At 32.3% G+C, this 72089-nt stretch overlaps 3 protein-coding genes, 1 long non-coding RNA gene and 1 pseudogene across 8 annotated transcripts; 3 read left to right on the top strand and 2 right to left on the bottom strand.

Moving 5' to 3' along the window:
- Positions 1-6690: 6690 nt before the first annotated feature.
- Positions 6691-12224, bottom strand: LOC18595502 (uncharacterized; annotated as a pseudogene). Its single transcript, XR_016027066.1, has 4 exons — positions 11962-12224; positions 11043-11178; positions 7100-7191; positions 6691-6873 (listed from the first exon to the last, which is right to left on the bottom strand). The product of XR_016027066.1 is annotated as an uncharacterized LOC18595502 (transcript).
- Positions 12225-14672: 2448 nt separating this feature from the next.
- On the top strand, positions 14673-19138 carry PSY1R (Leucine-rich receptor-like protein kinase family protein). Of its 3 annotated transcripts, none has more exons than XM_088807476.1 (2): positions 14673-16689; positions 17143-19138. In XM_088807476.1, the coding sequence occupies exons 1-2, from the start codon at positions 15507-15509 to the stop codon at positions 18813-18815; spliced, it is 2856 nt and encodes a 951-aa protein (XP_088663602.1). In that variant the 5' UTR covers positions 14673-15506; the 3' UTR covers positions 18816-19138. The 3 variants fall into 3 exon arrangements, with proteins under 3 accessions (XP_088663602.1, XP_088663601.1, XP_007023546.1); XM_088807475.1 differs by having other exon boundaries at positions 14673-15457; positions 15550-19138; XM_007023484.3 differs by having other exon boundaries at positions 14673-19138.
- A 328-nt stretch (positions 19139-19466) lies between these two features.
- LOC18595507 (uncharacterized) lies at positions 19467-21690 on the bottom strand. The gene is made up of 2 exons (XR_001928372.2): positions 21436-21690; positions 19467-19702 (listed from the first exon to the last, which is right to left on the bottom strand). It is a non-coding gene; the product is annotated as an uncharacterized LOC18595507 (long non-coding RNA).
- Positions 21691-25724: 4034 nt separating this feature from the next.
- Positions 25725-31397, top strand: LOC18595508 (Calcineurin-like metallo-phosphoesterase superfamily protein). The gene is made up of 13 exons (XM_018123894.2): positions 25725-26059; positions 27001-27060; positions 27136-27314; positions 27774-27909; positions 28632-28728; positions 29248-29307; positions 29396-29496; positions 29641-29675; positions 29788-29845; positions 30023-30097; positions 30166-30323; positions 30415-30681; positions 30900-31397. Exons 1-13 carry the CDS (start codon positions 25913-25915, stop codon positions 31144-31146), a joined length of 1620 nt encoding a protein of 539 aa, XP_017979383.2. The 5' UTR covers positions 25725-25912; the 3' UTR covers positions 31147-31397.
- A 1544-nt stretch (positions 31398-32941) lies between these two features.
- On the top strand, positions 32942-40590 carry LOC18595509 (uncharacterized). Of its 2 annotated transcripts, none has more exons than XM_018123857.2 (12): positions 32942-33547; positions 34488-34617; positions 34733-34835; positions 35675-35798; positions 36438-36503; positions 36899-36937; positions 37435-37515; positions 37594-37641; positions 38877-38927; positions 39043-39111; positions 39740-39982; positions 40151-40590. In XM_018123857.2, exons 1-12 carry the CDS (start codon positions 33392-33394, stop codon positions 40403-40405), a joined length of 1365 nt encoding a protein of 454 aa, XP_017979346.2. In that variant the 5' UTR covers positions 32942-33391; the 3' UTR covers positions 40406-40590. The 2 variants fall into 2 exon arrangements, with proteins under 2 accessions (XP_017979346.2, XP_007023554.3); XM_007023492.3 differs by having other exon boundaries at positions 32942-33535.
- The last annotated feature ends 31499 nt before the right edge of the window (positions 40591-72089 follow it).

Here is a 72089-nt window from a genome sequence, read left to right on the forward strand (position 1 = left end):
ATTATGGGGGAAGATGAACTACTGCAAAGGTTCTACAATCAAGTTTTTACTGGCTTTTTCTTTTCAAAGATGCTTAGAATTTTGTTGAAAGATGTGACAGATGTCAAAGAATGGGCAATATATCTAGGAGACATGAGATGCCTTTCAACAACATCTTGGAAGTCAAAATTTTTTATGCGTGGGGAATTGATTTTATGGTTCCATTCATTTTTTCCTTCAATAATGAATATATCTTGGTTACTGTTGATTATGTCTCTAAATGGGTTGAAGCGGTTGCATTGCTAAGGAACGACTTTAAAGCAGTGATAAACTTCTTGCAAAGGAACATCTTCACACGTTTTTGTACACTTAGAGCTATAATTAGTGATGAAAGGACTCACTTCTGCAACAAAAAGTTTTAGGCAATTCTGGCCAAATATGGAGTTAAGAACCAAATAACCACTGCTTATCATCCTCAAACGAGTGGCCAAGCTAGAGTTTCAAATCAAGAAATTGAAAGAGTTTTGGAGAAGATCGTTTGTCCTTCTAGAAAAGATTGGTCCAAAAAGTTGATGATACTTTATGGGCTTATAAAACTCCAATTAAGGTGTCTCCTTATAAATTTGCATTTGGAAAGGCTTGTCATCTTTCGATCGAGCTTGAACACAAGGCATATTGGACAATTAAAAAGCTTAATTTTGATCTTCAAGCAACTGGAGAAAAGCATTTTTTGTAACTCAATGAAATGGATGAATTTTGTCAATAAGTATATGAAAGTGCAAGAATCTACAAAAAGAAGACGAAACAATGGCATGATCAGAAAATCATAAGGAGAAGTTTTGAGCCTGGCCAATATGTTCTCCTATACAATTCTCATTTAAGACTATTTCTTGAAAAGTTGAAATCTCGTTGGTTTGTACCTTTCACTATGATGAAAGTATATCATCATGGAGCAGTGGAGGTAGATGATGATAAATCAACCTTCAAAGTGAATGGGCAATGATTAAAGCAATATTGGGTGGAGATTTTGATTATCAAAGGTTCTCAATCACGCTTATCGACACAATTTAAATAAAAAAAAGTCCAGCTGACGACTATAAATCAAGCACTTCTTGGGAAGCAACCCAAGCATTCTAACTTAATTTAATCCTTTAAGTTAATTTCATTTATTTATTTTTATTTTATAGGTATATACAGCCCCCTTCCAAAAAAATTTCAAAAAAATTGTAAAAAAAATTAGGGATTGGGGTAAATCATGACTTCGCAAGGCCCTACAATGTGGGTCGTGGTTAACTTTTAATGAATAAGGTTTTTATTTGGATTCATACTAAATTCTTTGATAACTATCATTGTTAGGATGTGATTTCTACAATTTTGAGCATTATATCTTTTGTTTTGAATTATTGTGAATATCTAGGGAAGATTTATATTGATGTGAATTTTAGATTATGTCAATGAATTCTAGAATTTGCTTGATTCTTTTTCAAGATGAAATCCTAAGCAATACTTAGTTAGGAAGATAATTTAGGCCATCTTTGGACCGTTCGAGCTTAAAAAGCAAACCTTGTTAAATTTTTATTCCTAATATACCCCGTTGAGCCTAATTTTCCTTTTCTTTGTTTAACTACAAAATAATTGAGCCTAACCTTAAAATAAAATTTTTAATTTTGCAACCCTCGCTCCTAAGCATGTATATTGCTTGAGGAAATATAGATAGAGCTAAATGTTGAAAAAGGTGAAAAGGTGATGTTGATGTGAAAAAAGAAAAAGTTCAAAATATTAAAAATCACCACGCTACTACAATACAAAGAAAATAAGTTTACGTGTGTAAAATTGTGAAATTGTGAAAAGAAAAAATATGTGTTGAAAAAAAAAAGTTAAAATGTAGAAGAAAATGTGTACTAGAAGAAGGAGAATAAAGCTCTATATACAGATCTTAGAATAAATATGTGCTTCTGGTGATTTGAGTCACATTATTATCCTTTATCTTAACTAGAACCTAGCCATACATTACAAGATTTATAAAGTTGTATTAATCCCTAACTCTGTGTTAGCCTACATCAATGGAAAGAGAGATGAAAAGTAAACCTATGAAATTCGAGCACTAATTTGAAATTTGTGTTGGTATAAACTCATCCAGATGTCATGATATTCTTGTTAAAAGATTTCACACATACACACAGAAATCCAGCCGAGAATGTGCTTGCATTGGAATTGAAACATGAATTTGAATGATGCCTAAATTTTTCCTTAGGTTAATTATTGATAAAAGTACTTTTGAGGAAATTATGTAGAATTATTGAGTTGGTGCATTTTATCTCTAGTAATAGTAGTAGTAATAGTAATAGTTTTAGTAGTAAATATATTTATTTTGTTTTCACTATTTGAAATTTTTTTTCATAAGTTAGTTTTTTTACAATGACTTTGTTTAGAGCCTAATAATCCATGCATAACCGTAAACTCCCATCTTGCTTCTATTAGAAAAGTACCGGGGCTTCAAAAAGCACTTTTGAAGTTCGAATGAATCTCGCTTAAATCAACTCGTCTAATTGTTTTCTTAACTCAGCTGGCTCTAGGGGAGCCATCCTATATGGCCCATTTGCAAGTGCCTCGACTCTCGGGAGTAATTCTATCCCATGATCAATAGTTTGTCGAGGTGGTAGGACCTTAGGTAGTTGTTTTGACATCATATCTTGAAATTCTTCCAAAACCAAATTCACTCCAATGGGTATTAGATTTATGCCATCTCCACATTCGTCAATGGGCATGGTCACATAAGAAGGTTCTCCCTTTTTAATCCTTTTATTGAACTGGATAGCTAATATAATCTTTTTTTCCATTTTTGGGTAGAATTGTAATTAGTACTACACATTGTTGTTCCCCAAAAAACATTAAGCAACTCATAGCAAAGAATGGGATGCCTTGTGCCTTCGCATAAAATCAAAGCCCAAATCAAAATCAAAGTCATCTATAGTAGCAACAGTCATGTTCAACTTCCCCTCCAAGAGCCAATCTCAATTTTCACATCTTTGGAGTTACCCATTATAGCTGAGGTAGGTGAGTTGACTACTTTCATTTGCCCGAAGTCTTTCTCAATCTTGAAACTGTATTTTTTTGTCTTTCTTGGGCTGATGAAGGTATTAGAGACCCTCGTGTCAAACATGACTTTAGTCCTTTTCTCATTCAACAACACATTCACATACATGAGACCTCATTGAGGCTCTTTCTTTATCTCTTCTAGTTGTGCTTGTAAAGCACTAAGGAACTAAATTGAACCCATTTGCCAGCTCCTCCTCGACATCCTCAACTGGGGTGAGGTCGAGGTGTTTCCATGTTAATAATACATATCGTAGTAAGAGTTGTTCCATATGGACAATCAGCTACTGGATGGGGCTTGTTCATAGAAAACAAGATATTAGGGCTTTAGGTTTGAAGCCCCATAAATTAGTTGTTCTTGGTTGGCATGTATCCTTAGCGAGCAATCTCCTTTCTCCTTCCCCTCTCGAGGGTTTGCTAACTCTTGAAAATTTCACCTTATTGTTAGAGCTCAAGCTACTCTTCTTTAATGAAAGGTCTTTCCTTTTATTTAAGTTATCACTATAATTAGTAAGACATTCAACAACCACCATCGCTCAAGTCACACCCTACACCTTTTGTCACAGCAACTTCGTTCTCGCTCACAATTTCAAACACTCAAGAAAATAGAACAACTTATCTTTCTCGATCATGTCCCTAATATCTAACATTAAGGTAGAAAAGTTCCTCACAAATTCTCGTACTAACTTAGTTTGTGACAATGCTTGCAACTTCCTCCAAGCCATATACTCTACATTCTCAAGGAAAAACTAATTCTTCAGTTCTTGCTTAAGGTCCACTCAAGTATTGATGTGGCACTCGTTATCGATAAATTTATAACACCACCATAACTTCGCATCCCTAGCAAGATACATTGTGGCCATCACCACCTTGTCTTCCTTTGACTTTGTGCACACAGCACAGAAATAGTATTTAATATCAAAAAGAAGTTCTTCAACTCTTTTGTATCTTTAGCCTCTTCGTATTACTTGGGCTCTGGCACTTTGGCTATTTTTCCTCGATTTCTTAAGTTTACACTAGTATTACTTACAGTAATAATCAAGAGATGTACCTGAGCTTTTAATTCTCCAAATTCGACTTGGAGAGTGCTCAATGCATCCCTAGTCTCATCACTTAGGGTATTTATCATTTCAAACAGTTCCCACTAGATTGCCTCATTTTCATCTATCCGCTTACACAGGACCATCTAAGCTTTTATTGCTACCACCGCAACCTTTAACTCATCAATTCTCTGATGGTCCTCTAGTGCAGTTCGCATGGTCACTGTATTTGTTCTTTCACTTAACACGACTTGCCTGTACTCTGATACCAATTATCATAAATTATGCTCATTCGCTTAAGTATGCGATAATCCGTGCTACACTTGAATGGACGTTCCCAAGCAAGCCAGCCAATAACTTGATTATATATGAGCAAACATCAATAATAGTCACAAGTTAGTCTAGAGAACCGCAACATTGAAATCATAAGGCATAACAAATGTCATGTATGCAACCATTGGAGCCACATAAAGAAAATATTTGATTAATATCAAGATAAGTATAAAAGGACTAAGACATGCTATCGTTGGACCATAATACCAGCCTTAGATGGTTAGTTACAAACATACCTTTACTAGTGAGGTAGCCAAACAATCCGTTGATTGCTTTCCTTTTATAAAGAGTTTATGAGATTTTACAAGTATATCACCAAGAACCATTACAAGGCTTGAAGTGGGAACACTCTTTCCCTAAAGGGACTTCCCTTTACAGACTTAATAAGTATTTCTAAAGACACTACCAAGTGACATTATAATATTTAAAAAAGGGACATCCCCCCTAAAGGTACAAAAGACTTAATCTCTTAGACAATTCTACCCTGTCATAACCCTATACAAGGTTAGCTCATAACACATTACATGAATCATTTTTTAAGAAATGATAAAATGAATAAGAGACACCTTTCATACATTTAAACCTTCCTAGTGCTCTTATGCACAAGCATGTGACCACATGGGTCATTTCAGCTCAAAGGGGAATAAGGTTGCCAAACGGGATAAGGTTGATAAGGAATTTACCCTTTTATTTGATGCCCCTCATATGTAATTACTTGTGCTTCGTCTTCTTTTTTTTTGGCATGTTTCTTTTTCTTAGGACCTTCAATCTTATCACTCTTAATTGCACTTTCAATTATTTATCTTAATAAAACCATATTTGTGAAGTTCTTGGTGGCATTTCCAATCAACATTTCATAGTGTGGGGTCTTCAGAGTGTTAACAAACATTATTGTAATTTCTTTCTTAATCAAAGGTGGTTGGACTTGTGGGGCAATATCTCTCCATTTCTGAGCATAGATTTTTTTCCATGCTTTGCAAGGTCAAACGGTCTAAAGCCATGTTTGCCACATGTTTGTACTGCGCTATGAATGCTCATGTTAAGTCCTTTCATGAATGTGCATGGCTTTTATCTAGCTTGTTGTACCGTCTGATGACTGATCTTATAAGGTTATTATGGAAACAGTGGATTAACAACTTATCATCATGAGTGTACACAGCCATCTTACGACAATATATGATGACATGTGCCATTGGACACTTAGTCCCATCATACTTTTCGAAGTCAGGAAGGTTTAACTTGGGAGGAGTCACTAGTCCAAGTACAAGACTAAGTTTTAATACATCGATGGAACCTAAGGCATCTGTCTTTTCCATTGCATGCAATCATTTCTCTAAGAGGTCAAATTTCTTTTATGCTTCCAAATTATGCACAACCTTGGCCATACCTCTCCTCAACTTTTCTTGTTCTTTTGTATCATCCAAATCTGGAACTATAATTAGATTAACAGGGTTTACTTAAAGGTAGCCTTTTGTGTCAATGATTGTCCACTATGGCAAGGATGTCCTCCCGTAGGTGGTATAGGGTATTGGTTTTGTTTTTAAGACACTAGCGACTGCTACATGGAATCACTATTGGTTGAGGTTTATTTTTCATGATAGATTTTAAATCATGCCTTCAATTGTGTTTAAAGATATTTAGGTTAAAAGTAGTCTACTTGACAAGAATAAAACGAATTACTCTAAAGCTTTTATCAAGCTTGATCATGAACATAAACGAGTTAAAGTTTACTAATGTTCAAACTCGGTTTGTTTATTAAATGACCCTTAATATCTTTTCCAAATTCATTCGATTCAACAAACACATGGTTCATTTACAACCCAACCTCCAATTGCATCTCCTCCTCTATTTCTCCCCAAGTCGACAAGCAAATAGAGGAAAAAAGAAACCAACAATAAACTCTTTGCAGCTATGGTGCAGTACTGCCAAAGCAGACAATTATGCTCTTGAAATTGCCTTCCAAATAGTTTTCTTCTATCTACACTCAATGTTATAAGTGGGGAAATCTTTTTTTTTCTTTTATAAAAAAAAAAGCCAAAAATTTTTTAATGTAATGCATACACAAAAATTGGCAAAGCTCACTTACTTTACCTCAATGCTCAAAGGAAGAGATGACAACCACAAAAGTTCTTCAACTCAGTTTATGTTCACAGTCTGAGGTTAAAACATAATGATCTTAGGTGTTATCCTCTAAACAGCTTGAAATATTGAGTATGTACAAATAGAAAAACAAAAATACATAAAGCAGATAAAAAGGTGGAAGAGATAACTTCGAAATGCTAAAAATCATGGGTCAAAACAATAAAAATAGTTTATTGCATGTAACAAAAGTTTTGCCTTTATGGTAAGAAGTCAAGACTATAACATTTGTAGAAACTAGCCGATGACAAGGAAAACGAACAACAGACAATGAATCATAAGAACCCTACAATGAGAACAGTTTAGGAATCATAACATTTCATCTTGATAACTAATCATAGGATGTTAACGAAACATAACATTTCATAAAATGTTCACTAATCACCAAAATTTCTAACATTTCATAACATTATTCATATAATGTTATAATTGTCATAATGATAAGGAGTTACAAGTAGCTACATATTTCTCAATCTAACATAAAAAAAAAAACAAAACAGAAAAAATCATACCTATCTTTTGGCTTCAGTAAATCCGTGGTGAAATTTTCAATTGTTTTATAAGAGGGACCACCTCATGGTAGTGATAAAAACACCATATCTCCCTAAAATGCAAACATAATTTTAATTAAAGGTCTCCTCTTTAGAGAAAGGAGCATTTCTAAAAAGAAACACATGAATAATTTTATTACAACAAAATTTAGAATTCTGGAAGAAAAATCTTCAAGAGTTCCAACTAGTCAAAAACTCATTAAATTTGACCAACAAGATTATGTGTGATATGGTAAGCTTTCTAACAATTGCTTATATTTGTCATATGAATTCAGTTTCTACATTTCCATCAAGTTAATATTCACAAGTAGATGACAGCTTTGATTTCATTTACTCTAACGGCTAAGGAAACAAGGCTAGACCAGAGACACATAGCAATACTATAAGAATGCAATAATGGAAAATCAATAAAAGTTTCAAGGCATCCAACTTTTGTATTTTCTTATGTTGATGAGAATGATAATAATTCCTATAATATTCAAGTCACTACCAATTCAAACAAGCCACAAGAAAAGTAACCTTTGCAATATGCTTAATCAATTTTCATGGTGAGAAAGGAGGAAATTAAGATAATGAGACAAAAGAATGTCCACCACCCAGTTTCTAACATAGTAATTCAATAAGTCAATTCATTTCATAAAATGATTGTTTCCTGAGATTAACTAATTTATATTCCAACATTAAGTAAACAATTCCTAAACCATAATTGGCTTTTATTTTAATATTCCATAATGGATAATAGCTTTGGTATAAATTTTTTTTGCTAATAGCAACAAATGCATCTCCTAATAGTTTACAGTCATGATGAAATTCGTTGCATAAAATTTAATTAACACATCAATCCATTGTACCTTTACTTTTGGAATAAGTCCACCAGTGGTCCATGTACTTTTATCAATTTTTTCAGATTCATCACTTGATTTTTATTACTTAAATGTACTCCTAAACTCATGAAATTGGTTTAATCAAGCAACACTGTTAACTTTGTAACATGCTATTAAAACCTGCTGGCATGGCATTTTGCAATAAATTAGGTAATACGGCAACCCGTACAAAATTAGCTCTAAGGTGCTTAGTAGACAAACTAATTAAATTGAACCTATTTGGCAATAATTTTGTGAGCCAAGACAAACTAATTAAAAGCTTACCAGTTAATACTTTTTCAAAAAAGTTAACAAAGTCAAACTTATTTTTTCTATTTTCCCTCTGTTCATTGGGCAATCAAATGGAGCTTTTCTTAGATATTATAATTCTACTTTCACTTTTTCCCATAGTTGCTAAGCAAAAGATCTGCAACTAAAAGCATTTCAAGGAGGCACAACATATTAGCATTTAACTTTCTTTTTTAATGGGTAGCTACCTAAGGAAGCATCAGCGAACTTCATTTTTTATTTTTTTACTAATGCTGATGGAGAATGGAAAAAAGATGTTTCAATGAAAGATTATAGTTTATAATTTTGTTATATTTTATGAGTTCAATTGTCTTTTTACTAAGGGAGAGAAACCAAAAGAACCAATAGAAGGAGAAAATCTCAATATTCATCATCCAAAACTTAAACTATACACACACACACATATTATACATATAAATACACACACACACACATAAAAGCTAACCCTAAACCCTAGTAAACCACAAAATACCAAATATTACCCTGAAATCTTAAAAGTTGGAAAAAGCAAAACTAAATAATATAAAATAGCCTAAATAAACTAAATCTATGTAAAGATAAAAATTGAACTCTTAAAATATAACAAATTTACAAACTATAATCTTTAATTCAAACTTCTCATTTCCAAGTATTAAGGTTTTAAGGTTATATTCAGTAATTTCTATTTTGTTAGGGTGTAGCTTATAAATATCTATGTTATTTTGGTTTATAAGACTTTGGATGATAAACATATTAGATTAAATATTGAAATTTTCTCCTATTGATTCTTTATGGTTTTCTGTCCCCTAACTCTTCTACTTTCTCCCTATTTCCTCTGTTTTTTCTTAATTGTTGCTGGATATCTCTGATTTTACCTCTAAATTTCTACTTTGGATCTCTTTCCTCTGCTTGTTCTACATCAAATGTTGGCCTAATCAACATAAAAATCTCAATCTTGTGTGTCAAGCTGAGTTGGGCATGCAGTAGTGCTCTTGATATAAGAGAATAGCCTAGTTCTCTCAATACAAGAGTATCTGTATCTAATGCATTGACAACTTAGGATGCAAGAACCTAGGTGGTGAAAACATGTGCATCGAACTTATAGATCTCTACATCCACAGATAATCTTGAAAGTGAATTCCACCTTCCTCGTAAACCTGAACTCAACATTTTATTCTAACAAAGTATTGACGAAAGGTAAGAGAAATAGGAGAAAATTGATAACTCTACCAGCAAAAAGTAGTTTCAGGACTATGCATTTGGAACTTGATCAGGATTCCCTAAAACATATGCATGGCATGGGTATTAAAAGTATACCCTTATAGCGTATGGCAACAGCTATTAAAATAACCCTCATGATATATCACAAATAATTTGCTCAATGAAGTCCCGTAGAAAAGGTTTCTGCATATAACAGTGAATTGATAGATATTGTTATGAACTATGGTCAACTTATGTCTAAAAGAGCAAAGATGCAGGTGATTCACAACCAAACTTCATCACTACTTGCAAGATAAATTTAAACTGGAAATTCATAAAATTCTAATTCTTAAAAGTTAGAACAATGTGCAAAAATGAGATTTGGCTGTGTAATACTGATATGAAAAAGTTTTCTATATATGCACAATAATGAGCATGTAAAAACCATCTAACATTAAGAGAAAAAGGTTTAATTAAGTGCAAAATAATAGCTTTTTTTAGCTTAAAAGCTATTATGAAAAATAATAACTTTTAAAATTAAGCTAAGGTAGTTTGGTAAGCTGTTTGACAAAATAAATTATATAAGTTCTAATTTTAGTTAAAATTATCATAAAAGATATTCATGTCATCTTCAATCACTTAATAAACAAAAACAGAACAAGTCTGGTTCGAGTTTATATATGATTTTAGATGTTAAAATCAAAAAATTTCATACATAAACGGAATAGCTTTTAAACTTTGTATAGTAATAATAGTATTAAATTTTTGTTGATCTAGCAAGCAATTAAACCATAATGCTTCAATTTCTCAAGAAAAAAGAGAAAAGGGAAAATGATGTATTTCACATTAAAATCATATTTGGTGAAGAAGAGAGAAAATCTTTAAATAATACCTGAATGCAACTTTGAATTTGAGGTCTTTTTTTTTCTTAATCTTTGTAAGAACAAATAAATCTCAGATTTTACTATTTTGTTATTAGATCTTCTATTTTTTTCTTATTTTGTAGCCTTTTTAGAAAAAGATAAAGGAGAAAGAAATCGTGATTTGCATTGGAGAAGGGTGATTTGCAAAGAGAGGAAGAGGAGAGGGAGATCATTTGAGAAAGAAAGATATTTTCTAAAAAACTAATGTATTTTAAAAATAAAAAGAGAAGAGAAAGCTCTTCTTTGGAGCTTTTCTTTAAGTTTTTTTTTTTAATTTTGTTCTTTAAAAAAAGCTGTTGCTCAATATCTTATTTGTCTTAGCTTCTACTTTTAAGATGATGATAAGCTAAAAAAAAAGTCAAACCAAATAGGCACTAAAAGGAATTCAATGATTAACTCAATAAAGTTATCAAAATCTGTTCCATGCAACAATCCATCTAAACAAAACCAAAACACACTCAATAGAAAAAAACCAGACAATGCAAAGGATTGGAATGATTAGGTCAGTAAATAATCAATTCACATGTCATTTCCTCTTCCATCAATTGGCAAAATATTTAGAAATCACTTCACCTACCCAACAAAAATATAACTCCAAATTAGTATGATTTTTAACAACGGACTAAATACCTTCAACGATGGAACAAGTTGCAAAAAGTCTCCAACAATGAAATCAATATAATCTTCCACTCCATATACCCTTGCATTGTTAATCGCCAGTTCAACTTTTTGAGGATCAACATAAATAGCAACAACAAAAGAACACCTTCAAAGTAAGACCATCAATTAGAAAGCTCTTGCTAAGTGACTGAGTATACAATGGAAATTGGAAAAGATACTAATATAATTTGAATGCAAGGACATATATAAGTTTCAAACTTAAGAAATTAATGTTCATGGATTATGCAAAATTAGCTCTCAAAAGGAGAATTAGAAAGGTAAGCTTAAGGCTTTTTGGCTTAGAAAATGTCTAATATGAAGAGAATTGTAAACCTCCAAAATTATCTTAATGAAATCCCCTTTCAAACTTCATTACCTCACATGGCTATAGAATTATTATAATCTCCAATTTAGATAAAGTTGTATAATTATTGCCAAAATTGACTTCTATTGCCTCCCAGGACTTTCTAGCTGGATGCAATCAAACTAGTAAGAATAAGAGAAATATCTACTTGGGTTATATACCAATTCCTTGACTTAGAAATGCCTACACAATTCCTAATAACATAAACTACAATGAAATTCAGATCCATTGATCAAATTTTCCAAGTGCAACTCCATTGCTCAATTTCCATCTCGAAACACAAATGAAATCTTTTGAATGTTAAGTGCAAAATTCATGTCACACAAATTGCATAGATAGGTATGTATTCAGAAATTGTAACCAAAATCATAAACAAACACAACTTCAAAAAACAAGCAGCTTTAGTTATATCATATGGTAAATTAGACTAAGTTTGATTTACTTTTGTGTTCACAAAACAATTTACCTTTTGTTTTCAAAAAAAAAAAAGAAACCTAGCAACTTTAAGTTTTGATTGAGACTTACAGTCTAGCAAATTGGATGGCATTACCACTGACACCAAAAAAGAAATCAATGACAAGTCCACCACCGTCGCATTTCTCGTTATGCTTAATGGTTATCTCTTCGGGAGTAACAGAATACCATCCATCCTCGTCTATTTTAATTCCTTTATCATATTTTGAGAAAAGACTATACCTCTGAAACCAAAATTTCTTAATCAAGGGAGTAATAATTCCCTTTTCTTTCCCTTTCTTTTTCCCCTGTTTCTTCTTACCTACAAACAAAAATTATCCACAATTATTAAAACTTAAAAAAAAAAAGAAATTAATTACCTCACCTCCACCGTCGGATAAAAGGAGCTTTGGCTACCCTTGAAGTTTGTCATTTTGCCTTCATGTAAAGGAGAGTGGGAAATAGGCATGAGGATTTGGGAGATTTTGATGGGCTTCTTCTATGGGATTGGGACTAGTTTGTTGGACAATCTAGATGGACCTTTCTGAGCGTTTTTTAACCCATTACTAAAGCCCAAATGACTGTGCGGGTCCATTGTCACTTTAGTAAAAAGCAAAGCCATGCCTTTAATCATTCTACGTAAGACTTGAGTTTATATGAATATATTAAGTTAAATTATAAAATTAGTTTTTATACTTTCAAAAATATATGAATTTAATTTTTGTATTATAATTTGTTTGTTAATTTCAGTCCGAACCTCAACATCGTTAAATATGATAATATTGTATTTTGACCAAGCCAATATGATATTGATTTAGATGATGTGGTATTTTTTTTATTGATGTGGCGATGATTATGTGCTGACATAACATTGATCATGCTAATATGGCATTAATTGAATTGATAATAGATTTATGTTGACATAGCACTTGTTAATTCTCATCGATATTTTTCCCTATCTTTAATTCTAGATTCAAAACCAAACACGATTCTCCCTTTTTTAATATAATCTTTTTTTTTCTTTTTCTCTTTATCTATTATGTTAATCAAAATTAATTTAAGATTAAGATATTTTAGATTAAAATTTGGAATGATTTGTAAATTGATAGTCATATAAGCAATTACCACGTTAACATTTCATCGAGTCATTAAGTGTCATATCAGCATAAACTTATTATTAGTCCAATTAATGTCATGCCAACATAATCTATGTCCCGTCAATATGTAGTCAACATCACATCAATAAAAAAATATCATGTTATTTTAATCAATGTCATGTTTATTTAATTAAAATATCATGTCATTATATTTATCGTGAAAATTTATCGTGAAAATTTAACGGTGTTAGAGTTTAGATTAAAATTAACAAATTAAAAAAATACAATGACTTAATTTAGACAAATTATTATACAGAGATTTAAATTCATAATTTTTATAGAATACATGGATTAATTACATAATTTGATCAATAAATTAATATTTTAGGTCTTATGTGATATAGAGTTGTTGAATTTGTTTGTAAAAGCAATGATAAATAATTATATAACGTAAAACTTGCAATTAAAAAGTAATTGGAAGCCATAGAAATGTCTCCCCTGCGCCAAATTTGTTCACTTTCCTGCTACTAGAAAGCAGCATTTATATCACCTGTATATGGCAAAATCCCAGTGATATATTCAGAGTTGAGTCTCAAACTGCCCCCTTCTCTAATAAATTCCCCTTTGTTGTTTCCAAGAAGAGAGAAGAGTTTGACATTGAGCTGCCTCTTGTCAAGAATGGAAGCAGGAAACAGGGTTCAAATAATGGCTGTAGAAGCACATGCGGAAGCGTGGAGGAATGAATGAATGGGTGAGGTATTTAAGATAAGGTTGTCCAACACTGTAGCATCACTGCAGCTTAATGGGTTGTCATTTTCAAAATAAAATTTGTGGTGAAAATAAGGTTTCAACGCCTTCATGGATTTCCAGCTAAGCCCATCATCAGTAACGTTTGTGTGATCATTTGTCTCCATTCAACTTCAGGGAATTAGGATTGCCAAAAGGATATCCTTCCTCACTGCAATCTTCCTTCTGAGAATTGACACTGCTTGAATCCAAGGGTTCTGCAAGAATCTTAAGGAATTGAAATAACAAAGAGGAATCAGCTATCTTCATTTGAATCAACCAATTTGCATTGCATCCTTGCTTTAATGGCTAGAGTACATAAAAGCAGCAATCTTTCTTCTTCATAAAATAGAGATAGAATCAGCATAATTAAGATAATTTTCAGTTTGGGTTTATTTAGAGCTGTATTGCCCTAAGATTTGCTTCTGCTTGCTCTTGAGTGTTGACCAGTTGTTGAACCACTGAAAGTTGAGTGCCAAAACCTAATCACCATGGCTAATAAAGAAGGCAGGGTGATGATGAGGGCTGAAGCAATTGGATTATGTCAAAGATTGCAATTAACAATGACTGAGAAACCTGTTTAATTGGTGCTGCAATCCACAAAATTTGGCAGGGGTTTATCCGCTCTAAATCTACCAACGTAACACGCCTAGATACCCTGTCTGCCACCTTCCATTTAAAAATGAAAATAAAACAAAACTAATGCGCATATGGACGTTTGGACTATTGTGTGGCAAGTGGGCAACTCAGCTACAAATAAGTCAAGGACTGGTTGGCAAAGCTGTTATGGGAGGCCTTATCTTTTGTCTTTTAAAGTCCAAAGTCTAGACATATTGACGGTCAAATATCTTTCCTCAAACCAAACTATTTAAGAAAGAAATTTAGCAACTGGATCTGAAAAAAAAACTAAATTAAGTTTTGTTTTCTAGGAAAATAGATAGTTTCTAAATCCTAAGAAAGGGTGACTTCTTTGAAGATGAGTCTGTCCAGTTGGATTCAGTCGGAGAGAGAGAGATAATAATGAGAAACAAAGGGTTGGGATGATCCTTGCTGATTTTTCCTCTTATTTATTGTTAAAATATATTGATATGATGATATGGTGTGAATAAACTACCAAAAAAAAAAAAAAGGAAGGGTGCTGGTTGAAGGATAGCAATATTAGCAATTAAAATTTAAAGAGACATGAAGAACTTGGCAATCATGACAAAGCAAGGCCAGCAGCACCACTCTCAATCAACAGATGTAGATAGCCACAGGCACTCAGCCCAGGCAGTCAACCACAACCCCAGAAAAGAAAAAATATCAAATTGGACAAACGGTGAAGGCAAAGAGGAGAACCTGTTTATGCTTCAGAGATGGGAGCTTTTAGGCTTGTCACGGCTTTGTATTGTATCCACACTCTTTGAGCTTTGGTCATCAATCAATCATCATCTTAGAAAAAGTCCACCACCACCATCCACCACCAGCCGCCCCAAAAGTAAACGCTCCATGGGAATTCTTATTTTTCATCATATACAATAATCCCACCAACAAGACTTTGCCTTCTTTTTTGTTCTGTTGATCTTTTTGTTAATTGACCATTATAATATAAACAACTAAACGTCACTCACCCACGCACGCACTCTCTCTTTCTTTCCTTCTTGGAGGTCAATGGGATGTTTACTGCAATTTCCATCCTGTACAAGGTAACCAAGACCAGATAATGATGTACTTGGCCAACTTTTACTCTTCCTCATGTCTTGTTGTTCTGCTTCTTACTTTGTTCCGATGATGATAGATGACAAAGAGACCAGTCTTGATGCTTCAAATTCTAGACTAAGACCATCAGCAACAACATTTTTCATGCTTCACTTGCTCTTGCGTCTCCTTTTTTTACTTTTACCGTCTTTCCTCTACATCTCTCCTTGCTCAGCTGCCTGCAACCAAGACGATCATGACTCTCTCTTGGCGTTTTACTCCAACTTAACGTTGTCACCATCATCTCCCTTGAATTGGTCTCCTTCTAAAGACTGCTGCTCTTGGGAAGGAATAGATTGTGATACTTCTTCAGATGATGATCGGGTCACCCAGCTTTGGCTACCCTCTAGAGGCCTAAGCGGTCATCTGTCACCGTCTCTTGTAAACCTCACGCGTTTAACTCACCTTAATCTCTCTCGCAATCGGATGAGCGGCTCTCTCCCCACTGGGTTCTTTTCCTCCCTGAATCAGCTCAAAGTTCTTGATCTGAGCTTCAACAGTCTCAATGGCCAACTGCCTCTGGATTTCTTTTCAGATAATAATAACAATCTCAGCCCCATTGAGGCGGTGGATTTGTCCAGCAACCGCTTCTCCGGTACCATCCAATCGAATTCATTTCTTCAGGCAGCCCGGAATTTGACCATTTTCAATGTCAGCAACAATACCTTTACGGGCCAGGTTCCTTCCTCGATCTGTCTCAACACTTCCCTCACCCTCTTGGATTTATCCTACAACAAACTTAATGGTGAAATTCGCCATGGACTGGGAAAGTGTTCCAAGCTGCAGATTTTTCGTGCGGGTTTTAATAATCTTTCTGGTACACTTCCTGATGATATTTACACGGTTACCTCACTTCAACAACTGTCTTTACCGCTAAATCACCTTTCCGGGCGAATCCAAGATGCCATTGCCCATCTAACCCAACTCACCATCCTTGAGCTCTCTTCCAATGAATTTGGGGGGGCCATTCCAAAAGACATCGGTCAGCTTCCCAAGCTGGAACGCCTGCTCCTTCACGTCAACAACTTCACTGGTTCTCTGCCACCATCTCTCATGAATTGCACCAGTCTCATCACCTTAAATTTGCGGGTCAACCAGCTGGAAGGAGACCTCTCCGCCTTTAATTTCTCCACTCTCCTGCGCCTTAGCACTCTTGACCTTGGCAACAATAACTTTACAGGTACCTTGCCTTTAAGCCTTTATTCTTGCAAGTCACTAACTGCAGTGAGACTGGCTAGTAACCAGCTAGAGGGACAGATATCACCAGCCATACTTGCACTGCAATCTTTATCATTCCTTTCAATTTCTACTAATAATCTAACCAATTTTACTGGGGCAATAAGGATTTTGAAGGGCTGCAAGAACCTTACTACTCTTATTCTCTCTAAGAACTTCATGAATGAAGCAATACCCAATGATGGAAATATAGTAGGAGAAGAGGGCTTTCAAAACCTCCAGATTTTGGGCCTAGGAGGTTGCAACTTCACTGGTCAAGTCCCCAGCTGGCTAGCTAATCTGAAGAATCTAGAGGTGCTGGACCTGTCCCAAAATAGGATCACTGGTTTAATTCCCAGTTGGTTCGGCAGCCTAAGAAACCTTTTCTACATAGACTTGTCTGATAACTTAATTTCAGGAGAATTTCCCAAGGAGCTCACAAGCTTATGGGCATTGGCAACGCAAGAGTCTAATGATGAAGTAGATAGAAGTTACCTGGAGCTGCCTGTGTTTGTCTTGCCTTATAATGCTACCAGTCAGCAGCTGTACAACCAACTCTCCAGCCTTCCACCAGCTATTTATCTGAGAAACAACAACCTCAGTGGCAGCATCCCTGAGGCGATTGGTCAATTGAAATTTCTTCATGTGTTAGATCTCGGTCAGAATGACTTCTCTGGCAGCATTCCAGATCAAATATCAAATCTCACAAACTTGGAAAAATTGGATCTCTCTGGCAACCGGCTCTCTGGCCAAATTCCTGCATCATTAAGAGGCCTTCACTTTTTGTCTTCATTCAGTGTGGCATATAACGATCTTCAAGGACCAATACCATCTGGGGGTCAGTTTGATACTTTTACCAGCTCCAGTTTTGAAGGGAATCCAGGTTTGTGCGGTTCAATTGTGCAGCGCAGTTGCCCCAATGCAGCGGGAATAGCTCATTCTACCACTACTCCAAAAAGCTTAAACGCAAAACTTATCATTGGACTTGTCCTTGGCATCTGTTTTGGCACTGGTTTGGTTATTACTTTGCTAGCATTGTGGATATTGTCCAAGAGAAGGATTATTCCAGGGGGGGATACTGATAAGATTGAACTAGATACATTTTCCAGCAACTCTTTTTCTGGAGTTCCTCCACAGACTGACAAGGATGCTAGCCTCGTTATGTTGTTCCCAAACAAAACCAATGAAGTCAAGGATCTCACCATATTTGAACTCTTGAAAGCCACTGATAATTTCAATCAAGAAAACATCATTGGCTGTGGGGGTTTTGGGTTGGTTTACAAAGCAATATTAGCAGATGGGACCAAACTGGCAGTTAAGAAGCTCTCAGGAGATTTTGGCCTGATGGAAAGGGAATTCAAAGCCGAGGTAGAGGCTCTATCTACAGCTCAACATGAAAACTTGGTGTCCCTGCAAGGCTATTGTGTCCATGAAGGATTTCGGCTACTAATATATTCCTACATGGAGAATGGAAGTCTGGACTACTGGTTACATGAGAAAGCAGATGGTCCATCCCAATTAGATTGGCCAACTCGACTAAAGATTGCTAGGGGAGCAAGTAATGGCCTGGCTTACATGCATCAGATATGTGAGCCACACATTGTTCACCGAGACATCAAGTCAAGCAACATCCTTCTAGATGACAAGTTTGAGGCACATGTTGCAGATTTTGGATTGTCAAGATTGATTCTTCCTTATCACACTCATGTTACAACTGAGCTTGTTGGTACCTTGGGTTATATTCCTCCAGAGTATGGGCAAGCATGGGTAGCCACTTTGAGAGGGGATGTGTACAGTTTTGGGGTTGTCATGCTTGAGCTTCTCACTGGTAAAAGACCTGTGGATATGTCTAGGCCAAAAACATCAAGAGAATTAGTTGCCTGGGTGCAGAAAATGAGGAGTGAGGGGAAGCAAGATGAAGTATTCGATCCTCTCCTAAAAGGAAAGGGTTCTTATGAAGAGATGCTGCAGGTGCTGGATGTGGCCTGTGTGTGCATCAACCAGAATCCTTTCAAGAGGCCAACTATCAAGGAAGTTGTTGATTGGCTCAAGAATGTAGGAACAACCATTAGCAACCAAAATAAGGATTAGTGAAAAGTGCCCTTCAGCACGTCTTAAGAAACAGATACGTATACTTGCACAAAATGTCTGAGTTTATTACCTTCATTTTATTTTACCCATGTAAATGAAATTAACTCAATCACACTTCTTCAGCTGTACAAAAGAAGAAATCACATTTAAGTAGGGACTATTGTTGTAAGGTTGCGGCTGTAACATTTTGTCAGATAGGTCTGCTGAGAAACTAGTACCTTGTACATTAAAAAAGAAATTTCCTGGCTTCAGCATCTATAATGCAAATACCAACTAGTTTTGGTCACTGAATATAAGTTGTTAAAACTTTGCCTTCATGTGCATTTACTATTGTAATGTCACTCACTTTCAATATCTACCAGACAAAAGTCAAATACAACTGTTGCCTGTATTAGACCATCATATATGATTTTTAGAAGTGGTTAAAACACAATGCCAGAAATTATACTGGTATTTTATCCTTTGTTTATCAGGAACAAAGTTAAACTACAAAGGCAACTGAAATGTTTAACCTTCTATAATAATACCTGCCACAACATAAATATGAAGGATTTTCATTCATTTAAAATTTTAGTCCTAACTTCTGCAGTGAAACAAGCAAAATTATTAAGTTAAAATGATGGTACAACAAGTAATATAAGAAACATGAACTCATAAGGAATGTATCTGCATGATTATTATCTCTCATAAAATGAAGTACAACTGACACTTACAAATATCTGCTATGTCCTGAGTTGTGACATTTTGTTTTAGGATGATTCATCCAATGTTCTGCAAATTCTATGTTTCCTAGCTGCAAAGAATTTACAAGGAGCTGCACTTTTGCCTATTTTCTATCTTCTCAATCTCAAATATGTCTTCATCACAATCAACACTCAGACAAATTCCTGAAACAAGATCCTTATATATATAAGCAATAAGGTTTAATTCAAAACCTTTGTTTAAGGAAACATGTAATGAACAGTAAATAATCTCAGAAATGTCAGGCAATTCATTTAAACCAAACTTAAGAATTCAAAAAAAAAAAAAAGATTTGGACTAAAAAAAGAATTCAAATTGAAAATTAACAACATTTGGACTAATAATATCATGATACTGAAAGTTGAAAACCTTTCTAGAGGCCCCATAACACTTTCCCTTTTTTCAATCAATAAGTTTTTCTCTTAATTTTTCTTGTTCTTTTTTATTTTCTTTTGTTACCTCAGAAAAAGTTAAGCTAAAACTTAACAGCACAATCCCACCATATATATAGTTACTTGTCAATTGAGCCAAGCCCAAGTATCATGTAATTAAGAGGATCCTTGTGCATTATATATAATGCAAGTATCACTATAAAAAGATATAATGAGGTTGGTAACATTATTAAATTCACATCTCCATAATTTGAAATATAAGCATGTGTACACACATAAATGCATATTCACATACATACTTTACAATCTGATTAATCATTAATTTAAATTAAATTCAGCTATCACCTATCTTACATGGACTCAAGATACGGTGTAAGACATGAGCATGTCATGTTTGTTTTGGCAAATTCTTACATTAATTTGCAGGATCTAAATGTCATATATACCTGTATGAATTCAAAGTGTCTAACAAGTGTTGTGACATGGATACATTAAAATAAAGTGAAGAGCCCATGTAACATAGGCTATCATATTTTACTTCTCGGATAGAAAGTTGTGCAGACTATTTTCTTCTGCCCTTCCTAAACTAAAATTTTCTACTGAGCAAACAGTTTTGCAGCATACATTCCAACTAAATTAATGGTAAACAAACGAGAGTTATATACTAGTTATTGGAGGAAATAAATTTTAAGGTAAAAGTGTTGTTGCTCTTGGTCAGACAGTATAGGTCCAAAAACTGCTATTGAATGGCAAAAAAGTTGATCTTGTTCCAGCTAGATCGAAATAAAAAGAACAAAAGACATGAAGCAGAAAATGTAGTAAATAGTGGAAAAACAGATCAAAACAGTTAGAAAACAGACTAATACAGCTGCTAAGATAATTTGCAATTTGTAAACCCATATTTGACACGGATTTTAAATAATCAATTTAGGCTCACAGGGAATTTTTCATAACCCAATCTCTATCAAAGTTGTGCTACCTTTAACTGCCAGTGAAACAAAGAGATATGGGCAGTTCTCTTTTGACTGAAAAATCCCATTCTTGTGATTGAAGATGGAGTTGAAAAATATGCTTAAAAACTTTAATGTGCATGGGAAATGGCCTTTTCTTTTTTATTACTACTACAATATATCAAACATGTGAAGTGCAATAGGAAAGGCAAAACAAAAGATAGAAACAATGGAACTCCATAAACACTTTTGAATTTGGTTAGTGGAAGTACACAACCAGACAATTAGAAGTTTCTTCTAGAACCACGCGTTCATGGTGCCCAAACGTGTTCCAGGTTCATTTCATAGAATCTTTGTTTTTCCTCAAATGAATCATTGCTTATTTCTCTAAATAAATAGTCAAAGTCATTTGGGTTTCAATTCAAAATGACCACATTTCACGTGAATCAACAAGATCAGAAACTTACAGAGATACACATGAAAAAAGAAAACATGAACCGAAAGAAAAGGGAACATTAGAAAAGAATTGAAGAGTACCTTTTACAAGACAGTGTTGAACAGGTTGGTTATGTCTTCCATAAACTTGTCTACTTTGGAACAATTGAACTGCAGGATTTTGGTGTAACATCAGTACATAGGCAGCAGTGGCGAACCCGATGAATGCCTAAAACGCCTTCACACGTTCCTGAACGTTATAAGCTGCTTTATTCAAAACTCAAAAACTCCCAAGCGGCAAGAGTTTCCATTAAAGAGAAAACAGCAAGACTCACCCACGCACTGAGTGTGCTAACATTCATTTAGTCATAAATCTTGCATATTAGTAATAACTTTAATATTAAACTAATTTAATTTTACAAGTCTTTTTTTATAAAATGTATTAAATAACTTTTATTATCACAATAAAAAAAGTTAATTTTATTTTTTATTTATTTTAAATAAATTTTTAGAAATATAAAAAATATTTTTGTACAACATAAAGTTTATAGGTAAGGATCTTTTGCATAGAGTAATGTTGGGATTATTTTTAATAGATGAGGGTATTTTTAAAGTAAAAATAAAATCTCTTTTAGAATTTTCTTTTAAGTTTTTTTTTCTAAATAAAAAATTATTTTTTAAGAGTTTTTTAAAATTTTATTTGACTCGACTTTTACTTTTAAAAGATAAATAAATTAAAAAAATTAGATCAAACAAACATTAAATATTATACAATCATAATCATGATTTTGTAGGGCAAAACCACATAAATCCAATATTAATAAATGGCTAATCTTATAATTATATGATCATAATTATTAATTTTATTAATTTTATTAATATTATTATATTATTATTGAGTTGTTTTACAATAACATAATTTTATACAAAAAGTAATGAGAATTATTAAAATGAGTTATACAGTTAATTTCTTTTTGAGATGTTTTGGAGATCCTTTGATTAGTTTTGAGTAGTTGATAATTAAAAAAATAATTAAATTATTATGAAATATAATTTGAAAGAATAATTATGAAAGAAAGTATTTAAAGAGAGTAAAAAATTTTATTCAAATATGCATTTACAAATGAAATAGGGAGATAAAATTTACAAAAAAACCCTAAACCATAAACCCTACACTCAACCAAATTTCGAAAATCACAAGCTTCTGAAAATGGATAGAGTAAAGAACCTCAAGAGTTGAGTAAACCCTAATTCAAAAATTTGAGAAACTATAGTTGACCTTAGGAGAGTAGTAGTCAACCCCACAAGCACAGAAGCAATGGCTTAATTTTACAAGTCTAACAACTTTGAATGAGCCATTGTAGTAGCTTAAATAAAAAAAAAATAGAGGTTATGGTAGGTGTGCTTAGTGAAGGGCAATCAATCCAAAATCCACCTCTCTTTGTAGGTATTAATTGCCTTTATTGAAAAAAGTGTATTGAAATATTTATAAAATCTATGGATCTAGATGTTTGAAATGTCATATTAGATGGTCCACATGTTCCATATAAGAATGGAAAATTAATCAATAAGATTAAGATAAAATGGAATGATAGAGATAGGAAATTGATTCAAATCAATTGCAAAGCTTATAATACTCTCTTTTGTGCTTTAAGTGCTAATGAATTTAACAAAGTCTCTATGTGTGAAAATACTAAGCAAATATGAAATATTTTAGAGACCACATATGAGTACACAAATCAAGTTAAGGAATCTAAGATTGGATTGCTTACTCATGATCACGAGCTTTTTAGGATGAGAGAGGATAAATCAATTAATGAGATGTTTGAAAGATTCACCAACATTGTAGGAGGTTTAAAGGTTTTAGGAAAAGAATTTTCAAATGCTTAACTTGTGAAGACAATTCTTTATAGCTTACCAAAATCTTGAAGACCTAAGGTTACTGCAATAAAAGAAGCTAAAAATCTCAATGATTTCAAGCTAAAAGAACTTGTAGATCCCTTTTTACCTATGAGATGACATTAAAATATGAAAGTGAGTTAGAGGAGTCTAAGAATAAGGACATTAAGTAAAAGAGAATAGCGCTTAAATCAGTGGTAGAGGAAAAAGAAAGAAGCTAGGAGAGTGAGAGTGAGAGTGAAAAAAAAAAACATAACAATGCTAGCTAGAAAATTTAATAGTTTCATGAAGAAAAACTTAGAGTTAGAAAACCTACAATGAGGGATGTGTCTAAGGAGGAGCATACAAAAGATCATTTGATATGCTATGATTACAAACAATCGAGCCACACATATTATGAATGCTACAACAACAAGAACACTTCAATAAATCTCAAGAAAAAGGCATTGAAGATCACTTGGAGTAATAATGATGACTCACAAGATGAGAAAAATGATGAAGTTACAAAATTTTATCTCATGACACTTGATGATTACAAGATCCAAAATATAACAACCAACTCATGAGCCAACCATTGAAAAAGAACCATCACTTCTAGAGTTTCTGTTTTTCAAGTATGAAGATTTATTTATTTGGAGATATTGAATGAAGTATTTCATCATTGTCAAAGATTATGAAGCTTGAAAGCAAATTGAGAATGATCCACACAAAATAGCAAAGGACATGGCAAATTAGGACTCAAATGGTTTTGATTTGATTAAACTCAATGCCAAAGCAATGCACCTCGCTTGTAATGGACTCAAAGAAAGACAATACTACCAAATTCAAAATTGTGTGAGTGCTAAAGAAATATGGAAAAAGCTAGAAGAATTATGTGCACAACCTTTAGAAAAAGAGTTCAAAAAGATTGTCTCTTGGATCAAAGTTCTTCAAACCTGAAACTTAGATTTCTTCAAACCTAAAAATCCCTAAGAAACGAAGTCAACAGAGAAAAAATTAGGAAGTGAACAGATGCAACAAAAAAAAAACTCAAATGAAAGAAAACCAAGAATAATAAAAAGAAAATCCAAAATATAGCAAGGAAGAACGGCAGTAGGTCAAGCATAAAGAGGTAGAGGATAGTGTCGAATAGCTCAAACATGGAAGATATCTTAAGTTAGACATGTTAGTTGACAATGAGCACAAAATTCGAAAAACTCAAAAGCGGATGACACGAACTCACTAAGAAAAATGAAAAAAATATTCATCCATGTTACTTTCTAACCTGACCCAAGACCAAGTTTGAAAAGGTCAGATCGAGAAGGGAGAGAAGCAACATAAATAAAAATGGCAATTAATCAACCACACCCTAGCCCAACATAAAAAGAGAAAACAATAAAAGAGAACAACAAAAGGAAGAAAACCATCAACTACACCAAGGTGGCTCAAGGGTGGCAAAACCCTCAAGAGAAAAATAGCTCGGGAGAGGAAGGGGCACAAAACCCTTAGGCACCCCAAAGGAACCTAGGGGTGTGTTAACCCTTATCCCCCCGAGCATGCGGCCCGACCAAAATAAGACACCTCAGTCTGTGCGGCCCATCATAAACAAAGCCCTATTAGTACCTCCTCATGAGTCCACATGGCAAAAAAGAATAGATAGACGTGTCATTGCTTGGGAGCCCCTTTGGAGCTTCCTTTTATATTAAGTTTTAGATATACTAGACTATGGCCCGTGCGTTGCACACGGGTCTTTTTTTATCTTTTTTTTTTCTCTTTCTACCTCTCTTTTCTTTCATTTTTCTCTTTTTTCCTATACCCTCCACGTGGGTAAAGGAGGAAGCCCTTTTGGGTTTTCTTTTAAGTATGCTATAGATGTGCAAGGTTGTTTTATATTCTTGTTGTTACAAGTGATTTTTGTATTCCTTCATAGGTCGAGTTATGCTTTCGATGTAGAGTAACAAAGTCGGGCTTTTTTTAAGTTTTTTACTCACTAGGGGTAAAGATCTTGTGCCAATATGTTCCCCAATGAAAAATATAGGCTCAAAATCTCACTTGTTCCGATCTAGGGAGCCTTTCCCCGATTGAATGAAATGATATTCCAACTTAAAAAAAATCAAGAATAAAATTTTAGTAAATACATGGACCCAAAATTAGAAAACATGTTACAAATCATGTAAGCTTTTAACAAAATTCAAACTTATAATTGATTACAAAATTTATAAAAAGAAATATAACCTCCAAAATAAAGAAATTTTTTAGAACTTGTAAATATTAAATTTACAAAATTGTTTTCCTAAATATAGAAAAATAAAAGTTTTTAAAATATTAAAATTTTGTTATTGAAGTCACTTCATGAAATATAATTAATTTTTTTTATTTATCCAGAATAATTAAGTTCTAAAAAGTATTAGATAAAAAATTGTATATGCAAATAATATTATGATATTTACATATTTTATTTTTAAAAAATGAATAAAGTGTTGGACAAATCAACACAGTGGCTTAAAAGGAAATATCTCCTAAAACTAAAAATACCGTGATAGTTTCTCCCCGGAGTCAGGTGGTGGACTGCAGCACGGGCTCTCGTGGGCGAGTCTGTCGCACTCCGACGCCGCCAATCGAAAACCTCATTTCGGCTGATTCCGTGGTGGGTCGAAGCCAAAGGGTTTAAGCAAGTTGATCGAGCAAAAGGTACGAGAAAATGAAGGAGCACGAGAAGTTGACGCTGGTACTATGCTTGACATGGACGGCAACCATCCTTTACGGCGAGATGTTCTCATTTTTTATGCCGTCTCGCTTCTCTTGCTCTTGGCCTCACCTTTCCTCCTCTTCTGCTTCCAATTCCTCGGTAACTTTCTAATTTGTCTCTTTTCAGTACTTTCTTCTTTCATTTTTATTCCTTTTATCTATTTGACTTGATCTCATTCTCACCCTTTTGAATTAAACTTGACAATAATTCAATAATAGAAGGAAAACATGTTGGAGGAGTTTAGAATTAGTACAAGTTTGACTTTCATATAGCTAAATGCAATCAGTGTTTAATTGAGTACCCTTTTTTATCCATTGCATGTTGAATTTTGAGCATTGGAATATTGAATTTAGTATTGTGACATTAACTAATTGAATGCTGTTGATTCTTGAGGCTCCATTAGATTGTTGCTCTTGCTATTTGCTTCTTGCTTTCTCAAAAATTGCTAAAACCCAAACTTAAATGATTAAAATCGAAGTGTTATATTTATGTTTCATTAGCGTTTGAATACATTATAAAATTGTAATGCGCATTGAAACATAATTCTTCTTTACGTAAGTAAAAGCATGAATTTCAATAATTATCAGCATTTCATTTTTTAATTTTTTTTATTATTCAAAAATATTATTTATTATGTATGAATCATGCTTTTCGAAGCAAAATTGCAAGTAACAAAAGCAACAATCAAACAAAAGTTTACTGGTTTTTTTTTTTTTTTTTGTTATTTACTTAGATAAGCTGGAATGATGCTTATCGGGTGCTAGCCTGTTAGACCCAGGACAATGGAATCTAGTGTTTCAACCATGATACTGAGTGTTCCTTCCAGGAATGTTAACTATTTGAGTTCTAGACTACTATAGTGAGCTGGTTTAATGATTCTCAAGGTCAGATTATGGATGATAACACCTTGAAGTATATACAGAGACATATTGATGCTGTTAACACTCACGTGCATATATACCCATGCTTTAGTGCACTTGTTCTCACGCTTGTAAGCAGATTGGCATAGGAACTAACAGCTGTTCTTTTTGCAAGTTCAGATGAATGGACGAGGATATGCCATTGATTATGTCAAAGTTGCTGTTCTTGCTGATCCCCAGGTGTTGTTGTCTTCTTTTCTTGGTCTTGTTATTCATTTATGTTACGTTCTAATATAGATCTGTTGTCTTTAACAGATCATGGATAAAACCTCTCTTCGCCTGCCTCCCAAATCGCTTGCTTTGGAGATTGTACAATTCTATACAGATTTATACATGCGTAGAGCCTTTTTTTCATCAATCCTGCCTTTGAAACCAGATGTGATTTTGTTTTTAGGTGATTATTTTGATGGGGGACCTTATTTATCAGACAAAGAGTAAGGCCTGGAACCATCTGTTTTTACTTGAAACATCTTTTTAGCTACTTTGAAGTTAAATTAGCTTTGGAGATATTCACTTTCTGGTTTGGTCAAGCTTTGCCAGATAATATTACATATTCCATCTAGATCGTTATTTTGAAATGAAATTCACGGTAATGCATTAAACATCCTGTAAATTGTGGTAGATCAAATGTTTGTTTTGATCATGCTGTTGTATGGTGGATGCTTGACATTAAAATTAACTTCTTTTTATTTCTCTATGGGAATCTCGATATATCCGTCAATGTCTATACTTCTTAATGTATATTTAATGAGCTTTTTATTTAGTACTGCCACCATTACATGTTCATCTCTTTCTTCACCCTTTTGTTTATCTTATTAGGGACAGGTTTTGTATCCAAACTCTTTAATTACCTTTCTACTATAGAAAGCCCTTGACATTCTTTAGTTGATTAGATGGCAGGAATCATTAAGCCGTCTTAAGCATATGTTTGGTCTAAGTACAGAAGAAATATATTCCAGTATTAAAGTTTACCACCTTCCTGGCAACCATGACATTGGTTATTCAAGTCTTCAATCTCAGAAGCCAGAGGTATTTATTAATCTTCATAGTTAATATGTGCTTTACTCTAAAACCAGATATGGGTTGTTGTATCCAATATTGTTATTTGCATCATAAGCATGGATTGACACTGTGAGATGGAAAATAAAGAATCTAAGTAAGAAAAAGATTAAAATTAATGGAAGATCCAAATGCTAAACTATTAGAGCTCATTTTGGTGCTACACAAATAAGGTAAAGAAATAATGGCTTACATGATGGAGAGTCGACAGAAGATTGGTGTTAAATATATCCAGTTGGCAGGTGTGGTTCATAAGTATTGAACATTGTTGTGATATGGTCAAGAGAGAATTGAGGGTGGAAGGGATTGAAAATGAATGGATAATCAAAATGCTTAACAGTTAGGATAGGGCTAAGTTTAAGTTTTACATTTAATATGAAGAGTGTGGTATATATTGGAGAGTTAAATTGTTAAGGATATGTGGTATATTCACTTTGAATTTCCTAAATATGTGTGAATAACTTATATCAATTTATGAGATGATAAGGACATTGTTGTTATCTGCAATTTTACTAAGACTTAAAGTTGTTGGTTTAAGGGACTTCTTGGGTTGAGTTGAGTACAATTCATTGTCTATCTTGTTCCTGCAAATTATATTCTTGCTTCTTTGACAATATGGTTGCTGTACTGCCTTACGCTTTTGGTCCTTGTTTTATTTAAATAGATTAGCTCATAGTTTAACGGCCATCCAGGTGGTTGGACGTTATGAAAAAGAATTTGGGAGCAGAAACTATCGATTTGTGGTTGGAAAAGTGGAATTCATTGCTGTCGATGCTCAAACACTAGATGGTAAACAAGAAGGCATCTGAATCTTGTCTATCTATTGTAATTTTTCATTTTTGTTCTTAAAACTAGGGTTGTGATAGCATAAAACTTGGATTTCTTTCTTCCTTTTCTTCTCCTTGTTCTTCTTGTTCTTCTTGTTCCCTTCCTTTCTTTCTTTTTAACATAGAAGTAAATGGTTGCCAGTAAATTTGTAATTTTGATGAGAACTTGTTTTAGCTTCCCAGTTGTGAAGACAGTTGAATGAGACCAGCATTCTCAAGACAAGATGTAATGTTAAATATTGCATATTTTATGCATTAGTGTGCCTGTTGTAGATTGGTCTTGTGACTGTTCTAGAGTTCATATCATACATATATAATTGACTCCTAAATGTATCATTTAATGTCTCCAAGTGTAATAAATATATGTATTTCATATTTCATTTTAAATGAGTCACAGCAAATGTGGTGACATGTCATTGTCCAAGTACTATTTCTCACTTCATATTTGAAATAGGCACTCTAACATATGCATCATTTACAGCGAATCGACAAGGTAGTGTTGCTTCAGCATCTTGGGATTTTGTTAGCAACGTCTCCTCAGGTGCATGATATTGACTTGCATTTCTATTTTTTGAATAGTTTGGACTCGACTTGATATTGATTTTAACACAAATATCACATTTCTCTAGATCATCAATTATATCCAAGGGTTTTGTTGACCCATATTCCATTATACCGGCCAGATTGGACTGATTGTGGACCACATCGTAGCTCTCCAATCATCAATCAGGTTTATTGTCCCACTTAGCATTTTGTAGAATGAAACGTTTGTTATTGTTTATGTTTTATATAAATTTCAAAACTTTAGTGTGGTCAATTTTGAATATAAATTAGTATTTATACTTACATGTGAATCTCCACTTTTTATGTTCAGCGGCTGCTGCATTCTATTCCTGATCAAGAAATAAGGTAAGCTTCTTCCTTGGCTTTTTTTTTACCATAACAGGATTCTACTTTAAGTAATAAAACGTGGCTTGGTTTTTAGGGTTATACGTTTTTGACAGTTGATACTATAATGCAGGTACCAAAACTACGTCTCTGAGGAATCATCAAACCAGTTGCTGAACTTAATCAAACCGGTAAGTTCAATTCCTGTTGCTATAGCAATCTTGTGTGTGTGTGTGTATGCATGTAGATGCATATGTATGTATGTATGTATGCACACATATATAGACATACATATATACATATATAAGGGTGGTGTTGTTTAAAACACTTCCAGCAACTCTATAAAACAAATTTTTGTGGCTTGTTAGGTACTTGTTTTATCTGGTCATGATCATGATCAGTGTACTGTGGCTCACGAGTCAAAGAGTGGATCTGTAAAAGAGGTGAGCATATGATGTTTTAGCATATTTAACATTTATCATGACTTGACATTCTAACTGATAACATGCAGCACACTTTAGGGACCATAAGTTGGCAGCAAGGGAACCTGTATCCATCTTTCATGCTATTATCTGCTAGTAACTCTTCACTTCCAGGCGCATCATGGCCAGAAAAGGCTGTACTTACTCATCTGTGCTTTCTTCCAATGCAAACACACATTTACATATGGTAAACTATTCTGTACGGAATAAAGGTGTAGTTTCCACTTATGAGCTTTGATTTTGGTCTAAATAACCATTTATTGTTTCTCAATTGTCAGGTATCTTATACAATTTGTTCTGACCATTCTTGCTCTTCTTTTGTGGCCAACAAGTGGTTTGAGCTTTTGTCATTATTTTGGTGATCTGATGGAATGTATCAGAAAGTCAATAAGTTTAAGCATCTTTAGAGATGGGACAAAAGAGAAAAATGAAGATGAGAATTGTGAGTATGAGATGGTTTGGGGTGCAGATGGATCGATGCATCTTGTTAAAAAGCTTTTAGCCAAACCTGTGGCACATTCAAGTGATAGGGGCTCGGTAGAGAGGTGCTTCAGCTCAACATTCCAAAATGATCAATTCCACTAAAAACTGTAGCTTTTACTTGAAAACTGTAGAATTTGTATAATTTGTTTGTATTTGATTAATTATATGTTCTCCTCATGTTTTTTATTGGTAGGCTTATATTTACTGAATTCCTCTTTGGCATCTATATTTGCAGAAATTATTTCTCTGGTTCATTTTCCCTTTTTTTCCCATGTTGCAGGGGTAATGCTGTGATAAGACCAACTGCCAAAAAAAATGTTAATCAGGAGACAGAGGTCTGTTTGAGTGTGGAAACCAATGCAAATGCCGAGCTTGATCCAAAAAAAATACCACCTAGAGCAAGCAAATCAAAGGCAAAGATCATAATACAGAGATTGGTTCGTACCTTCCGAATGCTTACACTCATTGCTGCAGTGAATATCCCTCTCTACATGATGTTGTTGTTCAAGGATTGGATTGACAAATGATGCTGGTATCAAACGTTGAAATATACTGCCTGACTGAGTTCCTACGTTATACACTAGGCATACCATGCCAGAAATCACTTCACCTTGAAGTTCTAGCGGGTAAATCATATCATAACAATCTGATAATCTTTTGTATTTTTCTAACAGTCTTTACTTGTTGTCAAAAGCATGCCTCTTTTTTTGCATAATGAGGTCAACAATATATGAACCAGAGAATGTGAAATATATAATTTATGAATGTGTTAAATTTACTAGATGTCTCTGAGACAAAGGTGTAGCCTGGACGTAGAAGTGGATTTCTATCTTTTGGGTGGACATTTTCTATCTTGGCCTAACTAATAGGGAAAGCTCCTATTTTTTATCGTTGATTTTTCAGCCAACAGATTTGCATTCTATTTTTTATCTTTTGCTCCTTATTTATTTTTTATAGAATAAACAAAAAATAAATGGTGAAAATATCAACCAAAAGGTGTCTTATTTGTCTATTTTAAAATTAATTTGAATGAAGGTTTTGAATTGAAGCTTCTTTTTCGTCTTCTCTTATGCATTTTGTGTGGATACTAACATAAATTTTATAAGTGTGGGCATGGAATTATCTAGTGTGAGTTAGTAGTTTTAAATCGGATTAGAAAAAAAAAAAAACAAATCAAAATTACAAATAGGGTTTTAAGATTTAAGAGTGTTGTGAAATAAAGAAGAATTGGATTTTTATGTTTCATGGTTTAAAGCAATGAAAAGAGTATTGTGAAATAAATAAAAAAAATCACATCATAATTAACAGATCGTCACATTTAAAGTCCCATCAGTAAAAAAAATGTCACGTTAGCATAAGCAATTGAAAAATTTTAGTACTGTTAATAATTGGATTGGCATTGTCTATTGTAAAAAACACAAGATTTAATTTTTACAAATTATTATTTAAACATTAAATCCACAACTTTGTTAAATTATTAAGATTAATTGCCTAATTTAATAAAAAAATTACATTAAAGAAATCATACACCAAATAAATATAATTTTTTTTGTGCGTGAAATTAATCAAATATCAAAAATATATTGTATGATATGTGATACGCGCGCAAAGTATGACAAGATCGATACGCTTTTTATAAACTTAATCCTAACCAAATACTAAAATCTCATTTTTTATTTTTTATTTTGAGTTGAAACTTGAAAATGATTTCTTATTGGGTTTTATTAGACTTTTAACAAAAATACTAGAAGAAAAATTGAATTCTCCTCTTTACATCAACACGGTTAAGTGTTTTTAAATTTTTAATTAGTAAATTAACATAAAAGATGTATTTTTTTAAAAAATATATTATTATAGAATATGTTTAGAGTTTAAATTAAAAAAATAATTATTTTTACCATTTATACAATATAATCCTTAATTCTATTATTAAAAATAACATTTTTTAAATTTTTTTATTTTACATATATAATATTATTTATAATTAAGTTTAAAAATTTTTTATCTTATTTTACGATATGATACTAGATACTATTTCCATTCACAGTACCTATTTTGATTTAATAATTATGATAACATGTAATATTACTTCAATTTTAACAAAATCATTTCACAAAAGAATCAAAATAGAAATTCAAATGAAATAAATTAAAAATAAAAAAAAAATTACCTGCCGCTGCCTTTTGTCTTGGTGAATCAGTACTTGGTTGGGAATGATATGGGCTAGTGGGCATGGGCCATTAATGGAAACAGTGAATGGGCCAATGAAAACCCACTGCAATTCGAACCATCTCCGTCTCCCACCTTTCCCTTCAAATCCATCAGCTTTCTTTTTCCCCCATTACCATCACCTTCAAACAAATTGGCAAACCCTAGCTAGCGCCCATTTACTTCCCAATTCGAACCATAAAAAATTCCCAAATCTCGATACTCTTCTCTTCTCTACTCCAAATTCTTTCCTCTTCCCTTATTATTTATAGTTTTTATCTCTTACTGCAGACAACCGAACCCTAGAAATCTCCTGCTTTCCCAATATCCAATCTCCGTTATCCAATTCCGTTATCTCCAATCATTCCGCTCCCAACGGTTTCGTTTAATTTCACTATGAACCTATGCATGCAAACTTTTCCCTTTTTTATTTAAAAAAAATTGAATTTGAATAATTAAGTTGATTTTGGCTTTGCATTTTGCTTTCCTCGTTTCTTTTCTGGCCTGTTGGTTTCGATGTGGGATAAGTGAATTGATTGAGAGAGCTGAGTGGGGAGAGAAAAAATGAGTAGGCTATCGTTTAGGCCACGCCCATTGGACATACACAAGAAGCTACCGATTGTTAAGTCAGTAAAAGACTTCGAAGACGATGAGACTCCTACTTCCGCTACTCGTAACTCTCAAATGCTCCGCCTTGCTGCTGCCGAGGTAGATAACGAGGTACCTTTTTCACTCCTTTTGGCTCAACTTTGCTTTTATGTTCAGAAACTTTCTTCTTCATTACTAGTCTTTTATATATATGTTACTGTTTGTGATCACTAGCCCTGGTAGCTCAAAGTTACGCCAATCTTTAATCTTAAAGTAAAGCAGAATCATGCATTTTGGTTTTAAATTATTTATTTTTAAGAATAGAGCTTTAGAACAGTTGGGGGGCTATTTTCTGCCAAGAACTTTGATATGAGGTAGTGTCATATTTTAAGGCTTCCTTTGGTTGATACTTTTGCTGCTTACTTTTTGCTTCTTGAAAAGTTGTTACAAAACAAAAGCAAAATGTGATGATCAAAGTCGTAATTGATTAAAAAATGGATAAATAATTAAAATATGGACACAAATTGTAACTCAATTAGTTTATATAGAATTAGAATCATGCATTTTGTTATGTAAAAGATTATAGGTTTTTATCTGTAGTCTTTCAATAATGCTATTTGCTTTTCTATCCAAACATGCTTTTTGGTCTTTTGCTTCCGGAAGCAAAAAACACGTACCAAAAACATCAATCAACGGAGTTTAAGGAATTTGGTAGTTGATATGTAGATGTATGGTTTGTAGGAATGCCTGCACGTACTATGGAATTAGAATAACTATACTAATAAATTGTAGTGCAAAAAATTGCCTTTATCTGTCCCAGAGGAATTGGGTACATAACTTGTTTTGCTGAATGATTTTGTTATTTCAACCAACCAAAAGGGTAGGCATAAACAAAGGATTTTTGGTCATTTTTAAAAACACTATGCTAATCGGCAGACTTCTAAATTTTAAAAGATGAATTTTACTTTTTCTAACAGTAATGTCTCTATAGTTTCATAGTTATTAGTGTTCTTACATGCCCTTTGTGATAGTATAATATTTGCTTATATAAATAGATATAATTGTTGTTTAGGTACAGCAAACCCCTACCAAGAAACATGCTCCTGAAATACCTACACCTCAGTTTGTTGTTGTGGATACGTATGAAAGAGATTATTCTCGCACGTTCTTTCAACCAACATCCTATCTACGTGCAAGGGGAGGTTTGTGAAATCAGAAAGATTCCTTTGCTGATACTTGAAAGCTGGTCTAGATGGTTCTTTTCTAGTGATATTTCAATTGATGTTAGCATTCTGAAAGTCTGTTCATTATCTGCAGCCCGGGCTGAGATTGGAGAGTTTGTTGAGTACGATCTAGATAATGAGGATGAAGATTGGCTTCAAGGGTACAACAAAGATAAGAAGATTCTTGCACCTGAAAAGTAATTACAGAAATCTTGATATCACTGTTGCATTTATGCTGTTCGGTTGATCGTGTTTGAGTAATAAATTTTTCATTGAAAAAATTCCTGTCTTTTTTTTTTTTCAGTTATTCACCTGAAACTTTTTGTTAAGATTTTTGAATTAACTCTCATTTTACTCTTTATTTGCCTTTGAGTTTGATGATCGTTGGGAACTGAGAAGTCATCTGAGCTGTTGTATAGCTCTAGAACTGTATATAGAGAAGCTGGTTTCCTCAAGTTGTCTTATTTCTTACAAGCTATGACACACTACAGAAGTGCTCAGAATTTATTTTTTGCAATTTAAACTTTGTAAAGGATCTGAGTTCTGCTCTAATATTCTTTTTAAGTAGGAAGTATACTATTTTATAAATGATTCCAGGGCTTCCTGGACACTTTCAGAAGTGGCATTCTTTTAGTTTCATGCTTCTAGATTTTGTATCAGATGTGGCTTATTTACTCGCTGGAACCATTTAATCAACTAGAAAGGTCTATCGGCTGCTTAAGCATGCATGCTCATTTTGATGGTGTCATCTTTATTTTGGTCTCTTTAATCATATAGTGGCTATTACTTACTGGAAGCAAGTATAACTTCTTTTATCGAACTAGAGCCCATTCCCTACCTTATTTTATTTTTCAAAAACGATAGTGCTATACAAGATGGATAATAAACCCAGACCAGGGGCAAATATACTCATGGGATTTTGGGGATCCACCCAAAATGTAATCTTTTTGTACAAGTGTAAATTAGTTCAAGTGTGATTCAGTTGCATATCTATCATGTGTTTAATTTAATTCTGCAGTTGTGCTTGCTGATGCAGGCTGGAGAGTCTTCTTTTTAAGTTGGAGGTGTTGGATCATAAAGCTCGGGAAAGAGCAGGAGTTATAACACCGACTCTTGTTTCACCAATTCCTGTGCTTTTGACAATGGATGCTGCTATTGAGGTGAATGTTTGTTTTAATTATGCAGGTGCTCACCAATTTGATAGTTTTTGTCATGCATCCATATCTATGCTCATGTCATACACCGTGTGTTATTCTAATTTTGACATTTGGAGTTTCCTTCAAAATAAAATGGTCATATAACTATCAGTTAATCAATGATCATTCAAAAAATTTCCATTTTATAAGTGTAAAATCACTCCTATATGATTCTCATATTAAATATAACAACCCTTTGATGCTCTGATGGTTCATGCTGTTGACCACTACTTGTTCACTTATTCTATTATTTTCACAACCAGCAGATGTGAAGCCTAACAGTCTATTTTTGGTTTTTTTTTGGCAATTTTTGTGTGTTTATTTCTTTCTTTATTTGACATTTGCTCTATGGAGCATGTTTTAAGAACTTTGATGCAAGATATTAAACATTTATCCTTGTACCTCCAAATACTAAATCAATTGCGCTCAAGATGTTAAACATTTATCCTTGTACCTCCGAATACTAAATCTTGTTTGATAACATGTTTATTATTTATTCATCATTTTGATATTTTATTCAGAATACTAATTTGCCAAATCATTTGATAGTGTTGCATGTGCTCATGTTTATTTTAATTTTTCCTGGTTTTCTTTAATTGCTAGGCCTTGCAATCTCAGTCCATCAAATATGGAGTCTTTCAGTCGGTTTATAACTATTGGAAAGAAAAGGTATGGAACAAATATCACAGCTAGATGTATTATGGACTTGTTGGAGATTCAGAATCTTTGTGAAGGAAGAAGTCTGCTGGAAAATTGGGGGGTTTTCATAGTGCTCCGAGTTATGATTCTAAATAATTAACTAAATTTTCAATTGGCAAGCAATGTTGCTTACTGTTGGTTTCATTAGATATGTTGCCAGTATTCTGATGGATGATGTGGTGCAAAGTCCTTGACATGGTGCAAAATAATTTGGACTGCTGCAAGTCTATACAAAATGTGACTATTACATAGCTTGAATTATTATCCTACTCTATTCACTTGCCTTATACTCGCGAACTTCTTAAATTTGTCTCGATATTATAACATGGATATTTATGTGTTTCTATCCTTTTCCTTTTTTCCAGCGTGAACGGTGGCAGAAGCCTATTTTGCGGCGTTTACAGGTTAGTGTTATCACTTTATCATATATGGAATTGTTCTATGCACCAAAAAATAGATATATTCATTGTTGAGATATTACCACATGTATATGATGTGTAGGTGTTTTTGAATCTTTATCTTTTCATTCCACTTTTGGATGTCACATCTTTCATGCCAGACCTTGTCAAATTCACTAGCACAAGACCACCCCTTTAGGAAGTGAAAAGTGTAGGAAATAATCAGAAGTAACTGCTGCCAATTTTATCATTTGTTTTAATGGCCTATAATAATCATTAAATTTTTTTGCAGCTTGCTACCCTTCTTTCTTCTTAAATCATGTATTAACATAATTATTTGGGGCAAGTTGGCTATTTATAAGGGTCAGCTATTATTGCTTGTGCTTTGTGTGTGCCATGATCTTTTCTTCATTTTAATACTTGCTTGAATTAATTTGCTTCAACCACACATTACAGATCAGTTAATGACAGCAACATTTGCATTCTTTTCCCTTGTTGTGCAGCCTCCTCCACCAGTTAACGATAACAACCCCTATAATGTCTTTAGGCCCAGGGAGAAAGCTCACAGACTTCACACTAGAAGGGTTAGTGTCTGACTTCACTTGTAAACCCTTAGTAAAGGTTTTTTATTAAGTAATTGAAGTTATGCTTTATTCATGTAGATGCAAAGGAGGGAAAACAATGTGCAGTCATTTGAAAAGCTTCGCCAGGTGAGTACAACTACTCTTAATTTCATTGTTCATTCATGAACTTAATATGGAACAGTACTTTCATGATCAGGAGAGTGATTGTCCTGTGCTAAGAACTTGCATCACGCGACTAGTATGTGCAGGGAAAACATCCATCTGTAATTGTGTATGAAGCTGAGAACTAGGCTGTGGGTTTGAAAATTACAGATGGATGTCTCTGTTCTCATAAATGCATATAAAGGATGATTGAAAGATTAGTGTTGATTATTCTTTATGTCTAACTTAAGTCAAAGGAGGTTTGAGTCGTTTAACATTGGCACCAAGATGTCTCTGTTATCTTTCTAAAATATTTGCTTTTTGCGGCACTGAAGAAAGTAGACATGTGGGGCCTGTCTTCTGTGATTTCTTAACCTGCTTTTTAAATGAATGTTCCCCTAACTCATATCTGAACAAGTTGCATTTACAATCTGTTTCTTTTCCTTTTATCTTCTTTTCTTTTCTGGGGGTGGTGGGGTGGAACAGGTGGTAATGATGGTTTCACTAGAATTTCATGCTCTGAATTGAGTGGCATAATATTAGAGTGAACAAAAGTGCAAATGGCGCATGGTTGGTTCATGATGGATGTCTGTGAGGCAGGTGCCGAGGCCGTGAGAGGCTGGTGGGATACAGGGAGCAGCCAATATGCTACCTTTTGGACAACCTAGCCAATGTTGGGGTAGACAATTAAAAGCCATGTGGAAAACTAAGAAATTGATGATGTAGCAATATGATGAAGTTACCAAGTCTTTAATATTTGCTGCAATATGATGGTGCAGCAAGTGTAGAAATTGTGAAACACAAACAAGGGACATATTAGTGGGATGCTAGGTCAATAGAGAACAAGATATTGTGAGAGTGGGAGAAATTTTTGTTTTTTAAGGAGGCATGCCTGTGTTTTCTGGTACATTTTTTTTGTTTGCGCTTGCCACCTGGGGGGGGGGGGTTGTTTATGAGTTTGCCACATTTATATTGTTTTATCAGCTTTTCTTCTCTTGAATATGATTCTGTGTATGAGCAATTTGTTATAGAGATATGATTAAGTCTATTGAAGAGCCTAATGTCACAAAATATTTATTTTAATGCTGTTTTGAACTCTAAATATGTCCTTTTCCAACTGTTTGTCATGCACTTCTTGTAATATTTTACTAACATTGTCACAATATTCCTCATTGGTTATCAAATTAATTTTTTCTTTTTTTGTCATTGACTTCTCTCAGGTCAGACGCAATCTAGACCAAGCCAAAACCTTACTTGAGGCTTTAATTAAGGTGCTTTTACCCTTTCAATTTCAAGCATACATGACTGCTAATAGAGACTTATATTATGCATATATGCATATTATGCACCTGAATTCATATTGCTTTGGGTTGTGTTTGAATGCAGAGAGAAGAGAAGAAAAGAGATGTTATGGAGAGTGAAGTTAGCCTTCAGAGGATCCAAATGAAGTACAAGGTACATGTTACTTCTAGTTTCCAGGGATGCCTGAGTTTTAATTATCTTTAACCTATGGAGAGCATTTAAAGCTATAGCTGATAGTAATGGAGTATGTAGAAGTTTGTGTGTATGACACCTGTGTTTTATCTATCTATAACCTAATTGAGAGCATTTAAAGCTATAGCTGATGGTGAATGGACTATTTAAAAGGTCAGGTGTATTTTAGGTGTATGTCAAAATTGCTGTTCTAAACCTCTGCTTTAACGTACAAAGAAGGAAAACAAAATTAGGATAGGAGGAAATTGTAATAATCTGCCTGATGATGTTGAGCCCTTGTGGGCATATTCATGGTTTTAGCAGGGCACAAGTAGTCTCCTTTGCTCTAGGCAGTATGGCTTTGGAAAGAAATTTCTGTTGTTGGTGTCAAACATCTTCTGCAAAATGTCATTTCTCCCATTGAATAGCTCTCTCGATGAGTGATCTTTTTACTCTCAATGTTTTTACCATGTTTGAAAAAATTATCTGTGCCTTTTATGGTACAAATACCTCTGTACATTTGTTGGTTTTACATATTTTCTTTGAATGAATTTTAATTTGCTATAGAAAATGAAATTAATATGATGCATGGCTGCTGATGAAATTTCAGTATGAAACTGAGCTCCTTGAAGATATTACACTTCCTGGGTTTGCACCAATATCTAGCAAGTTTGGTTCAAGTGAAGATGAGTTTATGGACTCAGATGACCTTGCAAACAGCCGTCCACGTACACGACCTGCTGCAGTTCAGAATCCACCTCTAGTAGACTCTAATGTGGCCATGGTTCCTGCTGGAAACCTTAAGCAAGAGTTTCGTCGTCGACATATGCTGCATGGATGGCTCCATAAACTGGTATGCCTTGTCAAATCTGGCTTGCTCTCTTGTTACAATGCCAGCAAGCAATTTTGGGAAGAATGATGGCTTTACATTAGCCATGTATTTTTGAATAACCGTGGATTCAACTCGTTTAAATTATGGTCCCACATTTGAGTCCTTTTTTCCTTCATATGGTTAATGCAGGATCCTCTTGAGCCAGTTTTGCTGTTCACAAAACCTCTTGTTCCAGATAAGCTGGCAGCTGCTGGCATTGTACCCCCGTCTGATACTTCAACAACAAAAAACGGTGCATCTGCACCACCCTATAAATTTCATGGAAGGATTGGCCGTGGGGGCCGAATAGTATTTGATAGATGGAATCCTCTGATGCATACTCCGATTGATTGCGGTAACTCATATTACATCCCACCCAAGCCCCGGCCTTCAACATATAACTAAATTAGGTACTTTGCTTGGTCCCTCCACTGCTGAGGCAGGAGATTCCATTGTAAAGAAATTCAATTGATGTTTATTGTAATGATATTACAGTGGGACTGAGCAAGTTGGGTAGGTTGGTGAATGCTTTTTGGGCCCTGTCCCTGCGCAGGGGCGTCACATCTGTGTATCCAATTTTTTTTGCAGTATATGTGCCTCTCTCTCTCTCTCTATCTCTCTCTCTCTCTCTCTCTCTCTATATATATATATATATATATATAAATATCTTAATTTGGTCTAAGGCTGGAATTTGTTCTTTCATTGCATAAATTAAATAATTCACCTTTCTCATTATACTTTCTTTTATATTGCTTGTATAAATGAATGCATATAAGGGAATCAAGCTTTATTATATTTTTAAATTTTTATTTCAATTGATTCTATTATCATTAAATTAGAGTTGGCAAAACTCATCCCAACTTGAAAATTTTCTTTAACTTGTGTGAGCCCCAACTTGTTGTAACCCAATTTAATTAGAGAGAGTTAACAACTCTGAATCAGTTTTATTTTTATTTTAAATTGATAAAATTGATTGAACTAAATATATTTTGAATATTAATGAAAGATGTTTTTAATAATGAAGAAAATCTTCATAAATGTTTTAAAGTTGATCTTAAAGAGAGATGAATCGAAAATGCTTTGAAAATGTTGATGAACTTAAAAGGTATGCTCTTAAATATGTTCAAGGAGTTTTGGAAGTTTTTATGTCAAAAAATTATTTTTCAAATAACTCAAATTCAAAGTGTCATTTTAAGAATCAAATTCTCAAATTAAAAGACTTCATTCTTAAATGAGAAGAAAGCAAAATTTATTTCTTTATCACATGAAAAATAAATTCTGAAGATTGAGAAGTCAATTTTTAAGCAGACATCAACAGTAAAGAATTGATTATAAGAAAAGAAGATGTCGTTTTTGAAAGACAGAAGCTTCAGGATTTATGAAAAATCGACACTTCTGAGAGTAATAATTGATTTCAGGAAAACAGAATATAGAAATGTGAAGAAGAAAAAATCGATTCTCTAAGGAGCAGAAGTCAAACCAAGAAGCACAAGTCTAAAGATAAAGAATCGATTCTACATGGAGAAGATATCAGTTCTTGAAGCATTAACCGCAAAGATTAGAAACTTGGTGATTGAGAAAGAGATGGTACAATTGGATAAGTTGGAGCCTAAAAAGTTAGGCTCAAATTCAAATTTTAGTGTCAGACCACAATGAAGAATCAACACCTTGAGGTAGAAGAATCAATTCCCCAAGAATACAAAGGTGTTACCTTTGAACTCAGTTGTAGAAGAACTAACATCTCAAAAAAGAAGAATCAATTCTCTAGAGATAGAAAGCTCCAAACTTTATGAAAAATCGACAACTTAAGAACAAAGAATCGATTCTCCATGTGCGACAGAAATGTGCAAGCTAGCTGAAACGTACAAAAGTGGATTCAAATTTGACTCCAATAGGCAAGAAATCATAAGGCCTATATATATATATATATATATATCTACCTTGACAATGTTAAAGCAAGAACTCGAATGATTTTGAATCATCTTTGAAGAGAAAAAGAACTAAACAATCAAAAGAGCTGTGAGCAGAAAAATCCTATCTTTGAAAAGAGCATAATCTAAAGATCACATTTTATCCTTTAATTGATACCTCTTAAGCTTAAACCTTCCTTAATCATTCCTATCTCTTGAGAAAGCTCTCATTTTTCTAAACCTAAACTTCCTTACTAGCCTTATTAAAGGTTTTATGTTATAGATTCTTTAAAATCCACTGTTGTGTTGAGAGGTTTTGCCTGATCTTTTAAAAAGTCATATCTTGTGTAAAGGTTGTGTTTTAACCTGAAAAAAATAGCGTCTTGGTAGACATTACACCTAATCCTAGTAAAAGGCATGTTGTGAAAGTTATATCTGATCTTGTTAAAAGGCATGTTGTAAATGTTAGAAAGTATTGGAGGGTTGAAGTCAACAAAGAACATGCTTGTAGATGAGCAAGTAACAATATTGTTACATATTATTGCTCATCATGTTAAGAATCGAGTAATTGGTTTAAATTTTAGAAAGTCAAATGAGACATTAATCAACACTTTCATAATGTTTTAAATGCGATGCTAAAATTGTAAGAATATTTGTTTAAAAAACCTGAGCCCATTCCAACAAATTCTATAGACATTCGATCGAAGTGATTTAAGGTAGATTATAGATCATATTACTTTTGTAACTATATATGCAAGACATCAATAGGTTTACTTATAATAATTCATTACATTTTATTTGTAGAATAATTTAGGTGTTCTAGACATGACATACATTAGGGTTAAGGTGCCAAGTGCAAAGAAACGTAGATATCGCACTCGTAAAAGAGATATTGCAACAAATATGTTAGGTGTATGTACACCTAACATGTAATTTGTTTTTGTTTTTCTTAGTTGGGAAGGATCAGTAGCTAATGGAAAAGTTCTTCAAGATGCATTAAGGGAGAAAAATGGACTTAAAGTGCCTCATGGTAAGCTTTTCTATGATAATAGGAAGATATTTCAAATTAAGTACTATATGATTATTCTAAATAAATAAATAACTTATTTAGTTTTATTTATATAGGTTGCTATTACATAGTTGATGCATGCTATACAAATTGTTAGGGCTTTCTTGCACTTTTTAAGGGTCAATGATATCATTTGAATAAATGGCGTCAAGATCATGAACCAAGCAGTCTTAAAAGTTTTTTTAATATGAAACATAAAGCTGTATACAATGTTATAGAAAAGTGTTTTGGGTTGTTAGAAATGAGGTGGGGTATCCTTAGAAGTCTATCATTTTATCTGGTTAAGATACATAATCAGATTATTATAGCTTGTTGTTTGCATCATAATTTTAGTAAGAGGGAAATAAGTTTTAATCCTATTGAAGTTGATTTAGAGAAATATATTCAAACTAATGCAGTAATTGAGGAAGATTCAATAAGTACTATTGACCTTATTGATATTTGGTGATCCTATTGATATTTGGAGTAATTGGAGAATAGAATTTGCAAATCAAATGTTTAATGAATGGCAAGCATCTAGGCAATATGAGGATTGATATTTGTTAGGCGTATTGTTATTTGAAGGACTGTTTAGTTTTTTTCTTTTGTCATTATAAGTTGTTGTACTTTTTTCTCATTTGTTATTAATGTCTTAATGTTTTCTCATTTGTTGTTGTTAGTTATTTTGTAAATTGTACTTTTTATTATGTGAATAAAATTTGACAAGTTTTAATATATTATTGAATAATTCTCTTTATCTTTTATTTTTTTAGCATTATAATTATTTTTTTTATAAACCAATATTTGGTAGATGGTAGAAAACAATATTTGCATCTTTAGCCTTTACTTCTCAAAATTCGAAAGGAACCAAAATAAAGTGGAATTATCATGAAGACGTTGCACACATATAAGCTTTGATTGATTTCCACAATACATGAAAATACAATGTTGACACTAGTTTCAGAGGGGGTTATTTAATAGAACTTGAAAATATGCTTACAACAAAATTACTAAATGAAAACTTGAAGGTGAAACCACATATAGATTCTAGGATAAATGCTTTGAAAAAAGAATGGATTGTTATATATGATATGGTACGAAGGATACATACTAATGGATTTCGGTGGGATGATCAAAGGAATATGGTTGTTGCTAATGATCTTGTGTAGGAATCTTACATATAACTAAGTTTTTGGTTTGAACTTGTTTAAGTATTTTCTTTTTATTTTCTTAATAATAATATAATTAATAGTCACTTTTTTTATTGTTATTAGAGTCACAAAGATGCTACCCCTTCTAAAAAAAAAGAGTTGTGATTTCTTCAATGAGCTTAGTGAAATTTATGCTAAAGATCATGCAATTGGAAAAGATGCACAAACTGAAATAAATATCCTTGAAAAAAAATGCAGGAATGTAATGATATAATAAATGAGGAAATTGAAGGTGAAAACTTAGCTAGATATGATTACGACAAAGCATATTTTTCTAATATTCAACCTCAAACATCAGCTCCTAGAAGTGAAGCTACTTTAGCAAGGAAAAGAAAAAGGATAAATGAGATGAATGATCCCATTACATCTGAATCAATTATTACTGTTGCCACGATATTAGGTGAAAATATAAAAGAGGCTAGAATTGAGTTCAACAAAAGTGTTGAGACTGAAGTGAACATCCAACAAAAAGCTCAAGAGTTGGATGAGATTTTAAGTCAAGTAAAGAGATTGACAACGATGGAAAGGGTTCTTCCTTCAATCAAACTTCCTAAATCTCCAACTCTTATGTTTGTGTTTTTCAATATTGTGCCTAATCAAAGACTTGAATGGTTGAGGACATTTCTTGTTGACCATAGAGCTTGGATAACTTTGAAATTTTTTGTGAAGGTAAGTTCATGATATTGTAACTTTTTGATACTTGTGGTTGATGTTGATAATTGAGGTTCATTAACAAGTATGAACGTTTTTGAGTTTACCGTTGTGTTGCTAGTTGTATAATGATGATGTTATTGTCACTGCCTTATTGGTTTTATGCATGTTATAAGTTGATGTAATATGATGAATATTCATCCATTATTTTCAAGGCCAGTGTATTTTTGTAAGCTAGAACTTGGCTTTTGATTTAACGTAATAGCATTCTTATCTGAAGAGCATTTATAGTAAAGACGAGGTTCTTTCATTCTCTATTTCTTTCCATGCTTTTTTAATATGTGATTGTTTCAGTTGTGGAAATGTTAGACATTTGTATATTGAACTTATGGTTGCAATTGCCAGAAATAATCTTTTATATTGGTAATGCTAAAGGCTAGAAGGAAACCTAAAGAGAAGAGCTAATGATCAACGGTTTCCTCATGCAATTGTTCTTATATTGCTATTTACATACTTGTATTGAATCGTTGATTTACATGAATAAAGAAACAGAATATAAGAATCACCAATCCAAAATATGGCTTGAATTCAACTTTTATAGATACAAGACAAAGAATAATCTCTGAACAAATAGGTTAAGGTCCATCTTTGCCTAAAATTAAAAGCTTGATCTACTGCTTATAATACAAGTTAATAAGAAATAGAGATCCTATTGTATAGTAAAAGAGCAAAGGCAATGCAAATGAATGGAAATTCTTTCACCACCCATTCTTGTCTTTATAAATACTATTTACAAAATGAATCAAGGATGCTTTCCATATAATTGGGAACTTTCCGTATAATATTTGTAAATAAAATATTAATATTTTAAAATATTAATGATTAAATTATAATTAAAATATTAATATTTAAATGATCAATTCTTAATATTTTAGATAGGTTATAAATTATTAATAGTTAAAAAATAAAAAAATAAAAAATAAAAATAATAATATTTAAATTATAAATAAAATATTAATATTTAAATTATCAATTCTTAATTTTTTAAATAAATTATATATTATTAATATTTAAAAATAAAATAAAATAAAAATAAATAATCATATATATAATAAAAGATATTTTGTCTTTTTATCTTCTATTCCTTTCTTATTCCAAAGTTATTTTTACCAATCAAATACTACAATAAGTTATAATAACTATTCCTACCATATTTCATTTGTCGTACCAAATTACATAATAACTATTCTATACCATTCTTGTCTATTCCATGAATCAAACATGCTGGTAGAGTGGATTTTAAGGAGCCTCTATTTCTCCCTTTTCCTAATAAAATCCCTCATTCATAGCAACCCCATCAAATTCCTCCTTCATATAACCCTATTCGGCTATGCCTTACATAACCATTGCAACTGCCACTTTGTTATAGATTTGAAGATAATCATTTGAAAATATAAGGTCTAAATTATCATTTTTTATACTAATTTCTACAATTTATTGTAATTCCATACCACATTTGTATTTTTTTTTTTTGAGGTTGGAGTGTTTTTGTTTCTATTCATTTTCTTGGGTGCGTTAACAATGAAGTAAAAAAAAAATGATTTGAAAACTAAGCCCCCAATCACCCTTGACCAAAGCCCAATCACTTAATTACAAAACAGGAGAACCCATATGGTAAACACAATTATAATTGTAAAGCAATTTGCTTTTATAAAGTTTCCCTTTATTAGTCTACATTTCGATCAACATCTCAATCTTAGGAAAGAAAAAAGAATTTTAAGTAACTTCTTTGAAGAGTAACTGTTATTTGCCCTTTATTTTCTTACTTTTTATATGCCATATGTTTTCAATATTTTTTGTATGTAATAAAATAGATTAGAATATTTTTTTTTTGCAGTCATGGTTCATTTGTTTTTGAGAAGAGATGCTGGAAGGCGACAAAGGCTATTAGCTGTGTTCAAATTTTATATGGAGATGTGTCGTGCTGTTAGTTCGTTCTTGACTTTGTTGTTGCAATGTCGACTTTATGTACTTATAGACCAAAAGTTAAATCTTATGCACTAGATTTCGTTGCAAATTGAGAATATGTGAGGTGACTTGTGCGATAATGATATTTCATGTATTTCACAAATTAGGATGAATTAACAAGCCTTTTTTAAATTATGTGAAATGTTATAAAGTATTAGAGTGTCGAAGTCAACAAAGAACATGCTTGTAGATGAATAAGTAGTAACGTTCTTACAAATTATTGCTCATTATGTTAAGAATCGATTAATTGGTTTAAATTTTAAAAGGTTGGGTGAGACAATTAGTCGGCACTAATATTTTAAATGCAGTGCTAAAATTGTAAGAACATTCGTTTAAAAAACCTGAGCCCATTCCAACAAAATCTACAAATAATCGGTGGAAGTGGTTTAAGGTAGATTATAAATCCTATTACCTTTGTAACAATATATACAAGACATCAATAGGTTTACTTATAATAATTCATTACATTTGATTTGTATAATTGTTTAGATGTTCTAGATGGGACATACATCAAGGTTAAAGTACCAAGTGTAGATAAAGCTACATATTGCACTCATAAAAGGGATATTGCAACAAATATGTTAGGTGTATGTACACTTAACATGCAATTTGTCTTTATTCTTCCTGGTTGGGAAAGGTTTGTAACTGATGGAAGAGTTCTTCTAAATGCACTAAGGAGGAGAAATGGACTTAAAGTGCCTCATGGTAAGCTTTCCTATGATAATAGGAAGGTATTTCAATTATACACTATATAATTATTCTAAATAAATAAATAACTTATCTAGTTTTTTTTATATAGGTTGTTATTATCTAGTTGGTGCAAGCTATACAAATTGTGAGAGCTTTCTTGCACCTTTAAGAGGTCAACGATATCATTTGAATGAATGGCTTCAAGGCCATGAACCAAGGAGTCTTGAAGAATTTTTTAATATGAAACATGCAACTACTCATAATGTTATAGAGAAGTGTTTTAAGTTGTTAAAAATGAGGTCGGATATCCTTAAGAGTTTATCATTTTATTCGATTAAGAGACATAATGGGGTTTTTATAGCTTATTGTTTGCTTCATAATTTTATTATGGGGGAGATGAGTTTTGGTCTTATTGAAGATGATTTAGAGGAATATATCCAAAGCAACGTAGCAGTTGAAGAGGATTCAATAAGTACTATTGATCTTATTGATATTTGGAGTAATTGGAGAATGAAATTAGCAAATCAAATGTTTAATGAATGGCAAGTATCTAGACAAAATGGGGATTGAATTTTGTTAGGTGTATTATTATTTGAAGGACTATTTTAGGTTTTTTTTCCTTTGTCATTACATGTTGTTGTGCTATTTTCTCATTTGTTATCAATGTCTTAATGTTTTCTCATTTGTTGTTGTTTATGTTGTACATTTTATCATGTGACTAAAGTTTGACAAATTTTAATATATTATTGAATAATTCTCTTTATCCTTTAATTTTTTAGTACTAGAATTTTTTTTATAATCAAATATTTAGTGTATGGTGGAACATAATATCTGCATCTTCAATCCTTACTTCTTAAAATTCAAAAGAACCAAAAGAAAGTGGAATTATTATGAAGATGTTGCACTCATTTTAGCTTTGTCTGATTTGCATAATATAGGAAAATACAACGTTGACACTAGTTTCAAAGGGGGTTATTTAATAAAACTTAAAAATGTGCTTGTAACAAAATTACTGAATGTAAATTTGAATGCAAAACCCCATATAGAGTCTAGGATAAATACTTTGTAAAAAGAATGGGTTGTTAGATATGATATGGTGCAAGGAACACATATCAATGGATTGAGAAAGGATGATCAAAGAAACATGGTTGTTGTTGATAATCTTGTATGAGAATCTTACATATAGGTAAGTTTTTGGTTTAAATTTGTTTAAGAATTTTCTTTTTATTTTCTTAATAATAATATAATTAATAGTCACATTTTTTATTGTTATTAGAGTCACAAAGATGCTACCCCTTTTAGAAGAAATAGTTTTCCCTCCTTCAACGAGCTTAGTGATATTTATGCTAGAGATCATGCAACTGGAAAAGATGCACAAACTACATTAGATATTCTTCAAGAAATGCAGGAATGTAATGATACAATAAATGAGGAAACTGATGGTGAAAACCTAAATAGATATGGTTTCGACGAAATGTATTTCTCCAATATTCAACCTCAAACATATCAGCTCCTAGAAGTGAAACTACTTCAGCAAGGAAAAAGAAAAAGGCAAATAAAGCGAGTGATCTCATTACATCCAAATCAATTATTACTGTTATCACAATATTAGGTGGAAACATAAAAGAGTCTGAAATTGAGTTCAACAACAGTGTAGAGGTTGAAGTGAAAATCCAACAAAAGACTCAAGAGTTGGATGGGATTTTAAGTCAAGTAGAGGGATTAACAGTGATGGAAAAGGTTTTTGCTTCAATCAAACTTCCTAAATCTCCAACTCTTATGTTTGTGTTTTTTAGTATTGCGCCTGATCGAAGTCTTGAATGGTTGAGGACATTTCTTGTTGACCGTTGAGCTTGGATAGCTCAAAAACTTTTTGTGAAGGTAAGTTCTTGATATTGTAACTTTTTGACACTTGTGGTTGATGTTGATGCTAATTATGAGATTCATTGACAAGTATAAAACCTTTTTAAGCTTACTGTTGTGTTACTGGTTGTATAATGATGATGTTATTATGGCTAGCATGTTGGTTTTATGCATGTTGTAAGTTGGTGTAATAAGATGAATATTAACCCATTATTTCCAAGGCTAGTGTATTTTTGTAAACTAGAACTTGGCTTTTGATTTGATGTAATAGCATTCTCATATGAAGGTCATTTATAGTGAGATGAGGCTCTTTCATTCTCTCTTTCTTTCCATGCTTTTTTTTTAATATATGATTGTTTCAATTGTGGAAATGCTAGACATTTGCATAATGAACTTATGGCTACAACTGCCAGAAATAATCTTTTATACTAGCAATGCTAAGGACTAAGAGGAAGCTTAAAGAGGAGAGTTTATGATCAACGGTTTCCTCATGCAATTGTTTTACGTACTTGCATTAAGTAGTTGATTTACATGAATAAAGAAATAGAATATAAGAATCACCAATCTAAAATATGTCTTGAGTTCAGCTTTTATAGTTACAAGACAAACAATAATCTCTGAACAAACAAGTTAAGGTCCATCTTTGCCTAAAATTAGAAGCTTGACCTATTGTCTATAATACAAGTTAACAAGAAACAGAGATCTTATTGTACAGTAAAAGAGCGAAGGCAATGCAAATGAATGGAAGTTCTTTCACCAACCCATTCTTTTTTCTTTGTAAATACTATTTACAAAACCAATCAAGGATGCTTTCCATATAACTAGAAACTTTCCATATAATATTTGTAAATAAAATATTAATAATTTAAAATATTAATGATCAAATTATAAATAAAATATTAATATTTAAATGATCAATTATTAATATTTTAAATAAATTATATATTATTAATATTAAAAACTAAAATAAAATAAAAATAAATAATCATAATAATATTTAAATTATAAATAAAATATTAATATTTTAAAATATTAATGACTAAATTATAAAAATATTAATATTTAAATGATTAGTTATTGATATTTTGAATAATTTATAAATTATTAATATTTAAAAATAAAATAAAATAAAAATAAATAATCGTAATAAATTTAAATTATAAATGAGATCTTAATATTTTTTAATATTAATGACTAAATTATAAATAAAATATTCATATTTAAATGATCAATTATTAAATTTTTATAGAAATAATAAATTATTAATATTTAAAAAATAAAAATAAATAAACATATATAATAAAGGGTACTTTTTTTTTATCAATTATTTTTTTCTTATTTCAAAGTTATTTTTATTAACCAAATATTTTAATAAGTTATAAAAACTATTCCTGTCATATTTCATTCGTCGTACCAAACTATATAATAACTATTTTATTTTATTACCATTTTATTCTATTATCATAGAATAGCTATTTTATTCCAATTGTTATCTATTCAACGAACCAAAGTGCTATATACTCTTTTTTTATACACTTCAAATTTCTATCACTTCAAATACTTTATTGTGGCTGCCTTCGTATTTCAAAACCCCTATTCTCTTTTGGACCTTTGATTTTGGCCTTTAATTGTATATTATTTCTTTCTCTTCCCTCCTTATTCTCAACCTTTTTTGTGGCATTATTTTCTCCAAGTTGGCGATAATTGTATTGATAAGAAAGATTTCCGAGCCATGAATCCACCCAGCAATTTGGTCTTTAGCTTTTCACTGGCTACTTATACAAACTTAAATTTAGAGAGAGAAAAAATACAACCTTATAAAACTAGTAGTGAAACTTTAGAACACAATGACAATAAGAGGACCTTTATGTAAATTTGCATGAAAAAAAAGTATGGCATAATTTACCTACAAACTTGAAATCATCATAATTGTTATTTCTTGATTTAATTTTTATTTTGCAATGAATCTTTAAATGAAATGAAGGTCATACATATGGATAACATCCAAATTCTCAAATTATTGAAAACTTTGTTTGGAAATTACAAAAGAATATTTCATAATGGAGTGTATATACATAGTTGCCTCCTTGCATGTACTATATTTTAGGGCAAATTTTTATAGCAAATTAATTTTGATATTGTGATTTTGCTTTGTCCATGATTCAAGGATGACTTTCGCTCAAAACCCATTTCAAAGGCTCGAAACAAAGTCATTTGCTAACAAAGAAAAGCATGACAAGCTCAGTTGCTGTGCCGAATGCACTTCCAATTATGAGAAAGATATACAATTATTTAAGTCTAGCCAGCAAAAGCTTACATTAATGGAGGATTCATGAACATATATAATAAGAAAAATGAATCCTTACATGTAAGTTTTTTCTTTCCATAAACTCTAAACCCTAAACCCTAAATCCTTACATATAAGTTGATGATCAACCTTTTCACTAATCTTTTAGATGATCTCTAATGTGTAAACTACAGTTGTTATACAAATGGAATGGTAAACAAAAGATAAATAAAAGTACCCAATTTAGTTCTTATATGACAGATCTTTATTCAATCCAGTCTCTGCACTCCACAATGTTGTTTAATTTAATTTTGTATTCTAAATTTTTGTTTAATTCAGTCCTTATGACTAGACACACAAAAAATTTGAAAAAAGATTTTTATTCTTGCCAGTTCATCCTTCAGTTGCAGATTACTGTCTTTTATTTGTTATTGAGGTAAGGGAAACGAAACATTTTTAAGATATTCTATCTCTCCACTGTAAAAAAATTGAATAACTAGAAACTTCATGCGAGGATTTAGAGGAACAAAATGAAATAGACATTCCTAATTTTTCAAATACCATCCCAAATTCAACTAATTTTTCTTTTAATTATCTTACTAAAGTTCCTTTTTAATCTTACTATTGTTCAGTCCATTGGATTGCTATTTCTAGAGTGATTGTTCTAAATCTTTGAAGTATGGGTCTTTGAAGAACTATTTGTCCATAACTAGGAAATCTCGCTTTTTCTTTTTCCATGGCCAAATCATGCAAATAATTGGCAATCCAAACAAAAGCTTTGTCATATGTACATGTCCCTTGAATGTGAAAAAGTTAGAACCTGTTTAAGGAATGCATAAGTTCCTTTTTAATCATCCTACCTTTGGCCACGATACATTCACTCATTTGTTTTTTAATGGTTAAAATAAGTTCATGATATTATTCTATTGTGAAACCATGCCATCATATTTTTTTATTACTTCATTCATTACGCTTTTATTATTATTATTATTATTATTATTGGTTTATGACTTTCATTTGCTTTCAATTATCATCATTGTTTGCATCATTAATTTAATTTATTTTTTAGGGTTGATGAAAAAAAAACTTGATTTTTTTTTCGCTTTTATGTTTAACTAATATATTTGGATTGGTTCGAGTTTTTTCTTTTTCTATTCTTTTTTTGCTTCTACATTTTTGCTTTGATGATTCATTTGGTGATTATTAGTTGATAATTTTGTTTGTCATGATTAATGCATTGTTGTATTTTATGTGTTGATCATTATATTTATTCCTGTAATAAAGTTTTAGCTTGCCAAATAATATAACTTTTATATGTGCTCTCTCAATATTCTTCTGTGATTTCATTTTTTATTTTGTTGCATAGAAATAGAAAATTACTTTCTTTTGTTAATTTCTCTTTGATTGCTATATATATTTTGTTATTTTGCTGTATTGTTTGTTTGAGTTAGAGATCTATACAACCCATGTGCTGCAATTTTTATTGGTTTTTTAATGTATTTTGAGAGAAAAACAAAAGTAAGTTTTGTTTTGGCTTCTTGCTTTAAAAATTTTTATTACCAAGTTTTGTTTGATTATTAAGCTATTGAGCTTGAATATGTTTGATAGTAGTTCTATGTTGTTTGGTTAAGTTTACAAACCATTTTGGTTTTTTCATGCAAATTTTGTTCTTTCTCCTATCTATTTTGAGAGCCAAATGAGGTTGCCCATATTATTGTTGAAGTTAATAGTTATATATATTATGAATATTTATGGTCTTATTCATTGCATATAGAATTTTGGATGAGTATTATTTGATTTTACTTACTGTTTTATTCTATAGAAATTGAAAAGTAACATTATTCATTTCTATTTCATTTTTTGTTTGTTTGTTTGGTTGCAAATTTATTGGCTAAGCTTAATCTTTAATCTTTCTAGGTTTTATTGTTTTTGGTGCTTCACTATTCTATTTTTAGAGTTGTAATTTTATATTTTCTCTTCTTTTACTTTTACTAGAATGGAAATTAGAACTTACTATTTCTTGCTTTCATATTTTCTTTTAATCCAAGACAATGGCAAATAAAGGATGTTGAGAATCTCTCAACCTTTAAAGAAATCTTTTTATTTATATAGGTTGACGGATTGAGTGTTGTATGAATATTTTTGGATTGATGTTGACAGAATAAATTGCATATTGTCAACTCCCTATCCAAACTGCCTATAAATTTTTTGGGTAAAACCGCATAGCTCCTATAATAATTTTCTGTAACGATGATGTATATATTTTGGAGCTCTGAATTTGTTTGCAACCTCTAAAACCACTTTGAACTTGAATTAGAATTAATGTTTTATGTTTGAATTTTAATTTTGAATTCGAGATGAGTTTCAAACTTAACTAAATTAATGAAAATTGAGTCTAATTGAATTGAACTCAAATAAGTCGAAACAAAGCTCAATTTCTTTAATCGAGTCGACTCTTACTAGGCACCATTACCTTGTCAGGGAAGATAATCAATTTATGATTTTAACTTAATGCATGATTTTAATTTAAATATTTTGAAATTTACTAATTTAAACCCAAAAAGCTATCGATCAAAACAAATTTAAGCTCAGGGTGCTATAATTTGGCCAATATTTTCTCTACTTATCTTTTATTATTTACTTTTTATTTTTTCAAATATTATTTTTTTACAAGACAAAAGTCTACTCTTTTTTATCTTTTTAGCTATTTAGGTAATTAGAAAGCAGAAAAAAAGTAAGTAATTGGATAAAATTTCAAATAAATTTAGAATTATTAATTTATATACCAACAGTGAAAATTTTAAACTCTAAAAGTTTGTTTATGTGATGTTAGTATTTTAATTTACTAAATCTTATTGTAAAAGAAAAAACATAAAACATTTAATAGAGTTACATACCATAAATCTACACCATTCCTCCCCTATGCCACTTACCAACCAAAGACTATGTTTGGTTGGATGGAAATGGCCATTCTAAGAGAGCTTTAAACAGCCAATACCAAGCCTCTTCTTAGTAATGGTTATTTCGAGCTAGTGGGAATAGAAAAAAATTTTAATTAGACAAAAATACCCTCTCCAATTTCAAAAATTACTACTATATAATATAAAATATTTTCATTTCTTAAGTTTTTTTTTTCTCCACTAATCTTCTTCCTCTCTCCTTCTCTCTCTACATTGCCTCAACCATTAAAAGCCGACGATGTTGGTGGCAACACTGGTGCAAGTCGCGAGAAGGGTCGATCAAACGCTTCCCTATTGGTCTTGTTGGAATGCTAGATGGGGGATGAATAGTATTAAAAATTTTCTGTTTAACCTTTTAGAGCTTAGAGAGCACTTAATCAACTAGATGAAGGGAATGACTAGAATTTGTTAGAATTACAAGACACCAAGTAAGGAAGGGTAAAGAGAAGTGGACAATGCAAGAGTATTTATAGTGGTTCGATCCCCTTGACCTACATCTACTACCTTGATCTCTTAATTAAAGATTTTCAACCTAACTTCACTAAACCAGTGGAATTAACAGCTTCCACCAAGCTTTTACAAAGTGAGCTTCTAACACAAGCTCTAATGCCTTACGACAATCTTTAGAGTGCTTCCCACACTTTAATTTCCCAAAAAAGAGAAGAAAAAAAAATACACCTAAGTACCTTTATAAGTTTGGACAAATTACAATCAAGCTCAAACAACTTTTTTGGATTTAGAATGAGGAACAAGTGTTTTTAGTGAAGAATATTTGGCTTTTTGCTCAAATTAGCTTTTTTCTCTTCAAATCTACTTCTTTGACTGTTTGAGACAGTTTTTAGCCGTAAGAAATAACTTTGATGCACTTCTAGCTGTTATTTTGTCCTCTAGTGTTTAAATTCAAACAAGCAGACAAACTTCAGCTAATCGGTTACAAGTAATTCTAACCTTTTACAGCTTCTCTACCTTGTACTATTTTGCTACTACGTTTTTTGCTCTGGCCGATTATAGGAGGCTCTAACCGATTGAGAGTTTTCTATCTTCAAACTTTTCTTTTTCAATAGATTTCCTTTAACTGGTTAGGTCTTCCCTTGACTGATTAAAGCTTTTCTTCTTTCAACCATAACCATTTAAAACCAGCTTTAATCGACTCGAAGATCTTCGAATTTTAAACTTCTCCATTTTGGCTTCCTTCAATGGTCGACTATATTTTCAAACTTATTTTTGGCACTTGAAGATAGTAGTACCTTGTGCGCTAACCGATTAACCAGACCTCTTAACTGATTATCATATTTCTGTTTTGCTTCAACATATCACACAGCCATGCCTTAGCTGATTAAGGTCCCTTGATAATCAATTATTAGGGTTTTGTTTTCATTCATTATTTGCTCTTTTCTTCTTAATTGATTAACTCTTCATTAAACTTAGAAAGCTCATTGACTTACTTTAATTAACAACTTTGTTAGGGGTATAAGATTAAATCCTGTACACATAAATAGTGAAGTTAATTATTAATGAATGAAGAATGTTTTGTTATCATAAAAAACATATAGAGTCAACATTCTCTCCCTTTTTTTATGATGATAAAGCACCCCTGGATTAAGAGTGCAATGTTTGTAAATGAAAAGAATATTTTGTGCAGTTTTGAGGATTGCTCCCCATCAGTATGTGCTCCCCTTAAATATATGCTCTAATAAAATTATCCAACATAAAACCATTTGAACACAGGAGCATATATGTACATATATGTATGTATACATTCAATATTCAACCATTCAGTATAAGTTCAACCTAAAAATATAAAAACTTAGCACAACATAAGCCACATAACCCATATAAACATAGTTTAGCACATAACCCTATCATAAAACATATAAACCACACAACCATTGTTCAACATTGTTCATCACAAAACATATAAACCACACAACCATTATTCATCATAAAAAGGCATACTAAAGTAAAGACAATAAAAGCATAATTTAAGGATTGAGGTCATCATTCCTATCAGCTTTACTTCGTAATCCTATTTTTCTGTCTTTTCATTTTTCTCCCTTTTTGGCATCATCTAAAAGGTTCTAATATGAATTAGATAAAGGTGAGGATTCGTCTGATGAAATGATGTCTAATTTCAATGTGCTTGGTAATAGAGTGTTGAACAGGATTTTTGGACATATTTATGGTACTCATATTATCACAATAAATGAGGACTTTATGCATAGTCTTTCCAAAATCATTTAGTTATTGCCTAATCCATAAAATTTGTGCACAACAACTATTTAATGATATTTATCCAGCTTCAGTAATTGATAGAGTAACAGAATTTTGTTTCTTGCAAGACCAAGACACAAGCATGTTTCCAAGGAATTGATAAGTATCACTAGTGCTTTTCCGATTAGTTTTACCAGCAACAAAATCAGCATTACAGTAGCCAAAAAGATTAAAAGATGAACTTTTTGGATACCATAAGTCGAAGCTTTGAGTATCCAAAAGATATTTAAGAATCCTTTCCACAACAATCAAATGTGATTCCTTGGGACATGATTGGAATCTTGCACATAGGCATACACTAAATAAGGTATCAGGCCTACTTCAAGTCAAATAAAGAAGTGAACCAATCATATCTCTATAGAGCTTTTAGTCCACACCCTTCCCTTTATCATTTTTGTCAAGTTTTGTGGAGGGGCTAATAAGAGTCCTAATTGATTTCATATTCATCACACTGAACTTTTTCAACATTTCTTTTATCATCTTTATCAAGTTTTGTGAAGGGGCTAATAGGAGTTCTAATTGATTTCATATTCATCACATAAAACTTTTTCAACATATCTTTGGTATACTTCTCTTGGTTAATGAATATTCAATCCTCACATTATTTGATTTGTAGACCAAGGAAGAATTTTAGTTCTCCCATCATGCTCATTTCAAATTTTAATTATAAATTCGTAATATTTTAATATTTTAAAAATAAAGAATAAAATAAAATAATGATGCTAATGTTTTAATTATAAATTATTAATATTTTAAATGAATATAAATTGTTAACATTTTATTAATTAAAACAACTAATCGTATAAAATTCAAATAACAACTTATTAATATTTTTAATAAATTATTTAAATAATAAATATTTTAATTTAAAAATTAAATATATAATAAAAGGGTATTCTTGTCATTTATCACTTCTTCCTTAGCTATTCTTAAAACTATTCCTACCAACCAAACATTGGAATACAACTTAAGGGAAAAAGCATAAAGTTGTAATTGAATCAAGTTACTATATGGATTGAACTCAATCAATATTTGAATTTATTTTGTTAGACTTCGAGTTGCTTTAATAATAAATCAAGTTGAATCGAGTTTGAATTTTGTAATACTCAATTTAAGTAAGTAGAGAGTTTTATCAAAATTTTTAATTTTTTAATAATCCTATATTATATATAATTTTATTTGAATTTGAATTTCAAATTTGAGTTTAAGCTTAAAATGAGTTTCAAACTTAAATAAATTGATGATAATTGAGTCTAATTGAATTGAACTCCAATAATTTAATTACTTTTTGAAGTCAAAATAAAGCTCAATTTCTTTGATCTAGTTGACTCTTATTTGACTCCATTGCCTTGTCAAGGAAGATAATAAATTTCTGATTTTAACTTAATGTATGGTTTTAATTTAAATATTTTGAAATGTACTAATTTAAACTAAAAAGCTATCGAACAAAAAGAATTTAAGCTTGGGATGCTATAGTTTGGCCAATATTTTCTTTACTTATCTCTTATCATTTACTTTTTATTGTTTCAAAAATTATTTTTTTACAAGTCAAAAGTCTACTATTATTTATCTTTTTACCTATTTAGGTAATATAGAAGATAGAAGCGAATAAGTAATTGGGTCAATTTTCAAATAAATTTAGAATTATTTATTTATATACCAAAAATGAAAATTTTAAACTCTAAAAGTTTGTTTAAGTAATGTTAGTATATTAATTTACTAAATTTTATTGTAAAAAAAGCATAAAACATTTAATAGAATTACATACCATAAATCTACATAGCAATTCTAATGTTTTTAAGGGTAAAATACTCTGACCCCTCTAAGTTTTAGTCATAATTTCATACGGGTCTATTACTATTCAAAATGGATAGTCTGTCTCGAAATGGATAACCATATCTTTTGCTAAACACATAAGTCCAATCGTTTGTTAATCATTAATATTTCTGTTTATTTGATGATGTAATAATATTTTTTGGATAGTTTTACCCTTCACTAATTTTAAAAATTACCACACTATATAGATTATAATTTTTCATTTTTAAAATTTTTTTCTCTTCTATTCAAAAAAAATTCCCCATACTCTATCTCTCACTGGCCGATCACCTCCCAATTGGATTTGGTCAGGGAGCATTAGATCTGGCTAGATCGCACTCTCGAAGCTAAGGAACATCGGTGCTCCCTATCTCGTGCTCCCAAAGTGCACCCTAGTTTCACATTCCTTGAAGGAGCATCGACATCATGCTCTTTTTGGGGAGATCTAGCTGGGTTTGGCATTTCACAACCAAATCCGGTTGCGGGATGTCCATCTAGTGTAAGGGAGCACTGTCAGCCAATCTAAGAGAAAGAAAAATAGTGAAAAAGAGTGGAAAAATAAGAAGGCTATTTTAAATATTTTACATTTGCTCGTTAATGCCGTTTACACGTATGAGGCAGACTGTCTATTCGAATTCTAATAGACCCGTGTGAAATTATGACTAAAACTTCGAAAAGTTAAGGTATTTTATCCTTTTTTTTAATGATTAACACTCATTGTTTGAGTTGTGGCACAAACATGCAAGCAATAAACCCTTCAGAAAAAGTTTGCATGCACAAAATAAAGGTTAAGAGTAAAAGTTTAAAGTTGTAATTGAATTAAGTTACTATTTAGATTGAACTTAATCAATATTTAAATTTGTTTTGTTCGAATTTGAGTTATAACAAATAAGGTTGAATTGAAATTTGAATTTTGTAGTACTCAATTTGAGTAAGTAAGAAGTTTTGTGTAAAGCCTGACCTTATAAAATATTTGTCATGACATACATGCGATGGATAACATGTTTGCATGCTAGGAGAGTCCTAAAAAATTTACAAAAGTCGTTGTTGTACCTAGAGATACAACAAAGTTGATTTAAGCCTCGAACTAGATTGAATAGAAATTTTAGGGTGAAATTGAAAATTTTACAGTCCAGGAATGATTTAATATGGTGATTCGGAGTTCGAGGATCAATTTGGAGTCAAATTGGAATTTTCATAATCTAGGGGTAAAATGGTCATTTTGTCACCTGAAGTTAAGATGTGAGTGTTGAATAAAATTTTTGACTAAGATTGATCAAGATTGACTATTTAGAACATAATTTGAAGTTGAGAAATGAAAAATTGTAATCTTGGTATCTTTCGGAGCATAGGGGTAAAATGGTAATTTTACCATCCTAGGAGCAACACAATAATTTTCCACCACCAAGATATTTGTCCAGCACATGGTCTTCCCTTATCCTCATTTTGACCTTTGACTAATCATGTGGTAGAGATAAAAAGGTTTAAAATTTTTAAAGTTTTAAAAATGGACCAATGGAAACATGCCATGTGTCAAGCTTAGAATATTTTAATATTTTCTATAAAAATCAGCCTATAAACCCCTCATTTCTCTCCAAATATTCGGCCACACCAATAACAAAGGGAAAAAAGAAGAGAGCAAACCCTAGGTGGGGAATTTGAAGAGAAAAAGTGTGGAAAATCAAGGACAATAAGTGAAAAAGGTAAGATTTTTCAATTTAAACTTCAAATCTATTTTCCTTAAGCATTTCTCCTTATTTTTCATGGTTAAATTACATGTTTTCATGATGAATTCATGGCTGATCAAAATGGGTATGGAGAGAGAAAGATGTAGGATTGATTTGATTTTAAGTTATGTTAGTGTTTTTAGTTAGTTTAGCATATTTAGAAGCAAAACAACAAGAAAAGAATCCATTTTCCTCATGAATCTTCATTGGCCGAATCTTCCTTGATATGTGTGGGAGATGGATTGTTATTATTTCAAGAGAAATGGCTTAGAAAATGATGAATAATGGTAAGAAAATGGCTGAATTTTTTCATGAAGAAATAGGAAGGTTTTGATGCTGAAATTGGTGTTATTTGAATAATGTTTGGTGAATTGAGGTATTAGAAAAGAAATGGAGTAATTTGGGATTAAATTGGACGTGTTAGTAATTTAATCGGGTGATAAGACGAATTAGGCTAATATCGGGTTTAGATAGTTACCAGTGCATTTTTGCATTCCATATCACGCATTAGTAGTTTAAATTAGTTTAATTTCAATTTATTACAAATGTGGTGAATTTCTCGATTTTGTACTATGTCAAGGTGGTGAGTCCTCCGATAAAGGTAAGGGAATTACACCTGAGGACCAATAGTCTGAGTATTTCGAGAATCTGCACTCTAGACATTGTGAGTAAACTTACTGTCATTTTAATTATCTAGGGTGATTTTTAGATGATTTAATGAATTCTATGGAAAAAGGGATTAAAAAAGGTAAATTTTCATGTTTTATGAATAAATGTGTTTCAATGAAATTAATTTATAAATTATTTTGAAATTAATAATAATTTTGAAAAATAAAGTATACAGAGACTGTTAATTGTTGCAATTCGATTGTTTAAATTGATTGGCTTATGATAAATCGGGCATGATTGGATAGTTGGCAATTGTCACGACCCGGAACTCCCATCGAGCCCGTTACAACCGTCGCGACGTCTCGATCGACATTCATTACCCAGAATGTCAAGCGGAACCTCGCAAGACTTTAATATCAGCTTTTCATTTCCCCTGTGGGTAACTGTTTCCAAATACCACATTCTAAAAGATTTTAAACTGTTTCCAACTTAAACAAATAAAATAATAATTTTCGTCTCACAGGGGTATTTTGGTCATTTATCCCAAAAATCTCAAAATCATCTAAAAATATAGTATGTAAGTGGAAAACACATATTTCATAATCAAAAATAATTTTGGATGTCTAAAACATTCGTTTAAAATGAAATTATGACTGTTATAATAAAATAAAAATATTAAATAAAATATTCAATTTTCACATAAAACGATATTTTAAGAACACTGCATAAATAATTTTTATAGCGTAAAAGCAAAATAAATTCTTACATACCGTAATATAGATAATCAAAGTATAGAATTTAATTTACAGTGACACGTGAGCCCACGAATGACCAAAAGTATCAAAAGAAATGAACCTGAAGTCTTTGGATGTGGCAAGTTCAACTGTAATCCTCGTCGATATCAGTTATCTACAATCTATTCTGAGCCTGAAATGGGTGAAAATAAGGGTGGTGAGATTATAAAATCCCAGTGAGTAAACAAACATCACTCAAAATATCTAAAGTCGAGTAAAAAGAGACTATTAAAACATTTCATCAAACTGTAATTTATCATCTTTCAACTTATTTCAACCAAATGAAATCAATTTATTTAAAGCAAGTAATCAGTATGGCTTATGAATTTCTTAAAAAGCTTGGCTCATGCCAAAAATTATTATCATACTCAGTTATCTGGGATACCTTGGCCGAGGGCTATCCCAACTAAGTCAACCCAGGCTATTAGAAAGTCGTGTTTTTATTTTGAAAACATAGCTGTTCCTTGGCGTTGGCCGAGTTCCCCTTCACGTGGTGGTTTGGCGTGAAGTGAACTTTAAAGTTATACCTCGGGAGTTACCCTACTCGCCTCTCCAACCGAGGTAAAAATATAACAGGATTCCGTGCCCCTCTAATAGGCTAGTCCACAGAACCCAGTCCACTGCAGCAGGTCAAACCCACCATACAATAAAATTTTGACAGCATGACAGAGCTAATATATTACTACCCAGCCTGCAAGGGTAAAATAAAGCAATTCATACAATTCATAAAAAACACAGCCCAGCCAGTCATGCCAATACAATAACATAAGCCATTAATTCAATTTTAAATTTACAACATATTAGTGGTCTCCAATTACTCTATTTTCAAAATCGTTATTTCGTTTCAAGACAATTTATAAAATATTTTCATTTAAACTCATTTTGTTTACAAAATATAAAAATTTACCATTTGAACTCATTTTCATAAAATTCACGAAAACCGAATAAAAACATACTTTAGATAATTAAAATGATGGTAAGGTTACTCACCGTGTCTAGAGTGGGGATTTTTGAAGTACTCAAACTATTGGTCCTCGGGTGCAATTTTCTTGCCTTTATCGGAGGACTCACCACCTTGACACAGTACAAAATCGATAAATTCACCACATTGGTACTAAATTGAAATTAAACTAATTTAGACTACTAATGTTTGATATGGAATGCAAAAATGTCTAAATTTTTGCCTAAATGGAGTGTTAGCCTATTTCGATCTTTTACCCGAAAAATCGATATACGCGTCCGTTTAAACTCAAAATTAATTTTTTTCAGTTTCTATACCTCAATTGCACCCAAATTGACTTAATGTCCCTCAGAGTGGTGCAAATTATCAGTCTCGATAGCAAATTACGAAAATACCCCTAGTGGGTAAAAATTTGTATTTTTGCTTCGAAAATTCCCATTATTTTTCTAGGCTCATAATTCATCATTATTCATCATAATTCCTCAAATAAACATCAAGATCAGCAGCCAATATTCCCCTAGAAAATTTCGGCATAATGGGTTTCAATGGGAGAAAATTATATCTCTAGCTTATTTTTGCTATATTTCAATATAACTTAACTAAAATCAGTTAATTCAATTAAAATCAACCAAAAATCAAGCTCAAAACTCATCCATGGAGGTTTGGCCAGCATGGGTGTCCATACCCACTTTCTAATTTTGCATGGAAATGAGAAAAAAATGCATGGGTAGTGAAAATTACAAGGAAAATCAATGAAATTTACCTTTTTAATGTTTGATTTCTTGATTTCTCTTGATTTTCCCCAAATTTTCAGGTAGGGTTCTTATTTGTTTTTTTCCCCCTTTTCTCCCCTGGTTTGGACAGCTGAAGAAGATGAGAATTCTGGAATTTTTACCTTTTTAAAGGCTAAAATAATATAATATTATTTTATTTATTTTTTTAATGTTTTATTAATTCCTTAAATTCTAGCCATCTATTTGTTTCCAAATTTTCACCATACACTTGTCCCACATATCCATAGCTTAGATAAAATTCTCAGACTTATCCAAAGTCTTGGTGGAGTAATTTTTGAAATTTATACTTTTACCTCCGTAAAAGTTAAAAATTACATTTTTGCCCCAAAAATTGAAAAATTGCCCATAGACATATTTTTCATCCCTTATACTCATACCATTCTCCAATTTGTCAAATTTGATCTAAATTCTCTCAAAATCTCAAATTTTGTCCGCGAGTGGTAAAATTACGATTTCGCCCCTACACTCTAAAAATCACCGAAATTAAACTTTTTCACTGCCAAACCCTCAAATTATACTCCAATACTCAAGTCATACTCCAATAAGTCAAATGAGGCCAAAAAAATTCTTTTCTAAAAATTCCCATTGTGTCCTTAGGTGGCAAATGACCATTTTGCCCCTAGATAGTAAAAATTTCGGTTTGACTCCAAATTGATCATCGAACTCCAAATCATCATATTAAACGATTCTGGGACTTTAATATTCTTAATTTCATTTTAAATTCTCTATTTGATCTAGTTCGAGGCTTAAATAACTTAATTATACCATTTGGTACATTGTCGTCTTTTAACGATTTTTCTTTCGGGGCTTTCCAAGTATGCAAGCATATTGTCAATCATATGAATGACATGGAAAGTATTTTATAAGGTCGGGCTTGACAACACTACCCCCCTCAAAATAAAATTTTGACCTCAAAATTTCATGTACTGAACTCAGAGAAAATGTGGGGGTATTGTTTTCTCATCTAATGCTCGACTTCTTATGTCTTCCCCTTTATAGGGAATTTCGATTTGTTCACCTCATTTACCTCCAATTCAACTCAAGTACTTCGCTTATGTCTATTATTATCCTTTAAAATCAGATCAACAATAACCTTCACAATTATGATCTCTTATATCGAGACACCAAGCATGCTTCTATTACTATCATTAAGCTTGAACCATAACTCCATCTCAATCATACCAATTTCGATCGCATTTTATTCTTATTTAGGTATACCAATCATTATCTTATTACTTCATTCCATATCAAACTTCTCGACTTTCATTCATTCATCCTATCCTCATACACTATTGTGTAGTTTATAATATCATTAACACGCCATACTCATTCCTGTACATATCCTCAGCGTTCGAAAAAATTAATGGCTTTAATTATTTCTACATATTTCATGTTTACTTTGCATTTAGGAAATTTCAATCTTCTTAATCCTATTAATCCATCTCATATGGCTTAATCGTACTATAGATTATATTCCCTTAACTATTTCTCCAAAATTCCTTAGGTCACCATAAATCGTCTTCTGATAAGATTCTTAATTGTTACATTATCTATACAACTCATCAAATATATTGAGTTCAAATCTCGAACCACTAAAACCATTATTCATTTTAGTTGGGTACATCACTACTCCACACATACATATACATGTACATTCAAATGTCTATATTCCTCATTATGTATACGAGTCTCTATTTTCAAATGCCTTCAGACTAATTTCTCTTAATTCATTCCCATCCACAATCAAGATTCAATAGAATAATCTTCATAATTCATACAAATTCTCATCATGCCTGTGCATAGTTCCTCATCATTTATATACTTATATTCTCTTCTTATCATTTCCAATTATATGCTTAAGTTTCCTTGTACTGTATATCATTGCATCACAATGTCATCTCCATTGAATTATAATCTGTTATGCGTGTATGTTTTATAATCCCATTGGTATCTCAAAGATTTATCTTGACTTGATCATTGCATCTTATGTAATACTACAATTCCTAAAAGTCATCCTTATTCCTCGATTATCCTTCATGTCTCCTATATATTGTATCCTTATTGCATTTCGATATTGATTTGTCACTTAAAACTCAGATTCATTTGAATCATGTATGCCTCACGCATTTTCGAATTCCAATTCCCATAATATATTAAGAAAGTTTCATTATCTGACTTCATTATCAGGGTTAACTTCTATCATCCTTTATTCCACTCTTTCATATGAATATAACATCATTCTTCCTTAACTAATTTACAAATTGTACTTGAAATTACAAGACTTGAAACTAAATTCTCCTCAAGTACTTTTTAATGTTAATACTTATACCACTCTCAGCTTATAGCTTCCTTTTTATAACTACATAACTTAGTGCTTGCTTTCACAAGATCCATGACAGAACTTCTCTTGAGTATTTCCTTAAGGATATTTATTTTAAATTTATGTCTCACAACATATGATCATTTAACCCATAACTTAGCCATTTGGCTCCTTAGCAAGTTTCAAAGTCACGCATCTTATGCTCATCATGTATAACTTATAATTCTTTCTCAAGGGCGTTTAAACATTCTTGAAACACTTAATAACTTATTTACTCTTTTATACACCAAGTATATCATTTCCATAAAGGCATGCCCAACTATTCATGCTTCAATTTATCTCCATGGGTTTCTAGCATGTCACCTAGTTTACTTGTGTTGTTACTAATCCTTTCCTTTCAACAAGGTCAAGACAATATCAGTATATTCTCATAACAATATTCTATATAAACTCATTTGCTATATCATTATTGAAATCTTTATTTACATTTTCCTCACTTGGTATTGACATCTCTTATCAGTATCTCATACATTCATCTAACCTTTCGCTCACTTCCTCTTTAGTCTTTAACAAGACTTAATCTCTTGTCTTCTTTATTTCTTAAGATTTGACTTCAGTCATCATATTATTCATCTTAACACTCCACATGTTAATTTATTTTTATATAGCCATCTCAAAAATTCTCTAACTTTTCTTTCTCTTACATGCCAATATATATAAGGCAATAAAAAAAAACTTTGCAATTTCACTCATCATCTTTATCTTAATACCTCCCAATGCACTTAAGACTCCAAACAACAAAGCTTAGCATGAAAACCAATGACCATTCTTCAACTCGTGTGTTTCATCTTCATGCCACTCTCAATTTGCTCTGCTTTCTATCCATTAGGGGTTCTTAACGTGACAGCGTTTGATAGTCAGTACTGTGGCGTTGCAACGGTTTGAATTCACTTTATCTTAGCAACTCTTCCACCTTTAAAGCTACTACCTCAATTATTCACAATCGTGTGGCTTCCCTCTGAGTCTATACCACAATTAGCAAGACTAACTTTCTATCACAAGTGTGCGATCAAAACTTTGATTTAACGTATTTATTTTGCCACTAACAGTCATATATCTTTACCATAACATTTAATACAAGTTTGCTTAAGCAAAAATCTCCAAATTTATTCATAGCTACATGTATCTCAAATTGCTCATCACTTATCATCAGTCAATAAATCCCACTCGAAAATACCCTTTCCATATTGTATAGTGATTTCACCATATAGCATCACTGCACGATGTTCCTCCATTCTACTATCACACATACTCCATAGAAATTAATTAAAAGATTTACGTATGCTAATTCCATTTAATCATATCTTAAATACTTCAAACTTGTAAATTACAACTCTAAATGTATGTCTATATATTGATAATCTTTATATATTTCATGATCATGAAAACTACAACTTACAAACTAGCTTTCTATCATATGTACTTTATTAGAGCACTAATTTCAACATATTTAATCTACCCTTGGTGGTATGTCAAAGTCATCCCTGTCTCGGTTGTAATCCAGAGGAATCTTTCCTCTGCATATCCGTATGAGCTGGTGGAGATGGAGCAGCTACCGTAGCCCGTCCTAACTGTGGGCAATCTATCCTAATGTGACCCGATTGATCACAACGAAAACATCGTGCAGGCCCTCTGCACGACCCAACATGATAATTCCCACAATTTCTGCATCTACGTGAACTTCCTGAAACAGAGGAGTTTTTGCCCCTGTTTGGTGGCTAACTAGAAGATACACTTAGATTTCTCCTTTTTGCTAACTCAGCTCGCAGACTCTTATTTTCATTCACAAGCTTTTCAGCTCTTAAAGCCATTCGCACCACCTCTTTAGCCACGGTTGCGTCCGACTCACCCAAAAAAGAAACACAACTATGTTGCCTTGCCTATTTAAGCTTCTTAGAATCAGAAACATCCAGCACTGGTGGTGGGACAGGAGGTGGGGATGGTGGTACTAAAGGAGCAGCTAGAGGAACTGTAGGAAGAGCTTGACCAGCCTGAGCCTGGCCAACGATAGCAGTAAAGAAGGCTGTTAATGCCTGAACTGCCTCAAGAGGCATAGCAGGAATACTAGTAAGTGGCAGAGGAGGTGGAGGATGTGGAGGAGTCTCAGTCCGTTCAGCAGCAGGTGCTGCCCGAATGGTGGATGCAGTCGATTCCTCCTCTATTGCACCTAATTGACGACGTTGGAAACGACCTCTTCCCCTCCCAACTGATCTAGTGAAAGGTGGTTGTTCGCGTCGAGGAGACATAATAATCTATAAGAGGGAACAAAGTGAGTTTAAGCAACCTCAGGCTCTATATGCTTATGCATGTATTTTATTCAACCTAACCTAACTTAACTCGGGGCCACACTGACACTGTAAATTTTTAAAACAGCTTTAAAGTAACTTTAAACCCAAAACTCTAATCTTTAAAACTAACAGCTCTGATACCAACTTAATTGTCACGACCCAGAACTCCCATCGAGCCCGTGACAACCGCCGCGACGTCTCGATCGACATTCATTACCCGGAATGTCAAGCAGAACCTCGCAAGGCTTTAATATCAGCTTCTCATTTCCCCTGTGGGTAACTGTTTCCAAATACCACATTCTAAAAAATTTTAAACTGTTTCCAACTTAAACAAATAAAATAATAATTTTCGTTTCACAGGGGTATTTTGGTCATTTATCCCAAAAATCTCAAAATCATCTAAAAATATAGTATGTAAGTGGAAAACACATATTTCATAATCAAAAATAATTTTGGATGTCTAAAACATTCGTTTAAAATGGAATTGAGACTGTCATAATAAAATAAAAATATTAAATAAAATATTCAATTTTCACATAAAACGATATTTTAAGAACACTACATAAATAATTTTTATAGCGTAAAAGTAAAATAAATTCTTACATATCGTAATATAGATAATCAAAGTATAGAATTTAATTTACAGTGACACGTGGGCCCACGAATGACCAAAAGTATCAAAAGAAATGAACCTACAGTCTTTGGATGTGGCAAGTTCAACTGTAATCCTCGTCGATATCAGTTATCTACAATCTATTCTGAGCCTGAAATGGGTGAAAATGAGGGTGATGAGATTATAAAATCCCAATGAGTAAACAAACATCACTCAAAATATCTAAAGTCGAGTAAAATGAGACTATTAAAACATTTCATCAAACTGTAATTTATCATCTTTTAACTTATTTCAACCAAATGAAATCAATTTATTTAAAGCAAGTAATCAGTATGGCTTATGAATTTCTTAAAAAGCTTGGCTCATGCCAAAAATTATTATCATACTCAGTTATCTGGGATACCTTGGCCGAGGGCTATCCCAACTGAATCTGTCAAGGCTATTAGAAAGTCATGTTTTTATTTTGAAAACATAGCCGTTCCTTGGCGTTGGCCGAGTTCCCCTTCACGTGGTGGTTTGGCGTGAAGTGAACTTTAAAGTTATACCTCGGGAGTTACCCTACTCGCCTCTCCAACCGAGGTAAGAATATAACAGGATTCCGTGTCCCTCTAATAGGCTAGTCCACAGAACCCAGCCCACTGCAGCAGGTCAAACCCACCATCCAATAAAATTTTGACAGCATGACAGAGCTAATATATTACTACCCAGCCTGCAAGGGTAAAATAAAGCAATTCATACAATTCATAAAAAACACAGCCCAGCCAGTCATGCCAACACAATAACATAAGCCATTAATTCAATTTTAAATTTACAACATATTAGTGGTCTCCAATTACTCTATTTTCAAAATCGTTATTTCGTTTCAAGACAATTTATAAAATATTTTCATTTAAACTCATTTTGTTTACAAAATATAAAAATTTACCATTTGAACTCATTTTCATAAAATTCACCAAAACCGAATAAAAACATACTTTAGATAATTAAAATGATGGTAAGGTTACTCACCGTGTCTAGAGTGGAGATTTTCGAAATACTCAGACTACTGGTCCTCGGGTGCAATTCCCTTGCCTTTATCGGAGGACTCACCACCTTGACACAGTACAAAATCGATAAATTCACCACATTGGTCCTAAATTGAAATTAAACTAATCTAGACTATTATTGCTTGATATGGAATGCAAAAATGTCTAAATTTTTGCCTAAATGCGGTGTTAGCCTATTTCGGTCTTTTACCCGATAAATCGATATACGCGTCCGTTTAAACTCCAAATTAATTTTTTTCAGTTTCTATACCTCAATTGCACCCAAATTGACTTAATATCCATCAGTGTGGTGCAAATTATCAGTCCTGATAGTAAATTACGAAAATACCCCTAGTGGGTAAAAATTTATATTTTTACTCCGAAAATTCCCATTATTTTTCTAGGCTCATAATTCATCATTATTCATCATAATTCCTCAAATAAACATCAAGATCAGCAGCCAATATTCCCCTAGAAAATTCGGCATAATGGGTTTCAATGGGAGAAAATTATATCTCTAGCTTATTTTTGCTATATTTCAATATAACTTAACTAAAATCAGTTAATTCAATTAAAATCAACCAAAAATCAAGCTCAAAACTCATCCATGGAGGTTTGGCCAGCATGGGTGTCCATACCCACTTTCTAATTTTGCATGGAAATGAGAAAAAAATGCATGGGTAGTGAAAATTACAAGGAAAATCAATGAAATTTACCTTTTTAATGTTTGATTTCTTGATTTCTCTTGATTTTCCCCAAATTTTCAGGTAGGGTTCTTATTTGTTTTTTTTCCCCTTTTCTCCCCTGGTTTGGACAACTGAAGAAGATGAGAATTCTGGAATTTTTACCTTTTTAAAGGCTAAAATAATATAATATTATTTTATTTATTTTTTTAATGTTTTATTAATTCCTTAAATTCTAGCCATCCATTTGTTTCCAAATTTTCACCATACACTTGTCCCACATATCCATAGCTTAGATAAAATTCTCAGACTTATCCAAAGTCTTGGTGGAGTAATTTTTAAAATTTACACTTTTACCCCGTAAAAGTCAAAAATTACATTTTTGCCCCAAAAATTGAAAAATTGCCCATAGACATATTTTTCATCCCTTATACTCATACCATTCTCCAATTTGTCAAATTTGATCTAAATTCTCTCAAAATCTCAAATTTTGTCCGCGAGTGGCAAAATTACGATTTCGCCCCTACACTCTAAAAATCACCGAAATTAAACTTTTTCGCTGCCAAACCCTCAAATTATACTCAAATACTCAAATCATACTCCAATAAGTCAAATGGGGCCAAAAAAATTCTTTTCTAAAAATTTCCATTGTGTCTCTGGGTGGCAAATGACCATTTTACCCCTGGACAGTAAAAATTTCGGTTTGACTCCAAATTGATCATCGAACTCCAAATCATCATAGTAAACCATTCTAGGACTTTAATATTCTTAATTTCATTTGAAATTCTCTATTTGATCTAGTTCGAGGCTTAAATTAACTTAATTGTACCATTTGGTACATTGTCGTCTTTTAACGATTTTTCTTTCGGGGCTTTCCAAGTATGCAAGCATATTGTTAATCATATGAATGACATGGAAAGTATTTTATAAGGTCGGGCTTGATAGCAATTGTATTGAAATACAAATTATTTGGTTGTCTTGAGAGACTGCGAATTACAAAAGTTGCCATATCATGTTATTGAGTTTTATTGTATGGTGGATTATATATTAATTAGTTACTGCAGTAAGGGTTTCTGTGGACCAGTCTTTTAGAGGGGCACAGTAAACCCCATTATATTCTTACCTCGATCGGAGAGGCGCGTAGGGTATCTCTTGGGATAAAGTTTATGGTTCACTTCACGCTAAACCACCACGTGAGGGTGAACTCAGCCAACGCCAAGGAACAACTGTGATGTCCAACGAAAAATGTGTTTTATGTGAAATGTGAATTTTTAACCGCCTTGGCGATCTCGGTAGGATGCCTTGGCCAAGGTGTCCCTAAGAATGGATTTATGGCACAGGCTTGGTTTTTATGAGATTCATAAGCCTCTTTACGTATTTTGAATGAAATGTGTTGTAATGTTGTAACCTAGTTTACAATGATTTATTTTCTCGTCTCCATGTACTCAACTTTAGATGTTTATAATGATGTCTGTTTACTC

This window comes from Theobroma cacao, chromosome 6 (genome assembly GCF_053813885.1).
Source record: "Theobroma cacao isolate CCN51 chromosome 6, ASM5381388v1, whole genome shotgun sequence".
Lineage (NCBI taxonomy): Eukaryota > Viridiplantae > Streptophyta > Magnoliopsida > Malvales > Malvaceae > Theobroma > Theobroma cacao.

Excerpts from the sequence above, each read along its gene's own strand:
- LOC18595509 (XM_018123857.2), top strand. The coding sequence starts at position 33,392 with ATGAGTAGGCTATCGTTTAGGCCACGCCCATTGGACATACACAAGAAG. Across the intron at positions 36,938-37,434 it reads CTATTTTGCGGCGTTTACAG|CCTCCTCCACCAGTTAACGA; the intron begins GTTAGTGTTATC and ends CTTGTTGTGCAG. Across the intron at positions 37,516-37,593 it reads ACAGACTTCACACTAGAAGG|ATGCAAAGGAGGGAAAACAA; the intron begins GTTAGTGTCTGA and ends TTATTCATGTAG.
- LOC18595508 (XM_018123894.2), top strand. The coding sequence starts at position 25,913 with ATGAAGGAGCACGAGAAGTTGACGCTGGTACTATGCTTGACATGGACG. Across the intron at positions 27,061-27,135 it reads CTGTTCTTGCTGATCCCCAG|ATCATGGATAAAACCTCTCT; the intron begins GTGTTGTTGTCT and ends TGTCTTTAACAG. Across the intron at positions 29,676-29,787 it reads ATTCCTGATCAAGAAATAAG|GTACCAAAACTACGTCTCTG; the intron begins GTAAGCTTCTTC and ends ACTATAATGCAG.
- PSY1R (XM_007023484.3), top strand. The coding sequence starts at position 15,507 with ATGTCTTGTTGTTCTGCTTCTTACTTTGTTCCGATGATGATAGATGAC.